At 36.6% G+C, this 72089-nt stretch overlaps 2 protein-coding genes and 1 long non-coding RNA gene across 4 annotated transcripts; 2 read left to right on the top strand and 1 right to left on the bottom strand.

Moving 5' to 3' along the window:
- Positions 1 to 29068: 29068 nt before the first annotated feature.
- LOC133831193 (phosphatidylinositol 4-phosphate 5-kinase 9) lies at positions 29069 to 34573 on the top strand. The gene is made up of 9 exons (XM_062261397.1): positions 29069 to 29242; positions 30126 to 31476; positions 31900 to 32067; positions 32303 to 32468; positions 32583 to 32693; positions 32790 to 32977; positions 33328 to 33485; positions 33702 to 33867; positions 34177 to 34573. Exons 2-9 carry the CDS (start codon positions 30224 to 30226, stop codon positions 34448 to 34450), a joined length of 2484 nt encoding a protein of 827 aa, XP_062117381.1. The 5' UTR covers positions 29069 to 29242; positions 30126 to 30223; the 3' UTR covers positions 34451 to 34573.
- Positions 34574 to 34795: 222 nt separating this feature from the next.
- Positions 34796 to 37231, bottom strand: LOC133831194 (uncharacterized). Its single transcript, XM_062261398.1, has 7 exons — positions 37029 to 37231; positions 36770 to 36939; positions 36194 to 36270; positions 36018 to 36083; positions 35810 to 35884; positions 35658 to 35732; positions 34796 to 35360 (listed from the first exon to the last, which is right to left on the bottom strand). The coding sequence occupies exons 1-7, from the start codon at positions 37178 to 37180 to the stop codon at positions 34962 to 34964; spliced, it is 1014 nt and encodes a 337-aa protein (XP_062117382.1). The 5' UTR covers positions 37181 to 37231; the 3' UTR covers positions 34796 to 34961.
- Positions 37232 to 44055: 6824 nt separating this feature from the next.
- LOC133829399 (uncharacterized) lies at positions 44056 to 49706 on the top strand. Of its 2 annotated transcripts, XR_009891744.1 has the most exons (5): positions 44056 to 44851; positions 45325 to 45361; positions 46930 to 47052; positions 47167 to 47227; positions 49404 to 49706. It is a non-coding gene; the product is annotated as an uncharacterized LOC133829399 (long non-coding RNA). The 2 variants fall into 2 exon arrangements; XR_009891743.1 differs by having other exon boundaries at positions 44056 to 45361.
- The last annotated feature ends 22383 nt before the right edge of the window (positions 49707 to 72089 follow it).

The raw sequence follows: 72089 nt of genomic DNA, 5'->3' as shown, positions 1-72089 counted from the left end.
CTATCTACGTTCTTAAATAAGTAAGAGTTACCTTGACCGGAAGGACCCGCGGCTGCTCCGGATTGGGCCCTCTCCTCGCTCATCCCCTGGGCGACCTCCAAGGTCCTCTTCCTGTTCATCACCAGAGGAACTTCCTCACCTTCTTCCTCGCCTTCGTCGTCTGCGACCTCCTCCGCGACGATCGGTCTGTTGACACGAGCTGGGGGAGGCCCCCGGGGCCTTTTCAAATTCAAAGTCTGATTTGGGAAAATCAGCTTGCAGAATACCATCGTCTCGTCCGTTACGAGCACGCGGTAGTCTTTCTCACTGGGGGGCAAGTTCGCCAGTGTATCGTATTGACCCCCGAGGGTCACAGACTTTTCGGTCCTCGCGTAGATGGCTGCAAGGTTGGTTGAAGTCAGAAGTGTTGTTAGGGAAAGGCTAAAATAAGATAACCTTTAAAAGGCGAGCTAAATCAAGGATCACTTACGAGGACGGTTGAAATAGTGATGATCGCAGTTTCGGAACCCAGTTGACATGAAAAACTGGTCTTTGAAGTCGTTTGGATGGCTCGGCAGCTCGATCATTGCTGCTGTGTTAGGGAAGCGGGTTAAGTAATAGAACCCGTCGCCTCGCCCCCGCTGGTCCGGGCTGGCTTTGAGGCAAAAGAAATATAGAATATCAGCAGGAGTGGGGACCTCCCACTCATGCTTTTGGAACAAATACCTCAATCCCGCTAGCAGACGGTATGAGTTGGGGGGGAGCTGAAATGGGGCCAACCCCACATAGTTCAGAAAATCAGCAAAATACTGATCCAGGGGGAGGAAGGCCCCTGCCTTGAAGTGTTCACCGCTCCAGGCCGCGAACGACTCGTCGAGCGGCGTGCAGCTCCGCTCCCCGTCCGCAGCAGGTCGGGCTATCACGGAGGCCACCCCCAGGGGAATGTTGTGGTTGAGGAAGATTTTGGTGATCTTTGCCTGGTCGGTTATCTTCGAGACGATTCTCTCCGCCTCGAAAAACGCGTCAGGGGCCACCTCGGCTTGCTTCTCCACCGCCGGCCCAAAGTGAGGAATTGGCGAACTGGTCACCACCGCCTTTCCTTTATCCTGCTGGGAGGACGAACTTCCCACATTCTTCTGTGGCAGATTTCTCTTTGGAGCCATCTGGTCGCCTATCGAACAAAAGAAAACACTTTAGAAAAGGCGACCCAAGCAGGAGAGTGAAGCAAGTATTAAGTACACGAGCTGGGGTAAGCCCAGCCCGTGGAGAGTGGTGCCACGCGTTCCAAGGAACACGCGCCTATGCCCTCAACAGATCCCAGATTACTCGGAATTCATGTGTCAGAGGGCTCAGAGTAAAAAATTGCCTTGGGGGGAAAATTTCAACAGGCAAGGCGTGGAAAAACCGCTTTTAAGGCGTATTCCCTAAGCTACCCGGTTTTTGCACCCAAAATTCCTAAGGATCCTACCCAGAAATTGTTCCTAAGAGAGAATCATGGCAAGTGTGCCCTAATCTAAGAAGGGCTGTCACCCTCCATATCCGCGCGACCCAGAAAACCTCTGCATGTGGCTACAGTAAAAAAATTTACCTAGGCTACAGTGGCATGCTCTCAAAAATAAACAGGGACAGAAGACTTACAGTATATGGTTGGATGGTGAGCGAGGTTGCTGCGCTGGTAGGAGCTTCGTTGGCACAGTGGTCTCCAAGGCTTTGAAGGAACTCGCACGCTTAAGCTTCGTGAACGGAGAAGATGAGAGCAATGGAAATGAGGGTTTTGTTCTTCGGAAGGTCAAAGAGAAAAGAAGGAAATTTGAGAGGTTCTGAATGGTAAGGTGGCCCGTGCGTGGGATGACCACCCCTCTTTTATTTATAGAATTTATTAATTATGTTTATTAAATATTAATATAAATTTAATAAACATAATTAATAAATTCTATAAATAAAACTAAGGAAACGTGAATTGCACGTTATTTATATATAGTATATTTATATATATTAAGTATCGTGCAATGCATGTTTGTTTAGTTTTATTTATTTTTTAAATATTATTTATTTTTAGTAAGTTTTTATGATTTTCATATAGACTATAAATAAATAAATAATATTATATATAAAAAATGACATAAATATATTATAAGAAAAATTAAACTAAAACATTGTTTATGATTTTTTTTAAATAATACGATAACTTTTTAGATCACAAACTATCTGTACGCCCTGGTTTTCACGCAGGCTGTTTAGCAGGATGAGCCTCGGACTAAACATGATTTAGTCCGAGGCTCCCACAGGCCAGAGGCTCTATTTCCAGGCCGGGCCCTTTCTAGCTCGAGGGGGTCCTGTTTCCAGCTCGCTCTTGTTGCACCAGGAGCTGGGAATAACATCCGGCGACCACGGACGGATAAGCTCGGGTTATGGATTGCTCCGGTAGCGAGCTTCTCAGGAAGCTCTGACCCTATGGGAAGTCAACACGCAAGATAAACGTGCATATTCCTGCCATCATGTGTCCGATATCCCCCTGACTTCTCGGATACGCAGCAGGAACGTGCGTATTCAGACACCCACGGACGAGTTGGGCCGTGCGGCCCATTATCTCCTTCCATACTGATTAGACCACACTTGTGTGTCAGGTTTAGGAATTAATCATGAATATCACAGACTTGATATGACAAATGGTAAGGTCACGGGATGACCTCCCTACCAACTTCCAGGTGCCTTCTCCTATAAATATGGAGACCCTGGGAGTTGATAGGGGTTGGGAAAAATAGTCTTTTAAGAACTATATACTTTGTAAACCAATTACCCAGAGAATATCAATAATATTGACTAGTGGAGTAGAAGGATTTTAACTTCGAACCACTTAAAAACGTGTCTCAAGTCACCTAGTTCTTGCCCCAAAGATTTCATATCTGTGACGGTTATACTTTTAGTACTAATCTCTTTCTCTTCTTCTCTTAATTATCTGTTGCCGAAGAACCGCGTCAACACTATCTTACTTAAGGTACAAAATATAATGATGTTATTAAAATCACACCTCAATAATTGAAGAAAAAAACTTATTTATCTTTTATAAAAGATAAATGTTATTCTAATTTCTTATTTAGTTACACACACTACTACAAAAAGGACTTTTTAGGACTTGCGTTGCGAGTCCTTAAAGAATTTGTCTTAGGACTCGCGGAGCGAGTCCTAAAAACTATATGTGTCCTAAATGTTTGACTTTTTTTTTTAAAACAAATACCTCCTGGACTTTTTAGGACTCGCGTTGCGAGTCCTAAAAGAATGCTTTTAGGACTTGCATTGCGAGTCCTAAAAACTTGTGTGTATCCTAAAAGTTTAAATTTAAAAAAAATTCAAATTCCCTCCAATTTTCCTTAAAAAAATGTTTTTAAGACTCGCAATAAATGTCCTAAAAACTTATGTGGGTCCTAAAAAACCTTAATAGAAAATTTAAGTATAATATTAGTGGTAAATTTTAAGGACTCACTTTGAGTGTCCTAAAATCTTTTAAGTAAAAAATGATAAATAAATGAATAAATTAAAGTTTTATTTTAATAACTAAATTAAAAAAAAAACAGATTTCTTTTATTTTTATTTTTTAAAAAAAGAAAAGAAAATTTTATTTTATTTATTTGGGTCTGAATATTGTATTTAAAAAAAAAACTGATCAATTACACTAAGTCCCCTAAACCTAAACGTTTCAGCCGCCTCCTCCCCAGCCGACCATGCATCACAGCCTCCTCCTTCCAACCCTCTTCTCCATGGCTTGCTCAAGCAGATGAGGCGGTGGGGCTCGCTGTAACGCCGTCGACGAGATTGCTCGCGGAGGCGGTGGCTCGGAGGGGCTCGCTCACAGAGGCGGTGGCTCAGAGGGGCTCGCTCACAGAGGCGGTGGCTCGGAGGGGCTCGCTGCAATGTTGGCTCACAGAGGCGGTGGCCGGAGGCGGGTCTTCATTTTCAGGTGGTGGCTGGCTGGTTGTGTTTGTTTGGATTTTCAGGTGTTGTATATAGAAAAGTTTCAGATATGTTGATTGTATATAATCATGTAATATTATTGGTATAGATTAATGTTTGCATATATGTTATTCAGGATGATTGTATATAATCATGTAATATTATTGGTATAGATTAATGTTTGTTTTGATTTTGTTTTTGTGTATTTTTAATATATTCATTCAACTAATAATAATAATATTTCTAATATTTTTTATAATTTATTTATTTTAAATATATAAGTATATATTTATTATTTATTCAGCAATAATGAGATTTAAAAAAAAATTGGGCATTTTACCCAAATTTTGATTTATAAAATAAAATTATATAATTAATTAAAAATTACTCAAATAAATTTTTTATGACACACATTGTGAGTCCTAAAAAACTTTTTTTTGTAGTAGTAAAAACTTTTTAGGACTCGCAACGCGAATCCTAAAAACCTTACTTAAAGGCACTCAGCAAGATCTTTGCGAGTTCTAAAAATATTATTTTAGGACTCGCAACGCGAGTCCTAAAAACCTTAGTTTTTAAGGCTCTCAAATAGAGGGCTCGCGTCCCGCGAGTCTTAAAAACTTTTTTAGGACTCGCAATGCTAGTCCTAAAAAGTCTTTTTTGTAGTAGTGACAGTCATACTATTTGTACACACATGACACTTATATATAATGTATTTATTATGTATTATATATTATTGTAATAATAATATTTTATAACATGTGAATTTATATTAATATAATTATTAAATATTTAATTTTGTATTAAATATTATTTTAATAATATTTTATAATATTTGGATTTATATTAATATAATTATTAAATATTTATTCTAACGAAATTTTATAAAATTTAGAATTAAATTATATATTTTGTATATTATTATAATAATAATATTTTATAATATTTGAATTTATAAGGATATAATTAATAAATATCTAGATTAGTATTAAATGTTATTATAATATTGATATTCTATAATATTTAAATTTATAATATCTAATAATATTTTATAGTATTTGAATTTATATTAATATAATTAATAAATATCTAATGATATTTTATAATATTTGAATTTATATTAATATAATTAATAAATATTTATTTTTAATTGATTTTAAAAGTATATTTCGCTAAGCATTTAGAATATTCTATTAAAGTTAATAAAAGAAACGTTAAAACCAAAAATTTATATTATCTACTCACTTTTTATATAGAATATATATTCATGAATATTATATTTAACATGATAAAAGTTAAATAATGATATTAATTTTATAAAATGTTGACGCTGTTTTTCGTCAGCAGATAAAAGAAGAGAGCACGTAAACAATTTAAGACAATGGCCAAAAATAAACAAACGAATCAAACACGGTTTTTTACGTGGTTCAGTAGTTAAATCTGCCTAGTCCACGAGTCACTGTTATTAACCTCAAGATTATCTCTGAACAATTCTTTAGCAAGAATTCTCCAGAGTTTTCTCTCAAGGATCAGAATTTCGGTCCTTTACAATGGTGCATGGCTTCTCTATTTATAGAGAAGGATGCAGAATACTATCCCACATATTTTGGGTAGTTACTCTTTTGTGAATAAAAATAAATGGCTTTAAATGCCAATAATCAGATATTAAAGGAAACGTCCCCCAAAGATCAGGGGGCGCATAACTATATTAAATAATATCCCACAATTCTTAGGGATTTACATCAATTAATGAGGGCTACATCTCATAGTTATTATACTTGTAGATACTCAAGGTGTTTATAGCGTATCTTCAAGGCTCCAGCATTTCTGGTCTCATGTCATTGTGCGAGCCATTGACATCTCTCGAGCTAACGTTTCTTTCGAGATGGGATATCGAGCTCAAGAACCATGCTCCGAAGTTCCTAAAGATGAAGGTGTTCTCAGAGCTACCTTTCGAGATCGATGTCATTTCGAGATCACCGCATTCGAGATCATACATCATACCTTGCAGGTTCGACTTACGATCCTAGATCACTCTAATCCTCACGAGACCACTTGTTGCGAACTCAGCTTTCGAGGTCATATTTACTATGGCTCGAAATCTGGGTATAACATTTTGCCCCCTCAAAAGTATTTGTTCGAATCCTAAGAGAAGGAAACTTTTGAACTACTCTTTCTGGGAACCATACTGTCACGCTCTTGAAAATGGACACGTGCCAGATGGGTATTGCTCACTTTAGGTACTTGAGTACCTTGGGAACACGCCCACGATCGTTCGTCTGACAACTTTTCGGCGCCATCTTGTCACCGATTCCCATCCATTCGATCTGTTGAGGAATTTAATCAACGCTCCTGATTAATTTAGTTTTCCCACCTATATATACAAGACCCCCTCTTCGTCTTCTTCACATTTGTTCATCACAAGCCAGAAAAAAGAAAAAACACTCCCTAAACTTCTTATCACAGTTTATACTCATTGCATGTTTTCTAAGCCGAAGAAACAAAGGAATCCTGGTTTGTACGAGTCAGTGAGTTCTTTCTTGCAACCTCTTCTCCACTCGACGATTTTGCTGCAATCACCATCACTATGTAAGTACGCCATTTTTGTTGTTCTTTTTATACTGTATTTGCTGTGTATGTTAGTTTACGTTCTTAGCATGATGCGATAGGAGGTTTTGAACCGATAGGTTTTTATGCTTTCTGGATTTTCACTCTGGACGTTCGTCTCTGGTTTATACCCAGTTTCGACGTTTGAATGTGGTTCCTATTTTCTGGGTTTTGAAATTCTTAGGCAGCGTTTCTTGTACATTAAGCTTTCGGATAAAAACATGGGCTTTGACAAATACACGAAACCCAAAAACGTTTTTCCTGGCTAACCGCCACTCTCCTTTCCCTTGAATTTCGGGACTTTCAAAAAAAAAAATCATCCACGCTCCTTTTCCTTTCCTGTGGAACACGCGCTCTGACCCTCTAGTGAGGGGCTTAATACTTAGTTTCTTATCCTTAGATCTCCGAGCTCATCCCATCGAGCTCATGATTCATGCATGCATGGCCCTCACCATTTTTTCTTTCTCGTTAGATGTCACAGAATCCAGAAAGACGGTGGGGGTCATTACGAGCAGTCCCTTACGAGCCCAAATCTCCGAGCCCGGAATCGGTCTTTGCCCGGAACCAACGTCGGATAAAAGAATACGAGCTTGCGCGTGAGCAGGAGGACATTCGAGCCCACTATCGTCGTCAGATAGACGAGGTCATTGAAAAGAAGAGAAGAGTTCTTCGGGAAGCCATCTATCCGGAGCCCAACCCTGGACCTAGGCAAATCCCCCTCGACCCAGCGTTAAAAGTCACGGTTGCATACCACCCAGGGGAACTCCAGTTTTCCCTAATGGCGGAGCCTTCGTCTTCGCAGCCTAGGAGGGAGATGTTTGAAGCCGAATTCTACCAGAGCTCGGTTACCACCTCCGACCAAATAACTGATATCTTGGCCCTCCATGGCCTTAGCTCGTTGGACACACTGAAGTGTCGAGCTCCGACAAGGCATGAACGGAGCTGTTTCGCTCCTGGGGGCCGCGATTCCAGTGTGAAATACGCGGCCTGGAGCCAGGAACATATAAGGGCAGGAGCTTTGCTGCCCCAGAAGTCCTTTTTCAGAGACTTCATCGATTTCGTTGGGTTGGCTCCATTCCAACTCAACACCAACTCATACAGGGTGTTGTCTGCCCTGAGGTCCTTGTTCCACGAGCTGGGGTGGACAGGGCCTTCACCCCAAGAGATTTTATATCTCTTTTGTTTGAAGAGTAATCCCTCCCGAGCTCGGGGAGGAGATGGTTTTTACTATCTTTCGAGCTACCCCAAAGAGACAAAGATCTTTGAAGATCTTCCGAACCACCCTCCTGACTTCAAGAAGGCCTTTTTTTGGACATACGGTCTGTCCCCATCTCGACACCGTTCGTTCAGGCGGATTCGTAAGTGTTCTCGTTACTTTCTATTTTTAAGCTCGGAATTTTAGCCCTAAAATCCATATTTAGTTGAAGTGTACCTCGTCTTTCAGCGTCCCACCCCTGACGAAACAATGAAGGAGCACAGAGAGACCCTGCTCCGACTCCCATACGGCAGGAGGTCCCTCTCATTTCTATTACATGAGGACAAGCTACGAGCTTGTGGGTTGTTGGGACAGGGCCAGTCGACCTCTGACTGATCCAGTAAAAAATATGAACGCTGGGAGGAAGTGCCACTGCCCACAGGCATCCTTCCTCCGAGAAGAGAAAGGAAAGCATCCCTCCCAATTCGCTCGAGAAGTCCGCGGTCGGGAAATGAGGCCAATGACGAAGCCTCGAGTTCGGACTCCGGAGGAGGTAAAACCCTTCCTACTTCGCGAATGTGGTCCCCCACTTTGTTAAAACACAGGCCCAATAGACTAGTCTCGTGCCCACAGGATAGATACCACTTCTACATATGGAGTTGGGTAGATGACTGTGTCCATAGGTTTGATAGTGGGCTCGGGAAATATGATACCATGTACACCACGGACGAGGTGTGGAATGGAATAGCGGTGCAGTATGGGACCAATGACTATAGGGACCTCTCGAGGCTATCACCAACTTATAGGGAAGGCACTCCCCCCGCCTCTTCTGAAGACGGGGGAATTTCATGGTCCCCAAGCTCGAGCTCGGGGAAGAGTCCCAGTTAGGTTTTTTCTTCAACTGGTTTACATCTTTTCCCAAAGTTATTATCATTGTTTAACTCACTATCATTATGCAGGTGCCATGAATCCCGACCTCGACGCCGTGCTCTTTAGTGATGGGGGAGCTGGCGCCCAGAAGAGCAAACGCCCGAGGATACCAAAGAGGCCCGACCGACAGTCCAAGGTGCCTAAACGTCACGAGACGACTCCCACGGCCCAGATCACTGCGAACACCTCCAAGGAGCCGACTGCCCAGGTTGATGGGTCAGGGCCTACTGCATCCATCTCGCAGCTTCCCACCGAGACCCGGTTAATAGTTGCTCGGCCTCCGAAGAAACCTTCTATCTCAACAGTTCAGCTGCCAACGGCCCGAACTCATACTGAAGAATATGTACTTGATGGCGCCGCTGGGGGAGAAGGGGCGCTTCTCAGCTTGGACGTCCTTTCTCGGGTGGGTCAGAGCTTTTCTGGCTTTGGTGCCGACCACTGGGACCTCGTGCGCAAGGCCTCGGACTGCAACACTCTTTATGAGAAGAGTATCGAACTCTCCGCCGCGGTAGCCTTCTCAACTCTATTTAGAGTATTTATGTCTTAGAGTATTTATGTCTCTGATTATAATTCTGATTCATTCTTTGTGTTTCAGGCCCTTGTTGTTTTAGCGCAACTCAACTACAAGCTGACCAACGAGGTGCAAACGAGCTTATCTCTGGCTCAAAATTCGAAGGATCTCGAGCTGAAGATGGTTGACGAGCTCAAAGACTCGAAGTCTGAGATTGAAAAATTGAAGACCCGTCTCGAGGAGCTTGAAAAGTCAAACGCTGAGCTCGAGAAGGCCAAAGCCAAGCTCGAAGAGGAGAAGTCTGCCACCCTCGATTTCATGGAGAGTGAGAAGACCCGCCTCCTGAATGAGTCTAAGGAGCAGAGGGAGAAAGCGGTCGACCAGGCCATGTACAAACTTTGGGCCGACAATGCCGATCTTGACACCAGCTTCCTAGGTCCTCTCGAAGCCACATATGTTGAGCGGTGGAATGCCCGTCTTTTGGCAAGTACAGCTGCTTGAGAGGCGGCCCAGCAGGATAGTCATGCTATTCGTCCTGGAGGGTCTGGTGATATTGCTGCTGAGAAGGCCAAGGATACTCTTCTTCCTTAAATCCGATCTCGGAGAGATCAGTTATCGGGGCTGCGTCCCCTCATTCTTGTAACTATTTAAATTTGTGCCCACGGGGCTGACACAATTTCTTTAACTTTTTCTTTTATATGCTTTACATTTCTTGGCTCGAAATATTTTGCATTTTTCTTGCATTGATGAGTTATGTTTATTTAATTCATACAAACATAGTTTAGATTTAGGCTCGAAATTCGATGCATTCATGCATAGTTTATTCGAATTATCCGCTTCCAACCTCGTTATTTATCAAGGTCGGACATTACTTTAACCATGAACTGAAAAGTACTTATATGGCATGTAATATGAATGATTTGGTTATATCTCTGTCACTTTTCCTCATCCTCAGTATCTTGGCTCTGAGGTTATGAGTTCGAAACTATTTTTCTAAGATATTCCAGCCTCGATTTCGACATATTTCGCAATAGGTCTAGGCTCCCATTTATCATTGATCGATAATTTGGCTGGTTTGTTCCAAATCTGTTGTTTGCACATCTGGTTAACTCCAAATATTTAGGTTTTTTGATGGTTCGGTTATGTCCGAATTATCTAAGCTCGCGTATTTGGTCATGTCCAAATACTTTATGTTTTTGATGGTTCGGTTATGTCCGAACAATCTAAGATCGCGTACTTGGTTATGTCCAAATACTTTATATTTTTGATAATTCGGTTATGTCCGAACTATCTAAGATCGCGTACTTGGTTATGTCCAAATACTTTGTACGTTTTTGATAACTCGGTTAAGTCCGAACTATCTAAGCTCGCGTATTTGGTCATGTCCAAATACTTTATGTTTTTGATGGTTCGGTTATGTCCGAACTATCTAAGATCGCGTACTTGGTTATGTCCAAATACTTTATATTTTTTATAATTCGGTTATGTCCGAACTATCTAAGATCGCGTACTTGGTTATGTCCAAATACTTTATATTTTTTATAATTCGGTTATGTCCGAACTATCTAAGATCGCGTACTTGGTTATGTCCAAATACTTTGTACGTTTTTGATAACTCGGTTAAGTCCGAACTATCTAAGCTCGCGTATTTGGTTATATCCAAATACTTCATGTTTTATTTATTACTTTTTATTTTTTAAGCTGGTGGTATGTATGCCAATGATGCCCCCTTAATATCCTATGAGTGTGACCATAGGTTATTAACTTAAGAGAGATTACAAAAATAAAAAATAAATTACATGCGGAACAAAGTAGACATGTCATTCAAAAACAAAGAAACATAGATAGAAAATCATGGTTACAGGCAACACTTTTCCTATACTATTGATAATAAGGTCTAAGATGTTCGCCATTCCATGCTCGTGGTATGAGGCTCCCATCTAATATCGCAAGTTTGTATACGCTAGGGCGGATGACTGATTCTATCTGGTATGGTCCTTCCCAGTTTGGCCCGAGTACTCCTGCTGCTGGATCTCAAGTTGCTAAGAATACGCGTCTCAATACCAGATCTCCTATTCCGAACTTTCGATCTCGAACCCTTTTATTGAAATATCTTGTGGTTCGTTGCTGGTAAGCAGCATTTCTCAGCTGAGCCTCCTCCCTTTTTTCTTCGATCAAGTCTAGGGTTTCTTCGAGCTGAGTATGATTGGAGCTCTGGTCGTAAATCTGAGTTCGAATCGTTGGAATTTCGACCTCAATGGGCAACATTGCCTCGCAGCCGTATGCTAGAGAAAATGGGGTATGTCCAGTTGATGTCCGAGCTGTAGTTCTATATCCCCAAAGGACTTGAGGTAATTCCTCAGGCCATCGTCCCTTTGCTTCTTCCAACTTTTTCTTCAAAGAACTTTTGAGAATTTTATTAACGGCTTCGACCTGACCATTCGCCTGAGGGTGAGCTACTGACGAAAAACTCTTTATTATACCGTTCTTGTTACAAAAGTTCGTAAATAAGTCGCAATCAAATTGGGTTCCGTTGTCAGACACAATCTTTCTTGGCACTCCATATCGGCATACGATGTTCTTTATCACGAAATCTAGGATCTTCTTCGAAGTTATGGTCGCCAATGGTTCAGCCTCCGTCCATTTTGTGAAGTAATCAACCGTGACCACAGCATACTTTACTCCTCCTTTGCCAGTTGGGAGCGAGCCTATGAGGTCGATCCCCCACACCGCAAAAGGCCATGGGGATGTCAACATGGTCAGTTCGGAAGGTGGAGCTCGGGGTATCGTGGCGAATCTCTGGCATTTGTCGCACTTTTTCACGTACTCGAAAGAGTCCGTTTTAATGGTTGGCCAGAAATATCCTTGGCGTATAATCTTCTTGGATAGGCTATGCCCCCCGGTATGATCTCCGCAGAACCCTTCATGAATTTCTTCAATAATCTTCTTTGCCTCGGGGGGAGTCACACATCTGAGCAATGGCATGGAATACCCTCTTCTGTATAGCCTTCCATCCAGGATGGTGTAACGAGGAAGTTGATACATTAGTTTCCGAGCCTGACTTCGATCTTTTGGAAGAATTCCATTTTCGAGGTACTCAACGATCGGGCTCATCCAGGTCGGTTCTGTCTCGATCATACACACATCTTCCTCGTCTGGCTCAGTAATGCTGGGTGCTGACAGGTGTTCTACGGGTACAACATTCAGCTCCTCGTTTTCGGCGGAAGTGGCGAGCCGAGCTAAGGCATCTGCATTTGAGTTTTGTTCTCGGGGAACCTGTTCGATCGCATAAAACTCGAAAAACTCCAATGCGGATTTTGCCTTCTCCAGATAAGCTGCCATTTTTGTGCCACGAGCCTGGTATTCTCCCAAGATTTGATTTACCACGAGCTGGGAGTCGCTGTAACAATGTATAGCTTTGGCCTTGAGCTCTTTTGCTATTCGCAGTCTCGCAAGTAAAGCCTCATACTCAGCTTCATTATTAGATGCTTTAAAGCCGAACCTTAACGTAGAGTGAAATTTACTCCCTGCAGGAGTGATCAGAATAACTCCTGCCCCCGCTCCATTTTCATTTGATGACCCGTCGACGTAAAGTTTCCACAGCTCGTGGGCCGTGGTTGTTACCTCTTCGTCGGCTATACCGGTGCACTCCACTATGAAATCCGCCAACGCTTGTGCCTTAATGGTCGTTCTCGGATGGTAGGTGATCTCGAACTGTCCGAGCTCAACAGCCCACTTTAGGAGTCGACCAGACGCCTCTGGTTTAGACAAGACTTGCCTTAATGGTTGATCTGTCAGTACATGGATAGGATGTGCCTGAAAGTAAGGGCGGAGCTTGCGAGATGAGTGGATTAGACTGAGGGTGAGCTTCTCCATCAGTGGATATCTTGATTCTGCCCCCAGTAATCTTTTACTGATATAGTAGACGGGTTTCTGTAATTTCTCTTCCTCTCGTACGAGCACCGCGCTTATCGCGTGCTTGGTAGTCGAGAGGTATAGGAACAGTATTTCCCCCGTCTCAGGCTTCGATAGGATGGGCGGTTCGGCTAAGTGCTTTTTGAGCTCCTGAAAGGCTAGCTCGCACTCATCTATCCATTCGAACTTCTTACTTCCTTTTAATAAGTTGAAGAATGGGAGACCGCGGTCCGTTGACTTCGAGATGAACCTGCTCAAAGCTGCCATCCTGCCAGTCAAGCTTTGAACATCTTTATGTTTCCGAGGCGAAGGCATATCGATCAGGGCCTTTATTTTGTCGGGATTAGCCTCGATCCCACGAGAATTGACAATGAAACCCAGAAACTTTCCTGAAGACACCCCAAAAGTGCACTTCTGAGGATTCAACTTCATGTTGTATTTTCTGAGCACGCCAAAGCACTCTTCGAGGTCATCAACATGGTTCTTGTTAAGTTGAGACTTTACAAGCATGTCGTCAACATAAAACTTCCATGTTGTTCCCTATTTGCTCTGAGAACATCATGCTTACGAGCCGCTGGTACGTGGCTCCGGCATTCTTGAGTCCGAATGGCATGACATTGTAGTAGTAGAGCCCTTTATCTGTGATGAAGCTCGTATGCTCTTGGTCGGGGTAATGCATGGGAATCTGGTTATATCCAGAATAGGCATCCATGAACGACATCAGGCCATGCCCCGCCGTGGCGTCTACGAGCTGGTCAATTCTCGGTAGGGGAAAACAATCTTTCGGGCAGGCCTTGTTGAGGTCCGAGAGTCAATGCACGTTCTCCACGTCCCATTGGGCTTCGGGACCAACACTGGATTGGCCACCCAGTCCGGGTAAAAAGCGTCCCTTATGAAATTATTTGATTTCAGCCTGTCCACCTCCTCCTTTAGTGCTTTCTTTCTGTCTTCATCCAGCTGCCTTAGCTTTTGCTGCTTCGGGGGAAAGCTTTTGTCTATATTCAATGCGTGGCTCGCTATATTAGGGTTTATTCCCACCATGTCAGAGTGTGACCACGCGAAGACATCCTGGTTTTTCTTCAGAAAGCAAATTAATTGCTATTTTGATTCGTCCCGGAGGTGTTTCCCGACCTTCACCTTTTTTGAGGGATCAGCCTCCTCGAGCTGAACCTCTTCGAGCTCTTCCAAAGGTTGGAGGTCAACCTTCTCCTCAATCCTCGGATCGATCTCCTCATCAATTTCTAAAACTGTCCCATCTTTATTCTGTATGACAACGAGTGCTTGAGCGCTCGTTTGTTTCTTTCCCCTCAAGGAAATGCTGTAGCACTCCCTTCCTGCCAATTGATCTCCTTTCAATGTTCCGACTCCGCTCGGAGTTGGGAACTTAAGGACTAGATGCCTTACAGATGAAACTGCCCCCAGCCCGACCAGGGCGGGTCTCCCGAGCAATACATTGTAGGCAGATGGTAACTCTACTACCACGAACTCCATCATCTTGGTCACCGAGACTGGATAGTCTCCCAAGGTCACGGGGAGTTCGATGGACCCCATACAGGCGGTTCCTTCTCCAGAAAAGCCGTACAACGTGGTTGCACAAGCCTTCAGGTCGCGAAGGGAGAGTCCCATTTTTTCTAGTGTTGCTTTATAAAGAATGTTAACAGAACTCCCATTGTCTATGAGAACTCGGCGCACTCTTTTGTTGGCAAGCTGTAGGGTGATTGCAAGTGGATCATGATGAGGGAACTGGACATGGGAGGCATCCTCCTCGGTGAAGGTTATAGGCTGAGTTTCAACCCTTTGGATTTTTGGTGCCCTTGGTTCGGGTTCATAAGGAGACCCGTCCCCTGTCTTCAGCTCGTTCACATACCGCTTTTGAGCATTTCTTCCCCCTCCTGCGAGATGAGGACCTCCCGAGATGGTTATTACGTCCTCTCCATCTATCGGCGGAGGCCTGTCTTCTTCCCGAGATCGGGAGTTATTATTCTGTGCTGCCGGAAGTGCGGCTACTCTCTGGCTTGCAGTAGTCTGTCCAGTACTCTGGTTTTTGACATACTGCCGGAAATAACCTCTCGAGATCAACCCTTCGATCTCGTCCTTCAGCTGTCGGCACTCATCAGTTGTGTGTCCGGTGTCTCTATGAAACCGACAATACTTGCTGGAATCCCTCTTGGACTTTTGATTCCTCATAGGGTCCGGACGCCTGAAGGGGACCTGGTTTTCATTAGCCAGGTATATGTTTTCCCGAGACTCGTTGAGCTCGGTGTGCACTTTATATACGGAGAAATACCTTTCTCCTTTTTTCTTCTTTCCTCCATCAGCCTCGGGGTTATTTCCCTCGCTCTTTTTCCTCTTGGAGGGATTCTCCGGGGTAGGCTGTGGAGCTGTTGGGTCAGCCGAGGTTGAGGCAGAGTTAATATTTATCGTTGTAGTTTCAGTCTGCGAGGTCGCCTTGAGCGTTGACCTCGCCTCCTCTACATTGACAAATCTCTGCGCCCGTCTGTTAAACTCGGTTATCGACCTCACCGGTTTCCCTTGCATGTCATCCCAAAGGGCACTTCCAGGTAACACACCAGCTCGGATGGCCATCAAGTGCCCACTGTCATCCACGTCTCGAGCTCGGGCGACCTCTAGATTAAATCTTGTCAGGTAGCTCTTCAGTGTTTCGCCCGGTTGTTGTCGGACGTTAGTCAAAGTGGATGCTTCGGGTCTGACTCCCATCATAGCTTGGAACTGCTTCTTGAAGTCTCTAGACAATTGATCCCATGAAGTTATAGAATGTCTCTTGTACTTCTCGAACCAACTCTTGGCAGGTCCGGCTAACGACGTTGGAAACAACATGCATCTGAGCTCGTAGCCCACGTTACTAGCTCTCATGATAGTGTTGAATGTACTCAGGTGGCTACATGGGTCAGTTTTTCCCTCAAATGCTGGGACGTGAGGAATCCAGAACCCTTGGGGAAACTGAGTGTTAGAAATATTGGGAGCAAACGGCTCGAGCTCCTCATCAGAGTCCTCATATCGACCGTTCCCTCGTTCATTCTTCAAAAGCCTAAAGGCTTTTTCGAGCTGATCAATCCTTTCTTGGACTGGGTCCTTAGGCGGTGTCTGGAATTGCCGGTCATTAATCGCGATCCCAGGCTCGCGTCTCCGTGGGGGATCTCTACGCCCATTCAGATGATTCCTTAGATCCGGATTTATCTGATCTCCTTTCCCCCTGCTCTGATTCAGATGATTTCGCAGGTCAGGATGGCTTTTGTGATTTCCAGTATTTTTACGACCCCGGTCGTGTTTACTGATGGACCTAGTTTCTCCGGACTCATCACTGGTGAAACTCATTGATCGGTCATTTCGTGGTGGATCCTTTCTACGCCGCCTTGTCTCCGCAGTGCGAGATCGGGACGTTTGACTCCTCTCAGATGGCGCGCCTCTCCGCCCCTGGAACGTCTCTCTGTTTCCTTGTCTTTCCCCTGTACGCCCTTGATCCTGATCTCGACTAGGTTGAGCGTTTCTGCGGGGAGGTGAAGGATATCTTATGGGAGACGGAGGGAACCGTATAGGTGACGGTGGTTGTCGTCCTTGCTTCGGCCTAGAGGGCCCAGAATTTGCCCGAGATGGGCCAGTTGGGTTCGGTGCACTACCAGGAACCTGAGTCCGAGCCTCGGTAGGAGCTCGGTTGTTCTCAGTTCCTGCAGGCACTTCCACAGGTGGATTAGGCGGGACCCGAGCTCGGGTGCTCCTCTGAGGCCTAGAAGGAGCAGATGGCTCTGTTGGTGCTGGAGGTTGTTCTGGCCTCCTTGTGGCAGCATTTTTTCGTGGACGTCCACGGGGCCTCCGGGGAGGAACGTGCACGTCCCTTGGAGGAGGGACTTGGTCTTCGCGCGGAGGCGGGGGCTGAGCCACTTGCGCCTCTGCGGCTATCCTAGTCAACTCCTCGTTACGTTTGTTGGCTTCTGCCAACAACTGTTTCAGCTGCCGATTCTCCAATTCCACAATAGGGACATAACGTTCAGGGTTATAGTACATGTCCTCATCCCTTGGTTGTGGAGGTGGTCCCCGGGAATCAGAGGACCCACTCCTTTCATCAGCGTCCGGGTTCTCAATTGGCTGTTTTCCAGGACGCCTTGGGTAATTTTCTTCAGGAGTGTTCTGATTGTTTGCAGCCATGAATCTCTCAGGGATGAATGCTTGAGGCTCTCAATGAAAGCACCAAACTGTTGACGCCGTTTTTCGTCAGCAGATAAAAGAAGAGAGCACGTAAACAATTTAAGACAATGGCCAAAAATAAACAAACGAATCAAACACGGTTTTTTACGTGGTTCAGCAGTTAAATCTGCCTAGTCCACGAGTCACTGTTATTAACCTCAAGATTATCTCTGAACAATTCTTTAGCAAGAATTCTCCAGAGTTTTCTCTCAAGGATCAGAATTTCGGTCCTTTACAATGGTGCATGGCTTCTCTATTTATAGAGAAGGATGCAGAATACTATCCCACATATTTTGGGTAGTTACTCTTTTGTGAATAAAAATAAATGGCTTTAAATGCCAATAATCAGATATTAAAGGAAACGTCCCCCAAAGATCAGGGGGCGCATAACTATATTAAATAATATCCCACAATTCTTAGGGATTTACATCAATTAATGAGGGCTACATCTCATAGTTATTATACTTGTAGATACTCAAGGTGTTTATAGCGTATCTTCAAGGCTCCAGCATTTCTGGTCTCATGTCATTGTGCGAGCCATTGACATCTCTCGAGCTAACGTTTCTTTCGAGATGGGATATCGAGCTCAAGAACCATGCTCCGAAGTTCCTGAAGATGAAGGTGTTCTCAGAGCTACCTTTCGAGATCGATGTCATTTCGAGATCACCGCATTCGAGATCATACATCATACCTTGCAGGTTCGACTTACGATCCTAGATCACTCTAATCCTCACGAGACCACTTGTTGCGAACTCAGCTTTCGAGGTCATATTTACTATGGCTCGAAATCTGGGTATAACATAAAATATCTCCATTTAAATTATAAAAAAATTGTTTGAGCACTTGATGTATTAAAAATATATTAGTTTATTAAATATGTTTTAGTGTTCATTTCAAATATATATATATGTGTGTGTGTGTTTTTAATGATGTGTTTTATAATATTTCAACGATAATTTATTAAAAATTAAATATAAAAATCTTTATATTTAATTTTAGTCAAACTTTTTAATAAAATATTTTACCTCTGTTTTATTAAATTAATAAAATTTAAAATGCTTTATAAATATTTATTTTTTTGTTTTTTATTTAATTAAAAAATATATTTTTTAAATCTGATATAAATGTTTCATTTTATTATTATATTTTTAATATTTATAAAAAAGATATGATAAACTAATTAAAAGTATATCAATTATTATAAAATAAGATAAAAGAGACCAAAATGAGTGGAATGATTCATTTTAGTAAGTTTTTAAAAAATAAATATTATCATTACAAAAATTTTAAATACACGATCATGTTTGGTATTTAGTAAAAAATTAAAGGAAGAAATTTTTTTATTTTTTATATATTAATTATTAGGATAAAATACAAAATTAAATAAAAATATTTGAAGGCATATATATTAGGGAAAATGTACATATATTAAAAAAGGGTCAGTGGGGAAGCTTCCCCAGTGGTGGCAAGCTGAGTCAACCAATAATATAATAACATATAGGTAGTATATATTAAATTTCAACTTGCAATGAAAAAATTGTTTATTAAGAAATGGGTCACTAAGTTGAAATAATATTATGATAATTGTGATTTTGGTTTCATATATTATGTATATAACTTGCAATCGTATGAGCCTAAGTAGGGGTGAGCATCTAAACTGACAAACTGCGGTGACCGATCACACTGCACCATACTATACCGCAAACCGCGGTGTCAAAAGTGTAATGGTTCGGTATGGTTTGTATTTTAGCTAAACCGCGCGGTGCGGTGCGGTGCGGTGCGCGGTTTGGCGGTGTGAAATTTTGGTTTGCACCGCACCGCACCGCATACTTACAAATATATTAAAAAAAATAAACTTTACATAGATACCATTTTTTATAGTTATCCAATATGGGAGACTTGTATATTTTTTTTGTGTTTCACTGAACTTAATTGATAACTTGTGATGTTGTTTAGAACTTATTAAGGATTTGTTATGAACTAAGGATTTAGTATTTTTTTAAAAATTTAAATTTTGTTATGGCATATTTTTTAACACAAACCGTGGAAAACCGCCCAAACCACACCGCAAAAAGTAGTTTGGTTTGGTCGGTTTGGTACAACCAAATCACACCGCATGGTGTGTTCTAGTTATTAAACCGCACTTGTGGCGTGGTGTATTAAAAAGTGTTCAAACCGCCCAAACCACACCGTGCTCACCCCTAAGCCTAAGTAGTTTATTGGAGAAGTTGTTTAGTCATACATAATATTCCTAGGATGTCAATTTATTAGCTGTCCCACTTGTTACTTATGGATGTTATTCTAATCAAATGTTTAAATTTGCTATACCAAAATTATAAAATTTTGAGGTGAGATCTAGCTATCTAGGTACGATTACAAAACTTTTTTTTTTTTTGTTGAAAGTTTACGATTACAAAACTTAATATATATTTACATATATACACCTCATCTCATGACACTAGGGTATAAGCTAATGAGTACATTAAGAGGTACGGATAATTGTGTACACTTGTTCTCCATTCAACCCTTTTGATTAGTACATTGTTATAATACATTAAACCATATTCAACACTATTTAAAGTGACATCTTACAATTAATTAAAGATAATTTTACATAAAGTGACAAAAAAATCAATTTTTAAACATTTTTACTGACACACGGGTTTCTTAACATTTCATCATTTTTCTCTTTCATTTTTACGAATTCTCCTCTCCGACTCTGATGGAGCTCTCGTAGGTGGGAAGTCAGCGGGGTTGTGTGGGTGCTGGTGGAGGGGCTCACGCAAAGGGACTATCGGCTGGTGGTTGCGACAAAGCGTGGGAGAGGCTCGCATCGGCATCAGCATTTTGGGTGTTGGGTATGTGGCTTTGCGGCTGGGATCTCGGAGACTGGTTTTCGCACAGTAAGGCTGGGTGCTTGGGGATCTAGCGATTTGGAGCTGAGATGGGGAGAGGCAAGGGGTCATGGGCTTGCGCAGAGGTCTGGGTCGGGTCGAGCTTGCACATGTGGAATTGCACCTGTGATGTGCATGGACGACAGAGCTCGGAGCTTGGACGGGGTAGCGAATCGCAAGGGTGCTCGGAGCTTGGGACGGGGTGCACCTGGGCTCGATTTTGGGGCTTGGGTGAGGATGAGGCTAGGGGTAACTGGGTTCAAGGTTGGTTGGGCAGCAAGGGCTAGGTGCAAGTTATGGGTTTTTTTCAATGTTGTTATTGTGAGGTTGGTGTCATATTGTTTTTAAGTGTAATGACTTACATTGTGTTTTTTATATTTTATGTACAGTTGTTTTATGTTGGTTTTTAGTTGTTTACGTTTATATATAGGTGTTATGTTGTTGTGTTGATGTCAATTTGTTGTTTAGTTGTTTTCTTATATATTTTGATTTTTAAAAAAAATATATATATATTAGCATGTAGTGGGCTAATATTTAGTTGTTATCTTATTATTGTTTTTTAGTTGTTTCATTGACCTCGTATTTTTATAAATATAAAACTTTAAAAAACATATTTTTCAAAAACTTAAGGTAATATTTTTTAAGAATAAAAATTAAGGACAGTAAAAAAGTTAAAAAACGCAAAAAATATATATTTTTGAAAAAACCCCATAATTAAATTTAATATTTTAAATTATAATATTTAAAACTCAATTTTAAATTCAACTACTCATAATATGATAATTTAAGTAGTTAAGCAATATTCTCTACTTTTCTAAGCAATATTAAATATCAATAGTAGCTAAATTATCAATTTTAAATTCAACTACTCGTATAATTAATACCTAACAAAATTCATTCGATAACTATTAGAAACTCATTTATAGGCTGGGTAGCTTCTTTTCAAAGTCAGAAAGATAGTAGAGTATGCCGTTGATTTTTATTATTCTCATATTATAATTTTTTTTTTAAAATAACTTTCAAAACACCGTGATATGTTTTTGACGTCATTTATGAAGTGATGTACGTCTAAAATTTACAATATTGCTTTGTAAAATTGCCTATAATTAATCCTTTTAATTATGTTAGGTCTATATAAAAATTTCTCTATATTTTCATGTCCAATAGTGGCCTTTAATATTATTTGAATTTTTTTTATTTAATTTAATATAATTTCATTTCAATATTGTACTTAAATTACGTTAATTTATTTTATTTTATTGGTTTGTAGCCTCCAATATCCGTTTATTTGTGAAGATTGACGCAAAGTTTTCCTTTCCTTTATTTTTTTTTATCTCACTCAAAAATAAATAGTAATTTCACAGATTTGTTAGAGTTTTGAATTAGTATATATATTTGAATTTTTTTTTTTAACTTTTAAATTCTGTGATCTGAGATTGTTTTCATCAATGTAAATTTTGAATCCTAAATTTTTCAGTTTTGTTATTTAGAATGTGTTTATAATTTCATAGTATTTCATTCAATAAAATAACACACTTTAGAATTTAAAGTGGATTATAATTATTTTGGTATTGTTTTGATGATTTTGTTTATACTGTATAAATATATTTTTTGGATTTGCTTTAGTACTTGGGATATTAACAGCATAAATACTTAAGTTTATGTTTCTGTTGTATTTAAATACTTAAGTTGTTTTTTTGACGGTATAAATACCTAACGTTTATTTTTTGTTGCAATCATTACTTTCTTTTTTTCTATTAACATAAAAATACCAAACTTTTTAATTAGGGATATTAGCGACATTAATACATAAGTTTATGCAATTGTTGCACTTAAATACAAAGTTAGTTATTTAAGAGCAACATTTACATAAACTTAGTATTTATGTTGTCAATATCTATATTTAAAAAGTTTAATCTTTGCGGAAAAAATAATTGTTGCAATAAAAAATAAATGTTAAATAATTATACTCTCAACAAAATAAGTTAGATATTTATGCCACTAATATCATTATTAAAAATAATAAATAGAAAGTATCTTATAGAGTGTCCATTATGTATAGAGTATTTTACACATTGATTTGGAAGTTGGAACACTCTTCTCCTATGAGTATTTATATATATATATATATATATATATATTTTAAAGTGATGACTAGTTTTAGGATATGTTTTAGGGGTGCTATATAAAAGATAAAATAAATAGACCTATAGTGAACTAAACACCCACTCGAAGCTGGTCGACGTGGAATGAACATCAATAAACTTGAAAACTTGCTTCGTAGTAACATAATTAATCCTATTTGTCACATATATATATATACCTCATCTATACAACAATTCTATCACGAACTTTTAGATCATTACTATAAGGCACTTATATGCCCAACACCATCATAGTTTAATTGGTACAAATGATTACGTTATATCCTACATATTGTATTTTAAATTAAAGTATGTGAGATTTAATATTAAACAGTAGTATTCAACACCATTAATGCCTCGTAATAAAATTATTTTTTTAATCAATAACATCATGAAAATGGGAAACAAATAGTATAAATTATTTTTGCAACGGTTACAACTTATATAAATTGATAATTTAGACGTACGCCTGTTGTTGTTCTGCTTGGTAATTAATAGTTTAAAGAAAAGTGATACATGTTACAATAATATTAATCAATAAACATCGACATAACATGGATAACAATGCTATATATGGAAAATGCACAGTGTACAATTATTCTCTAACTGAGTATTATATATTGCTATAAATGAATATATTGGATTTAGCCCTAGTTGAGTCTTGAGTTTGATGATCGATTAGGTATTTCTTAACAGGGTGCTACGTACGTACGTAATACCCAATAATGACATTAATATTCCTCTTTGACTTTATTCGAATAAGGATACATTTTTGGGCAAAATCTCTCTCCATATATATGGTATATGTCGTAAGCACTAAGCACTCTTTACTTTCTTACGACACTACTATATAAATAGGCCAGTTAGGGGCAAAGTATTCTACCAAACAAAAATGGTAATAGTATTTTTTTTAAGATATTGTTGTATATGTTTATTATTCATATAATAATAACACTAATACTAATCAAACAATATTTTTTTGTCTTAACAATATTAGAGTTTCTTCAATTGAGTGCCAAAAAAGTAATGCATTATTATATTTAACACATTTTAACAAAAGTATTTGTTTGAAAAAATATGTCAAATTTGGTACATGCTAAAAGTTATGCCAAATTTAGTACAAGATATAAATGAGCCAAATTTTGGTCCAATAATAAATGTTATTTTTTTATTTACCATATTGTCACTAATTTATTAGTTAACAATTAATAATTAATCATATTATTACTTTTTTTACAATAAAAAATATAATAATTTTTTTATGTTATCACTAAATATTAAATGAATTATTGACTTTTTTTGTTAATTTGCATCTTGTGCATTAGAGCATGCGCAATTATAAATATTATGCCAAATATAATATTGATTCTTTTTTTTGCTAAATTTAATACAAAATTTACATCTTGTATTTGAATATGGTCTTATTTATTAGCTAATGTCATTTGGTACTAACCCAAGCGGTTGGTGTATAAAAGAAGCAGCGGTTCAATTCTTCATTGTTTAAAAAAAATACTATTAGCTTGGGTGGTTTTGATCAAACAGGACATGTAGTTACGTACTGGGGTTTTTTATTCTTATTTTTTATCTCTCTTTTTAATAATTGACAAGTAACATGCTTTTTCTGTTTTCTTTCAAATTTGGATATTCTTCACGAAGTTATACACCCCATACAAAGAAGAAAATATCAAGAAAAAAATTATTATATATATATTATAATATATATGATCAAAACGTCATCAACCATTAAAATATATAAATAAACATATTTTTATAATATATAATCGTTTGCCATAACGAGCATTCATGCATGAATCTATATAACTACTTTCTTTTTTACTATAATTGTTTAATTTGGGAAGAAACTGTCATGTATTGATTAATTTTTTAATTTTAGTTTTGTCTTGGTGGTATGACAATGGGGTGGCAATTAATTATTAATTTAGAGTTATTAGCTCGGTTGATAGCACATCAATTTGTTGCTCTCTCCTCTAATTAATTATCATAGTTTTTTAATCATGTGCACTAAGTAACTGTTTGATTGGCCTTTGTTACCTTTATATGTATATTTTGTTTTTTGTACTTTACAGCATATATACATTATACATATATGGTAATATAATCCACAGTGATAATTATTAATGTCTAGACAAGAGCTAGATCTATATACATGACTCAATAATCCAACCAGATTATTCTCTAAAATCAAAATGACATATATATATATATACGTGAACAATATTATAGCCATGCACACGTACGTACGTACGTGCGTTCTCATTTCATGCAGGAGGGTAAAATTAAGAGGTAAAAAAAAAGTAATAAATATAAGAGATAAGCTCTTTATTTTAACTTTAATAACACATGATTTGAGAATAACTTTAATGAGTTAGTACCACTTTTATTTTGCCAACGAATAACTTTTTCTTTCAACTTTTAAAAAGTTCTCTTTCTTTCTCTCTACCGAAACTATATATTGTACTCTTTTTTTTTTCTTTTCCCCTCTTTTTCTAATTTATTCCCGTTTTGTGAATTTTATTAATTATAAAATATGGCAATCAATCAATTGATCTGATTTTCGAATAATAATTTATAATATGCTAATACAAGTGCAGGCAGCAGTCATAATCACGTGGCAAAGAAAACATTATTGGAATCCCATCTTTATTTTCTTGGAGACATATGGACCAAAGGGGCTATATGTGTCTCTCTCTCTCTCTCTCTCTCTCTCTCTCTCTCTCTATATATATATATAATTATTTCTTTTCCATAAAGATGAATAAAAACCTCTTGTGTTCACAACTTTTACAAAATTCCAATCATTATAATCCGAGTGTACTACTTTCCACTCCATAATTTAATATATATATATAGCTAGTACATATTATTTTTCATCAATAGTTAATTAGCTAGTGTTAAATATTCAAATATTATTTGGTAACTATCAAATATTTATTTTCCTATAAATTATATATATGTTATTAATTTGCATAAATATATATAATGAGAAATTCTTTAGTCCTCTCATGATGTAGTCCTTCATGTGAGACCTATTTTTTTTGGCCAAGTGTCTTGTTGGGCATTGTTAAAATATTTACTTTTTTGGTATTCACTTGTTATAACCGGTTATTTAAATTGGTTAAAAAAATATAGTGATGTGGCTTTAAAAAATGAGGTTATAATTGTAATTGTATGTCCAATAATATGTATAGTTTAGGACTATATAGTAAATTTATATTGAAGTTGACACTTATTTATAGTATCAGACACATAAGATTTTGGTTGTTGCTAAATAATTATTAATGATTTGTTACGGAACACTATTAAAGTAGTACATAACAAAAACGGATACATATTTTTATTGTTTTGTGTATAATTAATTAATTAAGATTCTTTTGTACAAATTTGAATTTTTTTTTTTTAATTTTTATCACTTAAATTGTCATAATCAAACTTAAAATCCTAAAATTAAAACATAAATAATAATTTTTTTGAAAATAAATATTTTTAATTAAATTTTTTCTAATCACATTTTCGAGCGAAATATGACCTATTGTGACACAATTGTTCGTATGAGTAAGTCAAATTTTTGTTTTTTAATCAAAGTTTCTGTATTGTTGATTTATAATGTTTAAGATATAATTTTAATTTAGTGAAACAAAAATTATGTTTGATTAATTTATATATATATATTTGTAGTACTTATTATTTTTAATGCTTAGTATTATATATGCATATAATTTAATAAATTTTAAATTGAATTGGTAAAAAGGATAAAATTAATTGCTTAGGTCTTATTGTCATTGAAAATCATATACTTCAAAGGTTTAAAAGAGTATCATTTAGAACTCTTTTATCTCATTCTCTACTAAAATCTTAGTTTTTCTTTTTTACATCAAATCTTTATATTACATTGCTAACTCTACAAAATAGAATTATTTTATCACAATTTAATGTCAAAAAATATATTAATTATTGAGTTTTTAATTAATTTATTAAGTTTTTAAATAAATTTGAATTAATTAGCATTATTTTATTTGTATAGAATTTTGTGTGCTTTTACACATTTTGTTTAAATTTGTTGTATTTTAATTATTGATAAATTTTGTGTTTAATTTCTAATCTATTTTCTTATTTTTAAGTGTGTTTGTTTAGACAAAAGTGATGACTTAAGTGAAAGAAAATTTAGAAATTGGTCTAGAAATTATAAAATAAAAGTAGTGTAACAAAAAATATTAAAGGCAATTGCCGGTTGTTTGGGCTAACAAAGGTATATGAGTATTTTAAAATATTCTCATTTAAACATTTAAATCCAACCATCCAAACACATAACCAAATGAATCTAATGGCTCAAAATTGACGAAGACTAAGCCCTTCAAATTAAAGTGAGAGACCAAACAAATACTCACATATATTTATATATATATTTGGAATATATATACTAAAAAAAAATGAAGGAGTTCTTGTCATTTTGTATTGATGATGATGATGGTATATAAATTAGTCTTGTTTTGAGGCCACTAGCTAATTTTAGTTGTTGGTCGGCCAGAGAAAGTCATGTTGTGCTAACTAAACAAAATCAAAACTGTGCACGCATATAGCTAGATTTGGACAGCCAACAAAAATATATTTATGTATATATTAAAATTAATCTTTAATTTCTCTAAAGTTATTATATATATGATCAATGGGATCCAAAAGCATCAAGTTCATTGGGCCACATAAGTTTCACACTAACATTTATGATCATAATTAAAACCTGCATACCCACATGATCATGATGATCCAAGAAAGAGTCCACACATTATGCTTATGATATATTGTTTGATTTTACGCAAATAAAAAAGATATATCATGCCTTTACGATTTTAACTTGCCATCCATAAAGTAGCTTTGAATAATTCTTTCTTATAGCCGTTAATTAAATTAATAGTGAAGCGCACTCAAAATCTAGCTAGATATTTGATGAGTTTTATGTAATCTGATTATTTATTTAGTAAAATATCTATATAAATAGTAAAAATAAAGATTATTTCTAATACGGGGCTTTTGTATACACATTTATATGGTATGTTAACAAATAAAGGAGGACATGATGTAGTTTCGTCAAATTAGACCGATCATTACACGCTATGCTATATAAGTAAATTTTTTTTATTATATCAATTTTTAATATACAAAATTAAACGAATAGCGCATCTACTACTGTCCAATTTTAATATCTGTGCTTGATTTATATCTAAATGATAAATTATTTTAAATTAGTAGTTATTAAATAAGTCTTTCAACTTTATAACTTTTATTTAAATATTTTAAATGATATATATGTGGGATCGACCTCTTTAGAAAGAAAAAAAAACTAACATCCAAAATCTACTAGTTTTATATATACATAAGATAAAGAAGAATAAATATTATTTGAGCATATATTTGTGGGTTTAGCATTGTTTTTTATAATGGTAGTTCTTTTTGTGTTGGTTTGTGTGTCATTTTACAATTGAACTATAAGGTGAGAGTTCTTGCGGGTTTACTGTAGTGTGATATTAACTGTGGAACAACGAGATTCATTGAATAAGTTTGGGCGAATGGTGTCACGATCATATTATTTTAGTTTTATGTAATTTTTGTTGTAATAATGCTTTTTTTTTTTTGTAGAGAGTAATTGTTTTTAATCTTGATAATATGTTTTTATGTAGATTTTTTTTCTATTAAATTAATTTTCACAATCAATAGTATTAAAGTTTCAGACATCCACAATCTAATTTGATATGTTTTTGTAGAAATTTATATTGAAAGTTTTAAATAAACTCTTTTTGTGTGTGTTTTTCAATTATAGAAATAACTATTTAATAATTATTGCTATACATTATGTGCTTTGTGTACTTGGCTTTTTATCTCTCCACGAAACTTATTTCACCAAAAGAAATATCATGTGTCATTTGAGTATTTTATGTTTGTTGGTTGTGGTGTGTTGTGTAACACTAAAGTTGTCGCATAACATTGCAAATACAAACTTTGATGAAATTAATATTTTATTTTCTTATCATTTGATAATTATACCTCGTCTCAACACTAATTAAAAATGTTGTTTATTATTTTAATAGGTCACTAAAAACAATGTCAAGACTTGATTAAACTAATCCATTCATTTTTCCATTAATATTAATTAAATTTGACCACAAAAGTTGTGGATAATATATTTTGTTGCCAACACCAAAAAATCAAATTAATAATTAAGACATATTACATAACATTATTCCTTATTTCCTTTTCAAAAATTGGACCCACAAAAATTTGAAATACCCACTCCCCAATTATGTGTAACAACACTGCCCTATCTTAGGTTTGGTCACCCAAAAACATGGGTAACTTTAGAACCATAAATAAACCCTAGGCTACCTATCTTCATCACCGTCCAATCACCTTAGGTCAATACTCTGACAAAAAAATGTCTGAAAAAAATGTTTTTTTTTGTTACACCATTTTTTTTTCCCTATTTGGCTTTAATCCATTTTAGGGCAGCCTAATTAATTAATTAATTAATGTGTTAATTAAACTCAATTTATTACACTAAACAAGGCCAAAGGAGAATGACTAGACAAGAAATATGTAGATCTATATTTGGGTGATTGACCTAACATGGGTATAAATGTCATTTACTTTTACTGTAAAAAGATAGTTTTATTTTTTATTTATTTTTGAATATATAATATTTAATTATTTATTTTATTTTAAAATGGTGTTTGGGTGAGAGAGGAGTGTATGTGAAGTAGAACAAGAAGAGATTGAGAGTTGGGATTCACAACATTTCATCACATTCGAAAAGATTGATCCGAAAGCGAAACCTTCGAACTCTAACAACAATTTAACAGAACAACTCACATCGTTTCTCCAGTTTGAAAGCTTGTTTAAATTAAAGGTACTGTTTTTATTTTTTTGTTATTATTTGGGATGAGAGGTTGTGGATGTTCATGATGGCGGAAATCAATTGATTTTTTTCTACTTTCATTTGGGTTTGGAATGAAGAAAGTCAACTTAATGAGTTGGGAAGCTTTTTCAGGAAGAGAGACCAAAAACATGATTTTTAATGTTGTTTTTTATATGTTTATGATATGCATGATCTTTAAGTGTAATTACTATGTGATTAATTTTGTTTTCTTCTGTTTTTTTCTTTTTTCTTTTGGGTAGTAAGAATAAGATGTTTTTTGATTGAGAAATAACTTTGTTTAGGCTGAGCTTGTTTTTAGACACATTTATTTGTTTTCCAAGGGGAGAAAGTGAAAATGACATGGTAAAAAAGACTAAGAGGATTTGTATACATGGCAAAAGTATGAAGGAATCTTACAAATAGTGGGAGATAGAAGTGGTCCCTGCTCTTATTCTTTTTGTAACCAAATGAATTTCCAGAAGTTCTGATCTTTTGATGATAGTTTTCAAGAAATTGAATCATTTTATGGTGTTGGGTCGTTTTGTGTTTTTGCTTACTGGGTTCACAATTTTGTAATCTTTTTCGTAAACAAAATGAATGGAAGGATATGATAGAGTCTACCGTTTTAGTCTTTTGCATTTTCAGCTCCTTTTTGGGGGTGTCGTCTGCTTTTTAAAAGGAGATTTTTTTCTTTTTTTCATCTGAGTCAATTTTATTGCTTTTCTTTTGTATATTTATATTGAAGTTGAACTTTGAAATTCTGTTATGGTGTATCTTTTTGTTGTTTAAACCTTTTCAAATATCTATGTTTTTGCTCTTGAAACTCCATGTTTTTGCTACGATGACGCTTCAATGTTTTCTCTATTGTTAATAGGTCAAAGGAAGAGGAAGTTGAGTTTGTGAATTCTGTTTATGGACGTGGAATTTTGATTTGATTGTGTAAGGAACCATATTTTTTTTGGGACATTATGCATGTCTGTCCCTGTGGCCATTGTTGATAGAGTGGAAGGAACACTTTCTTTTGCAGAGAGAACAAGATCTCTTGATGTCATTCCTGAAAAGGATAACATTTCCCTGTCGAGTAATGGTGAAGTTGATCTCACTTCTGAAGCTGCTGGCTTTAGAGTCGGGGAGCTATTACTTCCAAACGGAGAATCCTACTCTGGATCACTGCACGGCAACATCCCTGAGGGGAGGGGGAAGTATGTCTGGGCAGATGGTTGCATATATGACGGTGGGTGGAGAAGGGGGATGAGGCATGGAAGTGGAAAAATTCAATGGCCTTCTGGTGCATATTATGAGGGTGAATTTTCTGGTGGTTATATGCATGGTACAGGAACTTATATTGGTTCAAATAATATGACTTATAAGGGACGGTGGAGGTTAAATCTTAAACATGGTTTAGGATACCAGGTTTATGCTAATGGGGATGTTTTTGAAGGGTCTTGGATCCAGGGTACGCCAGAAGGACCTGGTAAGTATACATGGGCTAATGGAAATGTTTATTTGGGAAATATGAAAGGAGGTAAAATGTCAGGTAAAGGAACTCTTACTTGGATAAATGGAGATTCATATGAAGGAAGTTGGTTGAACGACATGATGCATGGGTTTGGAGTATATACATGGAGTGATGGGGGCTTCTATGTTGGAACTTGGACGCGAGGTTTAAAGGATGGAAAAGGATCCTTTTACCCTCAAGGCAGCCGACTCTCACCTGTGCAAGACATTTACCTCAGTGCTTTGAGGAAAAGAGGACTGTTACCTGATATGAGAAAGCAGACCAATGGTCATATTCACCATGCTACTTCAGTAGATATGGGAAATGTTAAAGTTGGGGAGAGTCATGGATCTCGACGTAATTCTTCTGATAAAATTTCTAAAAGAAACCTGTTAAATTTGGAACAGTCTCGTGGCAAAAATGTTTCCCTGGAACGGCGCTGGAGTCTTGAAGTATCAATAGAAAAACTTATTGGATATGACTCATCATCAGGGATGTCAGAAGGTGGAGAAAAAGACGTTGGGAATGCTATACCAATTTTGGAAAGAGAATACATGCAAGGTGTCTTAATTAGTGAGCTAGTGGTAACCAATAATTTTTCAGGAAGTTCTAGAAGGGCAAAAAGACGACAGAAGAAATTGGTGAAAGAGGTTAAGAGACCTGGAGAAGCCATCATTAAAGGACATAGGAGTTATGATCTAATGCTCAGTTTGCAGCTTGGTATAAGGTATATCACTTTTCTTACTTGCTGTGGAAGACTTTCAAGTATGCTAATTTCTTATTGGATATTGATAAATTCTTATGGTCTGGAACTGTTGCAAGCTTGTTCTGATAATTTATTTCCTGAAGAGAAAAAATAAATAAATTCAAAGAAAATAAAGTCAAAATAACTTTGAACAAGTTATTAATCTGTAGAATTGGAATTGAAATCTTGGTAGGAAGCAAAAAAAGCTTTCTTTTTCTTTTTGATTCTGGACAAGTTGTAGCTAGAGGATGAACTCCTTTAAGGTTGATGTTGTAATATTTTTTAAAAGCAACAGGATAGACATTATTCAATGAATTTCTGTTGATATTAGCATGGTTATGGTCTAATTTTCCATTTCACTGTGCTGGCGAGTTTAAAATTGAACGTGGATTAGAATATGGTCAGATATACTGTAGGGAAAATTACACCTATACAAAGGCGAGAAGTTCGAACATCAGATTTTGGTCCACGGGCAAGTTTTTGGATGAGTTTTCCTAAAGAAGGGTCCCAATTGACACCTCCTCATCAGTCAGAGGATTTTAAATGGAAAGACTACTGCCCAATGGTGTTCAGGTTAGTTATTTATGCTTTTTCCATGCTATGCTTCTGCTGAATTCAGTGAAGTGGTACCCGTCTGTATCTTTTGCTTGATGCATTTACAATGGTGTCAAACTTCTATGTAATGGAAGAAAACTTGTTTCTTACCTTGGTTATGTTGTAGGTCATCTCATTTCTTACCCTTTACAAATTTCATTTTTTCTCATTGTTGTTTATGCGCTGCACGTTCCATTGTTAATAATTATTGTAGGAACTTAAGGGAGATGTTCAAAATTGATGCTGCTTACTACATGATGTCAATTTGTGGAAATGATGCTCTTAGAGAACTCTCTTCTCCTGGAAAAAGTGGTAGTGTGTTTTTCCTGTCTCAAGATGATCGCTTCATGATTAAAACACTTCGAAAATCCGAAGTAAAGGTTTGTGCATCTGTGTTAGAACCTAATCTATGTACTTTTCCTATATTCATTTAAAAGCTATTTAATACTTTTAAACTGCCATTATATTCGTTTGACAGTACTTATGATGTATAGGTTCTCCTCCGAATGCTTCCTGATTATCATCATCATGTAAGAACATATGAGAACACATTAATTACAAAGTTCTTTGGTCTTCACAGAATTAAAGCTTCAAGCGGTCAGAAGGTAATGAGCATATGATTAGTTATATTCTCCTCTGTGCTGGCAATCTGCCTCTTCTTCCATAATATGACGACGCTATAACCAATTTTTACTCTGCAGTTTCGTTTTGTAGTGATGGGAAACATGTTCTGCACAGAGTTAAGGATACATAGAAGATTTGATTTAAAGGGTTCGTCATTAGGGCGTTCTTCGGACAAGGTTGAGATTGATGAAAACACAACACTCAAGGATTTGGATTTAAACTACTGCTTCTATTTGGAACCGTCTTGGAGAGAGGCTTTAATGAAGTAAGTGAGAAATTCTGAAAATGTTTCTTTATTTGCATGGATGCTTTCCGTGGTTTGTATGGTATAATTGTTGACTTTGTTATGCTACTATGGAATATATCAATTGGCCAAACAAATATTTAAGGTTGGTTCAAAACCAGAGATAGTAATAATATGCCTTACTTTGTAGAATATTAAGGTTTTGATTTCTCAATGAATGTCATACTTTGTAAAAAGAAAATTCTTTTAAGAACAATAGTGTGGACAATACCTTTTACAACATGCAAGCTTGTCTATACTGGGCTTCTGGTTTTGAAACTCATTGCTCGGCTGTTGTTTAATTGATTGATTGCTCTACAAATTTTATACAGCCAGATTGAGACTGATAGTAAATTCTTGGAAGCCCAGTGCATCATGGACTATAGCCTTCTCCTGGGTGTACATTATCGTGCTCCTCGCCACCTTTGGTCTCTATCTTCCTTCAATCATAGCAGAAGAGCGGATGGATTGGGAATGCTTGCAGAGGAAGGTAGCGCCATATTCAATTTTCCAATATCTTACACTAAATTAACATTTGTTTCTCACTACATGATTTGCATTTATAGCTAAAATGCATCAAGGCAGCTAATGAGAACTTTGGGTAAAAAAAATTGTATGCCAAGGGTTTAAAACCTTGAACCTCCTTTAAATGCTTCATTTATTATTATCACTAACTTGAAGATCTGGTCGGGTGTTCCAATTACAGAGACTTTAGAGGATGATATTGCCAACTGTCCACAAGGCCTTGTTTTAGTCCCTCGAGGACAAGATGATAACAGTGTGGTTGTGGGTCCACACATCAGAGGTAGTCGATTGCGAGCATCAGCTGCTGGCGATGAGGAAGTGGACCTCCTCCTGCCTGGTACAGCAAGGTATGATTCCTTGCTTTATAAAATGTGTAGCGAACCTTGCAATGCCAGAGATCAGTCCCACATTCCATATTTAATTTTAGGTGTTTGGGTTACCTCTTTTAGAGCATTAGACAATAAATGAAAAGAACACATGTTTTGCTACCACTGAAATGAAAATGCTGGACAGAACTTAGATGATTTACTCTTCAATTAATGTTAAAGAATATTGAACCTGCATTTAATTCATTGCAAAAGAGAAGTTTTAATATCATCTGGGCCAAATTGTTGCAGAGACTGATTTTTTTCTTCCTTTATTCGAACTTAATGCAGACTTCAGATTCAGCTGGGCGTGAACATGCCAGCAAGAGCGGAGCAGATTCGAGGGAAAGAAGAACAGATGTTCCATGAGGTGTATGATGTTGTGCTATATCTTGGTATCATTGACATATTGCAAGAATACAACATGACTAAGAAGATTGAACATGCATACAAATCTCTTCAGTTTGATTCCTTGTCCATTTCTGCTGTTGACCCTACATTCTATTCCCAGCGCTTCTTAGAATTCATTAAGAAGATTTTCCCTTCAACCGCTGTATCTAGTTGAAAAGTTTTTCTTTTTTTTTTGTATTCTTATATATTGAATTCTCCGTTGAGAGTTTTCCTTTGATCATCAGCCAACTTGTTTTGGTGCTTTTAAAATTACAAATGCTGTTTCTGTGTTTATTTACCCACCTTGCATAGTAGGCGAGCCCCATTTCAATTTATTGGACAAACAGGTTTAAGCCTCATAAAGACATAACCTCACTTGTAACTTTTAATTCATGTTTAGCGTATTGTCTCTAGGCTTCAATTAACTGCAGTGCTGGGGACAACACATTCGTATATCTATTTTATCTGTAACATTCGTATAGAAAACTAGCCGAGTAAAAAACCTTTTGACTAATGTAGCTCTTGCAAAAAATAACTGATATAACTTCCAGTTTGATGAGAATAACAAGGTAACATTGCTTTGCATCTTGTAATATATGGTAAACAGAATTCAGAATGCATGATTAAATGACATAATTTGCAAAACCGTGTCTCCAATTTGCATAACCGCTAGAGGTATTGGAAGCCTACTGGGATGCTGGAGGCCTGGGAATCTGGTGTCCCATGTTGGGAGGTGGTGGAGGCAGGCGAATACCCTGGTTTGGCATTTGTTGGCCTCCAAAACCAAAATTTGTCATTGGGTTACCAGCGGGGGGCGGAGGAGGGGCAGGAGGAGCTCCACCAGGAGGCATAGGCTGGGGGCCATTTGCCATAGGAGGTGGTGGTGGTGGCAAGGATCCAGGCATTGCAGGTGGTGGGGCCCTAGGAGAGTTTCCCATTGATGCACCAGGTGCTTGACCTTGTGGGGGTGGAGGCGGTGGAGGCAAAGCCCTTGGCGGAACACCAGGAGCACCTGTGCCATTTGCAGCCGGAGCAGGTGGAGGCTTGCTACCTTCTGGTGGCTTGGTTTTGAAATACAGCTGCAACTGCATATTGAAACATCCCGTGCACCAAATGTTAGATAAAAGGCCACTTCAAGCATGAAATACATATAATACAATTACAATATAAAAGATAATAACGAGTGACCCCTTCAAAACTACTACGAGCTTAGCCATAGTTAATGGACTAGTTCATTCCAGTATTCCAACCATCGCTAACTTAAAACAGACAAAAATTTATGAACGGTAAAGAACAAAATAGCAGATCGTCAGATCAAGGAACTTGTCAGTTATCCTCATGGTTATGAGGAAATGGAGGGATAGAGTGCTCAGAAGACTAACCGTGAACATTTTTGAGTCTGGATCCCAATGAGAGAAGAATTTAGGTGTAGACTTGTCTATCTCTGTGCTCGGAACCTGAAATGGAAATTCAAATTCACTACAATTACTCCAAAGAAGAAAGCAACAAATCTTATGATACTAAATATATTTACCTTGAAAGCAATGATCTCATATGGTTCAGCTGCAAAGAGAAGATACTGATATCTTTTGTCAAAGGGTTGGACCCTCTGTAACCATGAAAATGCAAACACAGTGGAAAGTTAGTTTATCATTTTTTGGGATAAAATAATTCCAGCTTAAATCATTTAAAACACAGAGAGATATGTATGTTTCAGACAGCATACTCAAAATAAAGCTCACCTGCTCATAAGACGACATAAATCGGTGCCTTGGCTTAGCAAGGTCTTCAATCTCAGGATATTCAATCTGCAGGCCATAACCAAGCAGCCACATCAATATCTTTAAACTCAGAATTTTTAGGTATCTTTAAAAACTTTCATTTCAGCTAACAATAGAAAACTTGTTAGCATAATTACCTGGAACAAGAGAGATCTCTGCTTGGTCTCTGGATCAAATTGCTTTGTCACCCGGTAGCCAGGCCTACCAATTTTAACTGCAAGTATAGTTTTTTTTTCAAATAATAATAATAGAACACAATTAAAGAGGAAAAAAACAAGAAATAGCTAGTAAGCAATAGATTGTCAGGATTATAAAGAAAAACTTCTTTGGCAAGTTTCAAGTGAATAATACCAACTGTACAGCATAATACTTGGACAAAGTTTAAGTATTTTCATTTTGACATTTTGGCAAAATGTAAAAGTTCATTCTAGAAGATTACACCCCATGGCCACTGCTCATTCAGACTTCAGCACTGTACAACTCAACTGAGCTATATCCTTGTTAGGCAAAAACTAAAAATTTTAACTTATGAAAACTATAAAGTCAAGATGAATATAACTTCAGAAACCTATGGAACCTCAAGCGTATGCAATAAAATCCTAAATAACCATCAATTTCCAATAACTAAACCGCAATTCTCTACACACCAACTGTTTGATAAAATGCGAGAAACCATTGTAAAACAAACGAGGAACAAAAAGAAAAAGACATGCCTGTTTTACGAATATTGACTTTCCGCTTGTGAGGCTGAGGCTGTGCCGGAGCTTCCTTGGCCTCCCGAGCAGCTCTCTTAGCCAAATTCGTTTGATGACGCTTCCCTTGTGTATGAGCCAAGTAATTCCCCTCATTATTGTGAAGAGTCAAGCAAAGCTTACACTCATAGCTACAAAACCAAGTAAACCCAATTAGAAAATTCACATAAAAAATCAGTTCGCAACATTATTCGAAGCTGGGTGAATCTGAGAAAGGTACCTTCCAAGGTGGTTTCGCATAAAATAGGGATCTTTCGCGAGATCGATAGTCTCCAGGGCGAGTCTTCGGAGCCGTTCCCGGCGGTCGACTGCTTCGTTCTGGGCAGAAGCGGCTCCGCCACTGCCGGGCTTGGATCCCCATTCTCTGTCCATGTTTGTTCGCCGGAACCCTCAGAGGCCTCCGCTGGGTTTAAATGTTATGGCATGTCTCTCGTTATCCTCAACTTTTCTTGGACCAATAGGCACGTGCGGTGCACGTGCTAGACTCATACTGGGTAACTGAAAAGTTCTCGGTTGGGCCGTAAAAAGGCCCAAAACGTGAGAGCTATTATGGTGAGAATGAGAATGGGAATGAGGAATTACACCAAAAGATTTTTCTTTAAACTTGGAAAAATATGGTAGTTTATTTTTCTTAGGTTTCTTATAGCATATTTTGTTTGTTTACATTTTTATGGGAGTTTTTTCTCATACATTGAGTGCTAGATTTCAGTCCATGGAAATTAGATTGGCTGATTCACTAAATATTCATTCAATTGAAATCATAATTGTCAAACTCTTTGTTCTCGTAACAAAGAAGTAGTATATTTGTATACCATATTTTATTTTTATACAATTTTAGTAGCTAGCTCTAATATGTTTGAGGTTATTTTTTATAATTTTAATCTATTTGTAATATTTTTTATCATTTATATTTTGTAAAACTTTTTTTTTTTTTGAAGAAAAAAAATGAGACCTTCACCATGCTTTTTATTCCCAATTCTTCTTCTTCTTCCATTTTTTTTTTATTTTTTTCAACATTTTCTCCACAGTAACTAGTTACCATTATCAAAATAATTTTGATTTTTTTTATGTGGTAGTAATCATATGCCACTGTCAATTTTTTTAGTGATGTGTGGTAATTGGTTACCACTATCGAAATCAGTTATATTTTTTAAGTAGTGTGGTAGTAACTGGTTACAACTATAAAAATAATTATGATTTTTTTAATAATATACTATTATCAAAATATCAATTAAATTGTAACTAGTTATTTAGTGAGATTTGGAAAAAAAAAATTATGTGAAAAAAAATAAAATAAATTAATCATGAAGGTAATTGGTTACAGACAAGTCTGAAAAAAAAAAAAAGAATCAGTTACGATAGTAACCGGTTACTTAGTCAGACCTAGAAAAAGAAGGACCCAAACAAAAAATCTAAACTGATCATAATCGTAACTCGTTACAAGTAGGTTTGAAAAAAAATCAGGTCTTAAAAAAAAAAGAATTAGTCACCATGGTACCTGGTTAGTTAGTCAAGTGTGAAAATAAAATCAGATATAAACAAAAAAAAAATTAAATTGATCGTTATCGTAACTAGTTATAGCTATGTCTAAAAAAATAGATATAAATAAAAAAAATCAGTCGCCATGGTAGCTGGTTACTTAAATAGGCCTGAAAAAAAAAATCAGATCTGAACAAAAAAACCTAAACAAATCGTGATAGTAACCGGTTACAGTTAGGAATAGAAGAAAAAAAATAAAAAATGAAGTGCAAAATCAAATTTTAAATGCAAAATTAGATATGAAAAAGAAGAAGAGTAAAAAATAATAACATTAAAACAACAAGAAGAAGAAGATTGGATTAGTTGGTGGTGGTGTATGCGAAGATCAGACCTTCTAGGTTGAATATTCTTGAACGTGAACTTCTCTGTTATGTGGTTCTTGGTGCTATGTTGTAATGCCCTCATTTTCTCATAAATATAATGCAGAGAACCAATATTAAAACATAAAAACATAAACGTCACTCTTTATTGAAAATTATACTACTTCAAACGGGATCCCTGTTTTACAACATAAAAGAAGTCTTTAAAAACAAAAATATAGCAACATTTATTTTAGAGAAATAAAATACTAGTTAAGAAACAAAATATAAGCCTTAGTTCTTCCAGCAGCTATATGGCCCTCACGAATACACATGCAGCTATTCAGGTCCAACTCGCCACCGGCCATCTATCTCTTTACTTACTTTGATTTCCACATATATACTATAAAGAGTGAGCTTCTAAGCCCAGTAAGAAAAATGCAACCATAGAAAACATACAAACAATATTCATACATATCACAAATATTTCATTATTCAACAATACCATAAAAGCTACATATTACTATAATAACACTATCATACTAAGAAACTCGATATCATACCTAAGCATACAATTCTGAAGTCATACTCATAAACTTAATATTGTCATAATCATATCAGCTATAATGAATCAGTCAAGTATTGATAAAGTGCTTATAAAGTTTGGGCATCTGAGCCCTCTGGACACCACTTAGGTCCATCATACAGTTTTTGGACATCACTTAGGTCCGTATATGAGCTTCACTTAGGCCCAGCCACACTTATCTTCTTGTACCTGAAACGTTAGTGTCATAACATTTACTTAAGGTCATAATCTAAATCTATCTAATTTTCCTTACCTTGAGTGTGGAGAAAAAAAGTAGAGAGATTGCTCTTAAATACTAGTGGATCAAGCCCAACACCTTACACATGAAAATAAATACTAAAATTAGGACCTAAAATATTACTTAATTTCATAATCTAAAACCTTTTAGAAACCATACCTTAACCCTTGAAACACGACAACACAATCCTAATATCCCGAGCCTTTGAGAGAATGATGACTATTTTTTAAATAACTAGGGTTTGAAATTTATGAGGAGTGATAAATAGTATCGTGTCTCGACTAGAAATGTTGGTATTAAATGATCAAATCAAAGGTGCGCAGCAGAATATATGAACCCATTTTAATAAATATTAATACCAGCCAGAATCATATACATATATAAACTTTAAATCACAAACAAAATAGATCAGGGATTACCTCTTGTAGCCTATCAAGTATCATTGAATCTTTTTGTATAAAATCAACGATCTTCCTATCCAGTAATCTGAAAGCTCACACCTTGAACTTCCATACCAATCCTCAAACACACAAGGACGTGTGTGGGCACGTAGGATTCAAAATGTTGATTTATGTGACTCTCTAGAAGTACTCAACACATGAGATCTAGAGAGGTTTGACTGAGAGAAAAAGTTTAGAATAGTTTTCAGGTTTAGAGAAAACTATTGCTTTTGAGAGAGAGAATCTATATTTTTAATTTCATAAAAAATGAAAATCCATTCTGAAAGTCACATACTATCACACTTATATAAAAATATTTAATCTAATTAACTAATCTTTATTTTATTAAAATTAAAATTAAAATTGATCTGGTATTTATATTTAATTATTTATTTAAATCATATTTAAAAAAAATAATTAAATAACTTATTAAACAAATTTATTTGAAATTCAAAATTCAAATCCCAGGGATAAAAATCCCCGAGTTAGGCACCACACACTATGTTGTACAGTGTGTGTCGCCCAACCCTATTAGGGTTTCCCTAATTTTCTCATTTGTTTGTTCAATCAAGTTTTAAGACAATATATTTATCCCAACATAAATATCAGTTAATTCAAAATTAACTTTATCTTAAAATATCAGTTTTAAAATAAATAAATATTATATTATAAATAAGATATTTATTATTCTCTCTCTCTTTATATTAATCCAAACAAGATTAATATTAATTTTAACTTATAGTTTTTCAAAATAAAAATAATATAGTTAAATAATTAATTAATTCACAATTAATGAATTGCCTATAATTATCACATAATTATATCATTGCCCTAGAAAATTAATTCATTTGCAATTTAGTCATTCTCTATACAAATCTTTCTTTTGACATCCTTACCCTTAACAGTATAAGACAAAGGTGATTTGGGGATCATGGACCTATAATACGAAGCTCCAATAAACCATATTATTAATCAAACTCTTTAATATAATAATCTTATTTATTAATTCCATGATTACTCCACTATAAATATGGAATTGCACTCTAAGTATTTATAGAATTATATTTACAGCGTTTTCTCTTGTAATCCATTGATATAATCAATATATGTAGTTCTGTCCTCCATTATTGGTTCGTTAATTAGAGCTGGTCAAAATTACCGTTTTACCATTCTAATTACCTCTTGATCCTTAACTACCATTAATTCACTAGCGAATAATTAATCTATAATCTAATTATAGATTTGAGCTGAATAACTATTCAGTTCCAAAATTAATCCTTAAGGGAACAAATATTCGATCCGTTAGGAAAGCATGGATTTCAATATTGTAATTTATGTTCCCAGCCATTCATGATATTGAATCTCCAAAACAAAAGGCATTAACATCATTATTCTAAGAGACCTTAACGAGTGAATCAAAAGATCCAATAACACAAAGAGGAGTTCATGAATACTCATGATTTAGACTGATCTACAAATGACCATCTATGGTGATAAGAATTAAATCTTTATGTCAAACGACAGGTTTATAAAGATAATCAATTCTCATCGGTCTTGCCATATATAATATCTATTGTATACAACACATTTACTAAGATGTCTATCACTAGTAATACGAATCTAGATTACTCGCATCTCGTATGCTTAGCAACCCGTACTAGTAACTATTCATTAAAGATTTCATACTTTAATATGTTACTGACTATTTTATTCATTATATATGATCTTAATTATCTCGTACTAATACAAGATCATATTCTCATGAATGAATAGGGAATTTTCTTGATATTATTATATAGTTAATTCAAACTATATTATAACATTCAAATATAATAAAATTGTACTTTTATTTAAAACCAATAAAATATCTTTACATGCTTTTAGGACATTAATCCTAACAAGAAATTGGTGATTTGGGCTAGGTATTTCTCGGCCAAGTGAGGGAATTATGATGGTGATGGTAATGAGGCTAGGTTTTGAACTCTAAAAAGAAGAAGAAAAGTTCGAAAACCACTAGGGTTTTTGGTGATTTCGTCTATATTGGAGTATTTTGTGAGCAAAAATGGAAGAACTTGAGAGAGAAAATTTCAAAAATAGGAGAGTCTTGGAAGCTTTGAGTGAGTGAACAAAAATGAAGAGCTCTAATGCTCTTATTGTCCGTGTTTTCACCAAAGGGCATGTGGCAATCCAAGTAGGGCATGTGGCAAGGACGTGTACTTCTTCAGATGAGGACACGCCCCAAGGATCAGTCCTTGGAGGGTGGACTTCTCGGTTAGAGGCCACATCCCTTAGATAAAGGTAGGGCACAAACGTCTCTCCGAGGCCATGCCCCGAGAACTGGTTAGTAATCCTCGGTTTCCTTACAAACAGTTATCTTCCAGGCCAAGGACCTTATCCTCGGGATCTAGAAGGCCAGCTAGGTGTCAAACAATGCAGGTTTGCAGCGTCAGAGGATCGTTTGACAACTTTTTTAGCGATCCGTCCACAGTGTTGTCAATTGTATGACTCGACAATTGGCACTCCCACTACGCCGTCTGACACATGAAGATACGTACAACATGCCTTGACAGTACCTGGGGCATGTTCCCCATAAAGTAGGTACATTTCTGCAATGGGTCTCGCGGACCTCGCTTGGGTTGTGGTCTCTATTCAATGCAGCCCAATGCATTGAATTGGTATTAGTCCCTCAATAACGGAAAGAATGTATATTAATTATGAATGTTTAGTATTAATGACCACAACCTCTATAAATAGGGCTGAGAGTCTCATTGTAAAGGGTTCGGGTTTTTAGAGAGAGAAATACCTTGTACTCAGAGCAATTTAAACGCTGCCTGAGAAAACTCTATCGAAGTTTGCCCTAACAAGCTTCCAATCCTCCTAATACCAGAGACTCGTGGACTAGGGCTCTTTTATAGCCTGAACCACATAAAAACTATTGTGTTCTTGTTGTTTATTTCTTTAATCTCTCGTTTATGGTTGATCTCAAAAAAGGCAGTCAAGAGCTCTATTTATAGGCTCTAGACTCCAACTCCATTCTTTAATCTTCTCCACTATCATCAAACAAGTTTTCAAAAATTGAATTTCCTTCCCTATTGTAGTTTCGGCCAAGCCTATTCAACATCCTAATCTTTTGCTAAAGTTCCTCTCTTGATGCCACATACCCTCTAACGTAACAAAATGAACTCAAGGTCCATGCTTGCTTCCTCCATAGTCTCCCACGCCTTTAATTAAGAAATTCAAATTCAAAATGTGTCAATCAAGCTTCAACCAACACACTACATTCTCTACTTTAATTTTTGACTCTATATACATAGTCTTTTTAACTCCACTTTGCAAGTTCTCTTTGACACAGTCACTTGAATTCAAACAAGTTCTACGCTTCACCACCTTTACTTGGTCTTCAACCAAGTAAAACTTTGGTTCCTCAACTAGCTACACCTATAGGGTATTTCAGCCATGCATTATAATTCAAATAATATGACTTAATTAATGTCACATATACACAACATCTACCACTAATAACATATGTACATCATTTATTAACTCTTATTTTCTTGAAGAAAAACTATATACTAATTCAATCATGTATTTGTAAATTCCATCAAATAAATAAATAATAAGCCCAATAATTATAATTATCCAAATTACAATTATTTATTAAATCATAAAATCGTAGCTTATAATATAAACCTTTCTAAAGCAATCTTTCTAATTTCACCTCTCAAATATAAACTATAGCATAAAATATAATATAAGGTAATATATATGGAGCTTTAAAAAAATAATAACCTTGGTTATTACATATATGATTCTTTTTGAGATACAACTCTTTTTGCATAAATTTTTGAAGTTTTTTTTTATGGTAATCAATTTCCTTAATTTATGGAAATTCCATATTTTAATTTTTTTTCTCGGACAGTGACCATAGTTTGGGCAATTACTTTTTACCCATAAATATATAAAGTATATTTGCATTTCCCATATTTATGTAAAGTACATTTTAAGTTTTTTCTTAATTTATGGTTTTTTCTTTAATTATTTATTGTATGGAAAAATATTTCCTTACTTTTATGTTTTTTTAATAATTCCATTTCACTAGTTATTAGTTTAGTGTTAAGGGTTTTGTGTTGTTTATTTTTTTTCATTTTTTATTTCATGCTCTATAAAGAATATTTGTGTGATTGTATAATTTTTTTTGAGTAATTAGCGACGAAATTCCTTCATATTTACATTCTTATACACATAACTCCCAATTCTTTTTTTTTTTTGCCAGTGAAACCTCCCAATCCACTGTTGTATTAGCAAATCTAAGGTATCAACCATTCCAGTCTGTTAACTGCCACAATAGACAATTTGCGTGTATGCAAGGGTACATGTGGCACGTTTTATTGGTCCATATTATTTATTTATTTAAATATTATAAAAATAATTTAAAATTAAGAACTAATTTTAATTTATTTTTCTTTCTTTTTTTTCTTTTACTTTCTCTCTCTCTCTCCGCCCCTTTCTTTCTTTCTTTTTTCTTTCTCCCAGATCCTGTCTCTTTCTCTCTCGATCTCTCAATCTCCCTTCCTTTCTTTTTTTTCTCCCAAATCTTCTCTCCCTCTCAATCTCTCTATTTTTTTTCTTTCTCCCAAATCCTCTCTCAATCTCCCTCCCTCGATTTCTTTTTTCCTTTTTCTTTCTCTACTGCCTAGATCCTCTTTCTCTCTCTCAATCTCCCTCCATACCTTTCTTTTTTTTGTCTTTATTTTATTTTCTTCTTCTTCCCCCCCCCCCCCCCCCCCTCTCTCTATCTCACTCTCTTGGAGGTCGGGGAAGATGTTGGCTCGGAGGGCAAAGGTTTGTGTGGGTGGATCTGCAGAAAAAAGAAGAAATAGAAGCAGGGAGGAAGAAAGAAGAAGAGAGGAGGAAGAAGTCAAAGAAAAAAGAAGAAGAGAGGTATCGTGGGATAGAGAGAGATTTGATTTTTTTTCTTTTTTTTATATAGTTTTTAGTTGTTTTTAATTTAAAAAAGAATGATGTGGCATTGTTATTTAATATGTGGTCCAGTAAATTATAGATACGTGTATTCAAATTGGCAGTTAACAACCATAACAAATGAAGATCTTAAAATTGCTAACGGAACGGAGGATTGTGAGGTTTCACCAGCAAAAAAAAAAGAATGGGGGGTTAAGTGTAGCAAACGGTAAAAATAGGGGTTTTCGCCACTAATTACTCTTTTTTTTTTTAAATAAAATAAATGGTTCAAGTCTAAAACAACTTCCTTCCCTCGTTATATCATTTCTGACCTTTTTTTTTTTCTTTTTTGGCTTTTCCTTCTCTGAATTTTTTCTTCATTTTTTTTACTTCTTCGTTGACTACCGAAATTGATTGCCATTTCCCCTCCGCTGCTCTCATATGGTCTTCCTCAGTCAATGTCCATTATTCTCCCTCCGTCGTTGGTACCAGGTTAATACCCATTTTTAGTTTATTGCATTTTTATTTTTGTTTCTTTTGATTTTTGATATGCATTCCTAGATTTCATGAGTTATATTTAATGAGTTATGTTATGCTGATTTTTAATAATACGGGTATTCATATATAACAATTATGATCAAGAAAAAAGATGGAATGTATATAATTATATTTAAGGTTAAGGGGATGGGATAATATATCTTACAGTATATTTCAAATGTCGAAAACTTGGAACTCAAGCTCCGTTTGGTAATAGCTAAATTTTGCTATTGAGTTTAATAATGTTATGCTCATGTGAATATCTTAAATATTATTATTGGTTTGAAATCCATGCTTGACAATTTTTTTTTTAGATTTTATGTATACATTCTAGAATGGTCTTTATAAAATCACAAAAATAGTACCATTGATCGTGAGATTTGAATAATTTGACTTTTAATTTTGGAGTGATTTTCAAAACCAAAACAACTGGGGGTCTATTTTGTTGTACCACGTTATTTTTCATCATTATATATAGCTACCAATGTACCAGGTTAATTTTAGTTCTTTAAAGGATGTTGTTGGTTCTGATATTGTTTGAAAGTACCCAATTACTTTTTATTGTTGTTTTTGTTACTTTGATGGTGTCAAAAAATTACATGGTTACCTTTTGTTATTGTCTTTGTAATTTTGATCGATTGCAAATGTAGCGCAATAAATTTTATTTTATTTTATTAATTTGTATGCTTTATTTGAATTAATAATTGTTAAGTGTTAGGAATTTATTTTATTGTTTGAATTTTTTAGTAGAAATTAGGTGAATTAATATTGTAAATTGTTTTAGTTAATTGTTTATTTTGTGTATGCACCAAGGCACATGGTTAGTAGAAATAACCATGGCGCATGGTTAGTAGAAATGCACCCTAGCTCTTGTGTGTGTGCATGTGCATGATTGCATGGTGAGCATGCAATAGTATTTTCTCATGCAATAATCTAAATTATTCTTTTATTTATTAAATTAGTTTTACTTAAATTAAAAAGGAGAAACAATGAGAGAAATAAAGAGAGAATGCTCTAGAAGGCTTGTGTTCACACAAGTGAGAAATGAGAAACAAATGGTAAGAAGAAAGTTGTCATTTTTTTTAATTCTCGTAACCCTGGACTCAACCTCAGTAAAACAGTCATAGCTTGAGCTATAGATGTTTGATTTAGACAAACTTGGTATCGTTAGAAAGCTAATTAATTATATCCAACTTTTGTAAATATTTTTTTCCCTAAAATGCAACAAATAAGGGTTAAAATCGAGCCCCAAGTGGCAGGACCCTAGTACTACGAAAATTAGACATTTCCTTATTTGTGTGGTGTGCCAAGGAAGGAAAGAGAAAAGTTAGTATGTTGTCAATTGTCAAGGGATTAGATTGGTTGAGTACAATTATTATTTAATTTTTTTTTATTTATTGGAAATAAAGGATTAATGAAAAATTAGGTTGCCTTTTCTTTATATTTGAAAACCTAGTACACTAGTATAAATAGAAACTTAAAACTCTAGAGAGCATTTTGCTCATCTTTTCTCTATACCACAGCCGCCCACTTAGAGAGAGGAGAGGGAGAGAGCTCGTGGAAGAAGAAAGAAAGAAAGAGAGGGAGAGAAAACGTGAAAGAAAAGGAGAAGAAGAAGAAGGAAGGGGATTCAAAAATCCCTATAGGTATAATTTCTTGTGTTGTTTAGATCTTTGGTTTGATTTTCTAAGTCTAAAATTTCTTCCCCTCAATCCTAAGGCTTTTCTTCTTTTTCTTGATATGGGTTTTGAAAACCCTAGGTTGTTCAAAGAGGGTGGCCATTTTGTTTTGGTCTTTGTGTTCTTAAGGCAAAATCAAGAGGTAATGGAAATCTCTAACCTAATATTATTTTTGACAATTATATATGTTTTTGGTTTATGTTTTGGGTTTTGGTTTGTCAAAGCATGTGTAAAGACTCGACTAACTTAAAGACTTCGGACATTTAAAACTACTAAGACATAACTATTATCTTTTGGATACATACATAAAATAATAAAACATTATTATAGAAAATCCAAAATACAGAATCCCATTGTTATTACATAAAATCATAAAGAAAAACAAAACATTTATTTAAATGTTCAAATATTAAATGCTGAAATAAAAAATACATAATAAAAAGACTCAAATGCAACGTCATCCTCGATCGATCCCATCAGTCCATTCCTTTAGTCCTCACCCAATACACATGCCAAAGCTACCTTAGATCCGTCCCGCCTTCCATGTTCATTTACCTACACAATCTAAATAAAAAGGAATGAACCTAATGCCCAATAAGGAAAACTAATAAAGCATAACATAAAACATAAGACAAAAAACATAAAAATGGAGTACAATATTAATAGTCATTAACTCATTACCATAGTATGTGATAGAAACCGCTATAGTCCTCTTGCTACTATTTAGAAGTAGGTTTAGACACAACTATAGTCTACGATAATGATAAAAATATCAGGATTTGCTATCTAAGCAACCATATTTCCCAAGCGACTTAAAGACATAAAAACAAACATACATACACAAAGCACATAGCACATAAATCTAACTTATTTTCCTTACCAAAAACCAGGGTATTGGGTGACAAGTGCGGGATTGGAAACTCCTAAAACCAAACAATAAAACTATAAGTTTCCTAAAGAAAAGAAGATGAAAAGAAGATCTAAACCATCAAGATATGAACTTACCGGAAACCTTAAGTTTCAAAGAAATCAAGCACCTAACCAAAAAGTCATTATAACGAGTTAGGATTTGAAGTAAAAGAAAAGAATAAGAGGAATAGTAATGAACTAAACCTGAGGATTAAGAGTACCTTAGATAGCTTAGACCTTCGATCTATACCTCAATACCGAAATCTCACTCTAGCTTACTTCTCAAGGGTTTAGAAAAGCTTAGATTTGAAAGCTTTTAACCCCCAAAACCCTAGTATTTCTCTCTAGAACGAAATTGGTAGCTTGAAGGCTCTGAGAAGTGTTTGAAAGATGATGCAAATGGCTGAGTGAAGGGTCCTATTTATAGAGTTCAAGGAGTGAAACTAACTCCCTTTAAAATAAATAAAAATGGAATTTTCTACTCAACAGATGCTCATAACTCGGCCAAAATCGTTCAAAAGCAAGTTCAAGTTGTTGAGGGCTGTTTCCAGCTTCAGATTCCACAGATTTTCAAAATAGGTTGATGGAGCCGATATATCGCTCCTATAGGCGATATATCGCCTGCCCCATTTTCCCGAGGCTACGTGGTTTTGTTCGTACGAAGTCAACGTGCTTTTCGTATCAACATAGGCGATATATCAACCCCTATAGCTGTGATATATCGGCTTACGCTGATATATTAAATCACATTTTTGCATATTTTAAGCACACTTAAAGTTGTTTAAACCACTTTGACTGAGTAACACGAGATCCTAACATCTGAGGGAATGTTCTAGACTTCCTAGGTTTATCCTTGATTATTTTATTCATCTACAATCCTTAATTCCTTAATAAACATACATGTGACAAATGTCACATTCTTAATTATTCTATCTAAACCTTAGGTTATAATAAATAATATTTCTAGGACCAGCTTCAATAATTAAATCTTGTGATAAAATTAATATTTCTAAACTATAGGCTAAACTTATAAAATCCATAACTACCTCTACGAGTTTCAAAAAAAAAATCTCGGCTTGAACCAATATCCATAAAAACTAAAATACTACAACATAAGATACTATTATCTAACTAAATAAAATTCTGAGGCGCTACAACATGGTTGTAATATGTGGGGAGCTTAATGCTTTGTTGTTTTTGATTATCTAAATATGTATACTTCAATATAAGACATAAGATATCTTAATGGAATATAAAATATTGGTTTCATCAGAAAGCATATTCTTAACTTCATTATACGTGCTTTTCATAAGCTAAATGATGGATTTTTTTTTAAACTCAATGATAACATTCTTATTCCAATTTACGATATGCATGTCCTGAATTTAATAAAGCTCTAATAAAACCAGATGGATATTCAAGTTGGATTACCTTGTGCACCTTATTTTATGGATGGGTCTCCTCAAGCAGTGCAACAGTTGCACAATCTTGTGTCTCAGGTTTTCTCCTCACCTTCCACACTTTTTTTCTCCTAAGTAGGAATACCTGAAGCAAGAATATTAAACAACAAAACAAGAAGAGTGAGACCGTGAGATATATTTGTACTGTGTTCGTATCAAAAGAATATGAAAAGAATTGATAAATAAACACACACACACACAACATTTTCTATATGTATGATCGACATTCTAAAAATCTTGATCGGAGCTATAGTTTTTTTTTTTTAAATAAATAAGACCAACAATATTGCAAAGCTAGTTAGGAAGGAGCTTAAATCAAAATAGATTTCTGGAACATATTTCTTGATTGGACTAGTTCGACAATGGTGGTCGGAAAAAATGAAGGCTTATAAAAAAAAAAAGTTTGAAACTAACTTGTGTCGACGATGGTGGTAGGGGACTTTTCTTACTTTCCTGGATGGCATTCAATATTGATTCATTGAGATGTAAAATATCAAAATTCTATTAATATACCCAAATGAAAATTTTCCATACTTGGTAATTTTTTTTTTCAATTTCCAGATTTGAAAAAATTTCCTCATTATTCCAAATTTTTGTAAAAGGCTTTTCAAAAAGTCATATATATGAAAAAAATATCCAATGGGATTCTCTTCATTGGGATTCTTTAGGGGTTTTTACATTTTATTTTTATTTTACTATAACCAACCAAATAACAAAAAATATGGAAAATTAGAAGATTATGAAATTAAAAAACTAGAAGATTTATCTCACACTCATTTCTTTCTTTTCTTCCTCACAATCAATAATGGTGATCCACCAAGGACATACACTTCATAGTCATGTAACTTTTGCTTACATCTTTCGACTGAACTTCTTCATCTAATAACATGCAGCAGAAACATCTCTTGCCAAATTCAATCACACACATGAGTTCTAACCATTAAGTAGAGGACAATCTAATCTTCGATCAACTTTAAAGATCGTCAGAGAAGATAGAATGTGGTCGCCAAAAAACTGCACAATCCGAGACTTCTCCACCTTATTCATGTTGTTCTAGGTAGTGGTTAGCCATACTACCACCACCTTAACACTCCCCATATATCAAAAGGTTATATGCTACACATAAAAAAATTACAAGTTACTAAGTGTATATAAAAAATTCTAAAATATTAATTTGGAAAGAATTATCACTTATGCAACTACCCAATGTTGGGTTTTATGTTAGAGAATATATATATTCAATGGAAATAGTAAAACCAAAGATACAACTCTATGCAAAAGGTTGCAATAGACAAGATGATAGATAAATATGTGTTACAACTCTATTGCAAAACTACAAGTGAATAGAAATAGAAGATGATATATATATTGATAATACAACTCAAAGCATAACAATACAAATAAATATATAAGATAGAAGCAAAAAGTAAAAGAGGTTGAAGGACGAAATAATAACAACAATAGATAAACTCTCACACTCACACAATCAAAGTGTAGAGTAGTAGGGATCACCAACTTGAACAAGTTTTAAGACCTTTGTCCAAAAGCTTATTTCCCATATTTTCTAAGCACTAAGAGATTTCACAAGGAAATAACTCTATGGAATTATCAAGCCTATATGGTGTGTTTTCTAGCTAAGTGCTTTGTGGATGCAAAATAGTGTGTCTTACAAGTAAGCAATAGACTCGTACTTTATAGAGTTTTGAGACACCCTTTGAATTTCAAATTCCACCAACCCCCATGGTTGTTACCAATGTTTTAATTAGATGTTTATGGAATTAAAAATGAGTTTTGGGAGTTACATGAGGGATTAGAACCGTTCAAGATGGAAAAAAGAAGTTGGAGGTGGCTGTTAGAATCCCTATCCATGGCTAGAGATGTTCCTGGTCGCGGCCACATGCAATTTCAGCCTCCAAAAATTCATTTTTTTCCAAAACGTCTCAAACCCTTTCCCACATGATTTTGTAACCTCCATACACCAAATGAGAGTTTAAAACATATAAACAACAACCATATTACATAATGGCTATATGAAATTCAAACAGAAATGTGTAACTCTTATTCTACACATTATTGGGTAATATTTGGGAGTTACACATTTTTATCCCTGATTTTGTAACTCCAAAATATGCTACATTTTAGCACACACATTTGTCTAATTTCATAACTCTCAATAAAATGTTACAAGATGTGATAAATCACATTTGTCTGACAAATCACATTTTGTAACATTATTTAATCTAACATTATATTATTTAAAAATAATATAACATTTCTCACTTAGATTAAATAATCACTTTTTGTAACACTTAATCAATCAAACATTATATTAAAATATAACATTCCCCCACTTGATTAAATAATTACTCTCTATAGAAACATTTGCATTTGTGCATAAAGTAAAATGTCTTTCGACTTGAATTTTAACTTAGTGTAATTATCACAAAGTTTGTTAAAATTTTGGTTGCTGAAGCATTGAACCAGTACCCCTTAACAACAAACTAGTGATAACACACACACACACACACATGTGCTATGTTCACTTGAGACCTCAATGTCTCGCTTTACATCGTCAATGGCCATGTGCACATTCCATTCATAGACTTTTCTTGAGAATGACTCCCAATTCTCATGAGGGGTAGCACCACCTCTAGGTCTATATAGGTAGAACTCTTACATTATTTTGTTACCCTAAAATACTTGTCTTTTCAAGACTAAGTTCTATTAAAAAAACCTTCTGATTTTAACCCTCATTTCGGTAATACTCTAGTACTCATATCTCAAATGAGACACAGTTTTGAGTAGTACTACTATTCACTTGATTGACTTGTTATTACCTATTGAACCTAATTGTAACATCCCAAATTATCTAATAAGGCTTAGGGCCTTGATTAGGGGGCCAAGATGGAAAATTATGGAAATTATGTGATTATGTGATATATATATATATGTGTGTATCATTATATGATTATGTGAGTTATATTATAAGATGACTTGATATGCATGTGGGCCCATTTATGATTAAAAGTGAAATTTTTGTAATTTGGCCTGTTATGGGTATATTTGACATATATGTGATATATGTGTGGGACCACATTATTATGTGAATATATTTGGGTTACTCGGCACGAGACAATCCTAGGGAGCAAACTAGTGGGAAAGTCACAACAGGACCCATATTTGACTCGGTGTGAGTTAAGGGGTATATTGGGTATTTAGTACATTACCGGGTCATTGAGTAATGTGAATAAATATTTTATGATATATTGGGAGTTAGTGAGATTAGGAAGGAATTTTGGAGATTTTGACTATTTGGTCCCCGGGGATGTTTTTGGGCCCCGAGCATTGGGATTTGTTTAAGGTTACTTAAGCTTGAAGTAACCTGACAGAAGAAAAAGAATATTCAGTTACGTTCTCTCTCTCTCTCTGTCTCTGTCCCTCTCTCTCTCTCTCTCTCTCTCTCTCTCTCTCTCTCTCTCTTATTCTCCTTTTTGACACTCGTTAGCATTTTAAAAGGAAACTCGAGTTTTAGGACTCGAATTCAAGCAAGGTTAGAGCCATAGCGATTCTAGGTGTAAATGTGGAAATTTTTCCTTGTGAATTCTATTCACGAGTGAAGCTCTATACTACGAGATATTCTAAAAGGGCGTCACATGATGGTGAGGGAGTTGGGATAAGAGAGTCACCCTCACTAGGCGAGGGCCTTCGGCCACTTGCCAATCCAAACTTCACCCTCGCTATGCGAGGGTCCCCAGCTGGTCGTCCGCGTGCGCCCCGTTCCATCAGGCATCAAGCCTCGCCTACACTCGGGAGAAGAAGGTTAGCCTCGCTACGCGAGGCACCCTCGCTACGCGAGGGTGAGGCTTTGTTGTGGCATCCGTGCCCCTAGCCTCGCGATGCCTGCACCTGGGGGGAGGAGAGGCAGCCTCGCTATGCGAGGGTGCTGCCTTGTTGCGACGCCCGTGTCCCGAGCCATGCCTACACCTGAGGGAAAAGGGCCAGCCTCGCTACGCGAGGTACCCTCGCTATGCGAGGGTGTGGCCTTGCCACGGCGTCCATGCTGCGAGCCTCGAGTCCATGTGACCCGCATAAGCCGGCCCTGACCCCTGGCGCCTTGACTTCTCAGGACACACATAGGTTGAAGCCCCCTTGACATAGGCACGGGATCACTTGAAGGAACCTTGTTGATATGCCAAATGAACATGGAGCATTGAACGGGGATTGATGAGGACGACCAAGTACGGAACACGTGCGCTGACACGGGGCGTACGGTTGTGGAGAGAACAGAGGCGCGACCCTATGATCTGCGTCTGAGGAGTAGTGGCGGTACGGACCTGTACAAAGAGTAGTGGTACCACTTGGACACCCCTGACCATACGCCAGAGACGACAGTACTATGTCCTAGGCCACGGTTCTGACACCATCAGGGTAGACACCACTACGCCCTGAGCCACTACACTATCAGAGTACCTGTGTACGTCCCTGTGGTCTGAGACTTGTTTGTATCCAGGGCCAATAGAGCCCCCCCCCCCCCCCCCCCTATAAATAGGCTCCAACCCCTCAAGCTAAGGGGTTGGAAAACTGAGTGTATGAAAGAGACTTAAGAAATATATGTTTCTGGTTTTCATGCTTTCCTGAGTTTTCTCCTGTTGTTTAGAGTTCTTTCTATCTGATTCAAAGCTTCCTATAGTATAGAGATTGAAGTTTTCTAACCATCAATCGTTGACGAGTTCTTACCGTCAACACTAGGGAAGATTAGAAGCTTGTTAGCTGGAGGATTTAACTGGAAAAAAACTCAATCAGAGGTAATCCAAGCTTTAAGTTTTGAGTTTTTGAGTTTTTAAGCTTTGATTGGATTTTACATTTTGATGAGTTTTTGAATTGATTGGGACTTGGATTTTGATGGTTTTGGGCCATGGAGTTGATTGGGAACTTTGTTTTTGGGATTTAGATACGTTTGGATAGGTTAATGGAAGGTTTTTAAATGAAGAAAATAAGTAAAAATGATTGGGTTCGAGGTCAGGCCGATGCCTAGGCTTGATGAAGGTGGAAGATTGAGTTGTTGGGCATTTAGGGCTGCGACGCCTGGTAGGCGCGCTGCAGCACGAGGTGCAGACAGAGATGAGGTAGAGCCTCTGTCTTAGGTGGGCCGCTGCTCAAGGGTTTGGGGTCATGACACTTAAGGGCAGTTTTGGCCAAAGTGGGTTTTTAGTCATGGGAACTTAAACCTAAGGGCTCGGGATCGATCCTACAACCCGATTTAGTATGATTCGACGTCCTGGAGGCTAGGACTCGGTCTGAAAGCTTGTGTTTACTCTTTATTGACAGGATTCTATATTATGTTTGTGAATAGGTTATCGCTAGGGGCTTGGAAATGGGATCATGCTCGAGGGTCGTTTATTGGTAACCTGTGCTTGGACTAAAGGTAAGAAAATTGCACCTAGTATGTGGTACATGTGATTATGGCATGGCCTAAATGTTGAATATAGAATTGATCAGAGCCTGAGTCTCTGTAAATGTGCATGATTATTATTATGCTTGTGATTCTGAATTGTTGAACAGGAACATGAATAGGGCATGAACGCCTGAGTATGTGCATGATTATGCTTATGATTGTTGATTAAGCATGTTGAATGCTTTATATCTGGATATTTGACATATGATATATGCTTGTTTGCATTATCTTGTTGAGAAAAGCTTGACTTATTTACCAAGGGCGGCAATAGTGCATTGCGTGCTGGTCGTTATGGTGATGCTTAACTAGGAGCGCATCATATGCTTGATCTACCAAGTGGTCGGGGAAAACTTAGCGCCAAATACGTTGGATCAACTACAAAGCTAGTTATACAGAGGATAGGGCAATGGGGCCCGGGGTGACTTATTAGTCCCATATACTAACATTGACTTATTAGTTAAGGAAGACATTAGCACGGTGAGTGCTGGTCGTAAAGCATTGACTTATTTTTCAAGGACAACATTAGCACGTGGAGTGCTCGTTAGCGCTAGGCACGCTTATACAGAGGATATGGCTAAGGGGCCCGGGGTGACTTATTAGTCCCATATCCTAGCATTGACTTATTAGTCAAGGACAACATTAGCACGAAGAGTGCTGGTCGTAAAGCATTGACTTATTAGTCAAGGATGACATTAGCACGATGAGTGCTGGTCGTAAGGCATTAACTTATTAGTCAAGCATGACAATAGCGCGAAGCACTGGTCCATATGGTTTAGTCTAACCGGGAGCGCATTATACTCTTGATCGACCTATGGGTCGGAGAAAACTAAAGCGCCAGGTACACTGGGCCAGTTCCAAGGCTGGTTATACAGAGGACAGGGCAAAGGGCCCCAGGGTGACTCATTAGTCCCATATCCTAGGGCGTTGAGCCAGTATGATCCCATAATCATGTATTTTGGGCATTGTGTCGTGATATGATTTATTGATCATTTATCGATCATTTATCTAGGGTAATTGGTCCCTTATGACACTGTAGTCATTTATATGATTGGTATGCATGCATGAGCAGGGTTATTACTGCTAGGCATTCTTGTTATGATTTGGATATATGTTGTTAACTGCTTATGAGCATGTTAAGTTTTCTTGCTGAGCCTTGGCTCACGGGTGCTATGCGGTGCAAGTAAAAGGAAAAGAAAGTTGGACCATCCTTGAGTTGGAGAGCTTAGGTGACAATGTGTACATATGTGGCTGCTTGACCACCACAACCGAGGGTTTAAAGGGGAACTAGGGTTAAACCGTATTTTTCCGCTTAGGTCGGCTGGTTGTAACTTTTTATTGTAATTAACCTTTTAAATGTATTTTGGGATCCCATGTATACAGTAAACGTTTTAGTGAAACGTTTGTATCTTTGACCAAAATTTTTAACTCTAAACCATTAATCACGTTTAGTTACATGATTATGGCCAAACGAATCGTTTAGTGAGTTTAGCACTATTTAAAATACACAGTGTAACGGTCTATGGGTAGTAGGGCATTACAACTTGGTATCATAGTGAGCCAAGGTTAAGGGTTCTTGAAGACAAGCTAGGCATGTACACTCGTCACTAAAGACAAGTTCCACTCAGGGTATGGTGACTATTTATGTGGTTATGTATTTTACTGCTTAAATAAGATATACATGCTTTACCTACATGCCTTATTAGGAACCATGAGATTCTAATAGGGCCTGGCCCTTGACTATTGATATGATTATGTGATTACTTGCTCAGTGAATATATGAATGTGTTATCTGCATGATGGAGTTATGAGCATGAGGTTTTTTTTGGCTAGAGCAGGGATTATTGATTGATGCATGAATGTTGTGGGCATGTATTTTAGTACCGCAGTGGTATGTGAATGTGGTGTTGTGTGATTGTTCCCGTGGGGAAGGCTTTTGAATGTGCTCATCATGCTTAATGGGTCAAGTTATTGACTGTAGACTAAACCACAAGTCATGTACCCAAGGAAGTTAATGGGACCCGATGGTGGTTATATCGAGGCTAGGAATTACTGCTAGGGCCTGAGCCCTCCGCCTTCCCCTCATAGTTGGCAGTAGGTGTTTGCAGATATGCAATTAAGATTTTACAGGCAATAGGAAGAGATCATGTGTTTAAAACAACAGGTTCTGTCAGGGAACACCTATTCCTTTGCTATGCCAGGAGTGGCACCTGGTTTGGCTCAACCCAGGGTTAAGAACATATGGGAATTACTGTGTGGGAGATTTCAGGAATATTACCCTCCAGCTTTTGAGGAAGGCCTAGATCCATTCAAAGCTGAAAAATGGGTGGGCATGATTAGTTCCATCATCGATAGTATGGGGGTGGTAGGTCACGATAGGATGATCTGTGCTACATATGTGTTGCGGGAAGATGCCCGGACGTGGTGGGAGGTGGTATCCCAGACACGAGATACAGCTGCAATGAACTGGAAAGAATTTAGGCATCTATTCAATAAAAAAGATATTACTGTGATGTAATTAAGACTGCTAAGACAAATAAGTTTCTGAATTTGGTTCAGGGAAATACAACAGTAACAGAGTATCTTAATAGATTTGATGGGTTGGCCAAGTTTGCTATTGATATGGTACCCACGGATGTGGCTCGGAAGGAACGATTTATCCAAGGATTGAATTCAGGGATAGCTCAGGGCGTTAGAATTGCCCCAGTACATGAGATCTCTACCTACGTCTATTCAGTACCATTGCTTTAGAAAAAGGGTTCTGAAATGCTCTGATAGGCCATCGGGGTGAGGATAAGGATTGGAAAGTCTACTCAAAATGCACTCGGTGTAAGAGACACCATTTGGGAGAATGCCGAGCAAAGGCATGTTTCTTATGTGGGATGGTTGGGCACTTCAAGAGAGATTGCCCAAAGGTAAGGAAATATGAGCCAAAGGGAGCAGACAACTCGACTTCAGCTCGAGTGTGCGCTCTGACACAGTCAGAGACAAAGACTAAGACTGAGGTTGGTTCCTCAGTAGTGGCAGGTCAGCTTCCTGGTTTTGAATTTTTTTATTATGCTGATTGGTTTTGGTGCCATCTTGTTCCTTGTATTGTTGCATCTAGAGAAGCATAGACTTTATATACATATTACATGGTTATGTTGTGATGAGAATGTGGTACTCTATTTGTAATGCCCCGAATTTCCTAATGTGGTTTAATGGCGGGATTAGTTGGCTGGGAGGGCCATAATTGTTTAATTATGCCATTAAATGAATATATGCATGTTTATGTGAATTATATTATAATATGATGTTAAATGCATGCATGTGGGTCCACATTTGATAACAGGGGTGTTTTGGTAATTTGGTCGTTGAGGGCATAGTTGTATATTTATATGCATGTCGATGATATATTGTTGAGACCACATTATAATGTGGGTTTGTTCGAGCTATTCGGCATGAGACGATCTTGGAATATTGATTAGCGGTCTAGTCATAACAGGTTGAAGTCCGGGGCTCGGGAGGAGTCTCGGGGTGATTTTAATGATTAGAGTGTTACCGGGAATTAAAGAGTAACGAGATATAAATTATTGGTGTTTGAGATTATCGAGAATAGTGGGAATTGGAGAGCGTTAATTATGATTAACGAGATAGGTGGGAAATACCAATTTCGCCCTTGGGAGCCTTTAGAAACCCTTAATTGACCTAGGGGTATAATGATATTTTCACCCCTAGGATTGGTATAAACTATCTTAGGCTGTGAAGAAGAGGAAAAACAGAGTAAGTTCTTGAAGCTTTCCCGTACCTCTTTCTCCTCCATTTCCTTTGTGATTTTTAAGCCATTGTTGAGGATTCAAGCTTGGGAAGTAAACCTTGGGAGTTTGGGAGAGTTTTCTATCATTGAAGAGCATCACAATCTGAGTTTTAGGTAAGTTTCTAGCCACTAGTTCCCTGGTTTGCTCTGTTTTGGTTTTAGTTTTCAGCTTGTGATTTTGTTGTGGATAGTTGGAATTAATGGAAGTTTTGGTTGGTGTTTAACTTGGATTTTGATGAGGGTGTGATGTAGATCAATTTTAGGGGTTGTATTGGATGTTTGGGTGGTGTTTTGGTTTGGTTTGAAGAGTTGGTTTCAAGGAAAAACGCTAAGGAGGAAAAACCAGAGTTTTGGCTGAAGTGTAGGTTGGGCCGCGGCATGGCTAGGGAGGGACGTGGCTCATGATGGGTGCTAAAGGAGGCCGCCTCTGTTTTAAGGGCGGGCCGCGGCATGGCCAGGGAGGGTCGCGCCCCTTAGTGGCATTTTGGCTAGAAATGAGTTTTTGGCTCGGGGATTCTAGCCTTAGGCCTTAGGATCGATCCTACTACCCGGTTTAGTAGGATTCGATGTCTCGGAGGCTAGGTTTTGGTTTGGGAACCTTTGTTATTCATTTTATTGATGGAATCCCATAATTGGTTATGACCAGGTAACCGCTAAGGGGCAAAAAGACAGGTCGTTCTCAAGGGTCGTTCTTATATTAATTCTCGCTCGAACCAGAGGTAAGAAAACTGCACCCCATATGTGACATGCAAGGTTGTTCATGAGGCATGTTGATTGTGTGAATGTGGACATGGATTGATTATTGAATGCTTAGCAAATCTTGCTCACTTGTGCATGGTACTGACTAATTAGTCAGATTTGGCAAAGGTGTCGGTATCAACTGTGAAGCTGGGACTTATTAGTCAAGTTCGGCAGTGGTGCTGGGCACTGGTCACACAGTGCTGGCTCATAAGCTAGGACAGACTTAGCATGTTTAACGCAATCCAATAAAGATTAGATCTAATAGATATCTGCATTGGATGACTCAAAGAGCATTAATGCCGGACCGACCTCAAGTTCGATGAATACTATAAGCACTTGTGTGACTTACCCATCAATCACTCATCTGTTGAGTTAGAGACTTATCCATCAGTCTCTCATCTTTTTAAGCTAGTGACTTACCCAGAAGTCACTCATCTGTTAAGGCTAGTGACTTGCTTGCCAGTCACTCATTATGGTTTATCAGAACCTCAAGTGTTGAATCAATCATCTGTTTAAGAGCTATAAGCTCTGTGTGATTATCATTATAATCAGTTGTTAATATCTTTATGCATTACCGTGTTTTCTTGCTGGGCTTTGGCTCATGGGTGCTATGTGGTGCAGGTAAAGGGAAAGAAAAGCTCACCCAGCCTTGAGTGGAGAGCTTAGGTGGTGATGTGTACATATGCAGCTGCTTGACCACCATGGCCAAGGAGTTCTCAGAGGAACTAGGGGGTTTACCCTATTTTTTCTGCTTAGGTTGGCGGGTTTGTAAATTTGAAACAGTAATGACCTTTTTGAGTTGTAAATAACTTGTAAAATATTTTATGGGCCCATGAAAAACTTTATGTATTTAATAAAATATATCCTTTCCTTTTTATTGATTTTCCACCTTAGCATGTTAATAACACTTAGATACACGTTTTTAACCAAAGGACTCGGGTAGCGGGTCAAATTTCTGGTTCATCGTTCACCGTAATGATTCTAGGGTAACCAGGGCGTTACACTATTGGTAATTTGAAGAGATGGGTTAGATTATGGTGGAAAAGGACTCATCAGCTGACGTGATATAGCTGGTTATGACTGACTTCGATGTGATCCTAGATCTGGATTGGTTAGCCAAGTATGGGGCAATGGTAGATTGCAAGGAAAAGATGGCAACCCTTGAGCTTGAGGGTGAGAAACCCTTGTATTTTTTGGCACTGTGCATGGACCCTGTATACTTATGAAATCTATACTTAGATCTAGAGACCTATTGCAAGAGGATTCATAGGACTCTTAGCTAGTGTGGTGGATACCACTCAGGTTGTGCCAGTGGGACTAGGACAGACTGGATTAGTATGTGAGTTTTTGGATGTGATTCTAGGGATTTTTCAGGGTTACCATCTACACCAAGAGATAGAATGGTGATTATGTTGGTGCCAGGAACGAAATCAGGTCTAGTGTAACATCCCAAATTTCCTAATAAGGCTTAAGGCCTTGATTAGGGGGCCAGAATGAAAAATTATGGAAATTATGTGATTAATGATGTGTATATATGTGTGATTATGTGAGTTATATTATAATAAGACTTGATATGCATGCTTTGGTGTATTATATATGCATGTGGGTCCATTTCTGTTTAATTGGGTAATTGTTGTAATTTGGCCTGTTTTGGGTATATTTTGCATATATGTGATATATGTGTGTGTGAGACCACATTATTATGTGGATATATATATATATATATCTTTGGGTTACTAGACACGAGACAATCCTAGGGAACAAGTTAGTGGGAAAGTGACAACGAGATTAATACCTGACTCAGAGTGAGTCAAGGGGTATATTGAGTATTTATCTCATTACCAGGATATTGGGTAATGGGAATGATTATTTGATGATATATTGGGAGTGAGTGAGATCAGGATCAAGGATGAGGACATACCTAAGACGGCCTTTCGGACACGGTATGGGCACTATGAGTTCTTGGTCATGTCTTTTGGTTTGACCAATGCCCCAGCAGCTTTTATGGACTTAATGAATAGAGTGTTCAAGGATTTTCTAGATCAGTTTGTTATAGTCTTCATTGATGACATCCTGGTGTATTCCAGTTCAGAGACAGAGCACGAGTTTCATCTTCGTTTGGTTCTTCAGAGGTTGAGGGAGCATCAGTTGTATGCAAAGTTTAAGAAGTGCGAGTTTTGGTTACCTGAAGTGACATTCCTTGGACACATTGTAGGTGCAGATGGGATTAAGGTGGATCCGTCAAAGATAGAGGCAGTTAGAGATTGGCCGAGGCCAAGGAACGCCTCAGAAGTACAGAGTTTTCTTGGTTTGGCAGGCTACTACAGGCGGTTTGTAGAGGGCTTCTCGAAGATAGCAGCACCGATGACAGAATTGACAAGAAAGAATCTAAAGTTTATTTGGTCAGACAAGTGTGAAGGTAGTTTCCAAGAATTGAAGCGACGACTTATTACAGCGCCAGTGTTGAGTTTACCTTCGGAGGAAGGGAAGTTTGTTGTTTATTGTGACGCATCGAGGTTGGGCTTGGGCTGCGTGCTGATGCAGAATGAGAAGGTGATAGCTTATGCATCGCGACAGCTGAAGGAGTATGTGCAGCGGTATCCTACTCATGATTTGGAGCTGGCAGCGGTGGTCTTTGCACTGAAGATTTGGCGGCATTATCTTTATGGGGAGAAGTGCGAGGTATACACTGACCATAAGAGCCTGAAGTATATCTTTACACAGAAGGACCTAAACATGAGACAGAGGCGTTGGCTGGAGTTGGTAAAGGACTATGATTGTGATATTCTCTATCACCCAGGGAAAGCCAATGTGGTGGCTGATGCATTGAGCCGCCGAGGTCCAGGTCAGTTGTATAGCCCCGTTCAGATCTCAAGGGAGTTAGCTGATGAGATGGTTAGAGCGGGGATAGAATTGGTAGTGGGCCAGTTGGCCAACATTACTCTGCAGTCGACCCTGCTAGAGCGGATCAGAGAAGGGCAGTTGGTAGACACTCAGTTACAGGGGATTAGAGATGATGTCTTGGCGGGGGTAGCTAAGGACTATTCTGTTTCTGAGGTTGGTTTACTTCGGTATCAGGGATGAATTTGTGTTCCAGCTGATGAGGGAATCAGACGAGAGATATTGGATGAGGCTCATACGACGCCGTACTCGCTTCATCCGGGTACCACGAAGATGTATCAGGATCTACGGACTTTGTATTGGTGGTCTGGGATGAAGAGGGATGTGATCGAGTACGTTGCCAGATGCTTGATCTGTCAGCAGGTGAAAGCTGAGCATCAGCGACCAGCAGGGTTGCTTCAGCCTTTGGGTATTCCCGAATGGAAATGGGAAGATATTACCATGGACTTTGTGGGAGGTTTACCCAGGACAGTAGGACTTCATGATTCGGTGTGGGTGATAGTGGACAGATACACCAAATCAGCTCATTTTCTTCCAGTGAGGTCAACACATACTGTGGATCACTATGTTGAGTTGTATGTGAGGGAGATCGTGCGTCTCCACGGGGTTCCTAAGTCTATAGTGTCAGACCGGGATCCTATTTTCACTTCCAAGTTTTGGGGTGGTCTGCAGAAAGCTTTGGGGACTCAGTTGAAGTTCAGTACAGCTTTTCACCCTCAGACTGATGGACAATCTGAGAGGACGATTCAGGTATTGGAGGATATGCTCAGAGCCTGTGTGATTGATTTTGAGGGTTCATGGAGTAAGTACCTTCTGTTGATTGAGTTCTCGTACAATAATAGTTATCAGTCAACAATTGGAGTGGCTCCCTATGAGATGTTATATGGGAGAAAGTGTAGATCACCCATTCATTGGGATGAGATGGGTGAGAGGAGGTATTTGGGGCCAGATATGGTTCAGAAGACAAGTGAGGCCATAGAGAAGATTCGGGCTAGAATGCTCGCTTCACAGAGTAGACAGAAAAGCTACGCTGATCCTAAGCATAGAGACGTGGAGTTGCAGGTTGGTGACCACGTCTTTCTTCGAGTTTCGCCTCTGCGAGGGGTGAGGAGGTTTGGTAAGAAGGGCAAGCTAAGCCCTAGGTTCATTGGACCATTCGAGATCCTGGAAAGGATTGGTCAGGTGGCTTACAGGTTAGCTTTGCCGCCATCATTGTCTGGAGTTCATGATGTGTTCCATGTCTCCATGCTTCGGAAGTATGTCTCAGATGTGACTCATGTGTTGAGGCATGAAAATTTGGAGTTACAGGCAGATTTGTCTTATGAAGAGCAACCGGTTCAGATCTTGGATCGGAAAGATAAAGTATTGCGGAATAAGACGATTCCTCTGGTTAAAGTACTATGGAGGAATGCTAAGGTCGAGGAGGCGACCTGGGAGCTTGAGACAGCGATGCGGGATCAGTATCCCGAGTTGTTTAGGTAAATTTCGAGGACGAAATTCTTATTAGGAGGGGATAGTTGTAACGACCCAAATTCGCTAGTAAGGCTTAAGGGCCTTGATTAGTATGCCTGGAGGGCCTAATGGAGATTATGTGTGGTTTTAATAATTTAGATGCATGATTATGATTTAAAGCATGTTATATGATTACTTGAGTATTTGAGATGCATGACTATGTGTGTTAGTGTGCATATAGGCCCAGATTAGGTTAGAAGGGCATAATCGTAATTTTGGCCATTATGGGCATAACTGCTTTGATATATGTGATAATTGTTGAGACCACATTATTATGTGGATATATTCGCGATCAGTGACTCGAGACGATCCTAGTGAGCAAAGTAGTGGAAAAGTCATAGCGGGGATTTATACCTGGCTCGGGGTGAGCTCAGGGGTATAAATGGGAATTTAGTGGATGAGCTGGAGATTATTATAACATTGAGGAATTCTATTGGTGATTAATTAGGTATCGGGAATTAAGCGGGAAATAATAGAGACACTCGAGGAAGTAGCGGGAATTGGGTAAAATGACTAAAATGCCCTTAAGTGGACTAAAGGACTAGAGTTAATAGGGAGGGCATAAAGGTCATTTGACTCTTAAGGATGGGTATTACTGAGGTTTTAAGTTAGTGGAATTTGTAGAATATCAAAGAAGTCTGGAAAAGAAGGGAAAAGAAAGAGGGAAAGCAGAGAGAGTTTCTCTAAGTCGGTTTACACTTTCCTTCACTTGTTTCTTGAGAATTTCTGGAGTAAAGCTTAGAGGAGAGGTGGGATAACTAAACATCAAGGATCTTGACCTAAGACTAAGGAATTGGCAGAGGTTTAGCAGGGTTTCACTAGCACTTGAGGTAAGATTCTAGAGTTCATCCATTTCTGTTTCTGGTTTTTAAGTTGTGGTACTTGAGTTGAATTGAATGGAACTTTGGGGAATTCAGGCTTAAGGCTGAGGAATAGCAAGCCAAGGGAGCCTAGGGATAGCTTGTGGGCGAAATTCTATCAAAGGTATGAATTCTAAGCTCTAATTATGTTGTTCAGCTGGTTTATGTTGGGTTTAGAGTTTGGAGGTGGCTATGGTGAATTTTGAGTTTTTGATTGCATGTGCTTGGGTTTTAGATGTTTAGGGTGCTTGGGATGAGTGGAGTGTGGTCATGAAGTTGTTTTTAAGTTTGGGTAAGAGTTGGAAGAGGTTTGGTTGAGGTTGGCTCGAGAAAATCGCATAAGGGAAATTTTGGTGTTGGGCAGTCTGTGACTAGCGCTACAGCGCTAGCCTTTGGGCGCTGTAGCGCTAGGCCATTTTGCTAGAAGGGTTTTGGTTTCTGTCTGTAGCGCTATAGCGCCCTCCCAAGAGCGCTGTAGCGCTACCCTGCCTTCTGAAGGGGATTTTAGGGTAATTTGCAAGGGTTTTTGACCTAAGGTTTGGGGTTTGGTTCCACCACCTTGTTTGGTGGAACTAGGGCTTCCCGGGGGCTCGGGATTGGCCCCGGGGCTAGGTTTTGAACTTGAGGGTTGATGATGACTTTGGCCATGATTGTGTTTAGGTGAGCGCTAGGGCTCGGGAGGGATCGTGCTCAAGGTGTTGAGGGATCAAAGCTATTGAATTGAAAGGTAAGAGAACTGCACCTGGTTATATGATTGTGATGGGACTAAGTGCTCCCGAGATTTGTATCATGTCAATGTTGGTATCACGCCATGGGACATGTAAAAGCGGCCTAAGAGTGCCGTACATACTAATAGCGCACAGAGCGCGACTCGGCCACTGGGAGCCATGAACACTGGGATAACAGAGGGAGCAGCCTGTGAGCGCTAGCCCTGGTTATCGTTTATAAACTGTGCGTGTAATGTGTTGATATACCTAGTATGTGGAATACTTGACTATATTGAATGGTTATTTGACTGAGGCTATGTGACGCAACGTGAGATATTGACTTGTCTGATAATTGCTTATGCTTTGTTGACATTGTGTTTTCTTGCTGGGCCTTGGCTCACGGGTGCTACGTGGTACAGGTAAAGGCAAGGACAAGTTGGACTAAGCCTGAGGTGGAGAGCTCCGAGGTGAAATGTACATAGCCAGCTGTTCGATCACCACGATCGAGGAGGGGACCAGGACAGAGATTACCTAACTGCTTGTTTTGCCTTAGTATGGCTGGATATTGTACTTGAGTCTTGTAACTTTTGTAAATGATCTTTAAACTTGTATTTTTGGGATCCCGTGTAAACAAATAGTGTTTCTTAACGAAAAATGTGACTTATGAGACCAAAATGCTTTAACCCTAGTTCCTTTGAAACTTCTGCAACACAATTTTAATTAAATGACTTGATTAGCAAGTCTGGCACTTTAAAAACATACAGTGTAACGGTCTTGGCTATCCAGGGCGTTACAGTTGGACCATCCTTGAGTTGGAGAGCTTAAGGTACACATGCGACTGCTCGACCACCACGGACAAGGGTTTAAAGATGAACTAGGGTCAAACTCTATTTTGCCGCTTAGGTCGAATGGTTGTAATTTTTTATTGTAATTAACATTTTAAATGTATTTTGGGATCCCATGTATACAGTAAACGTTTTAATGAAACATTTGTATCTTTGACCAAAAATTTTAATCCTAAGTCGTTAATCACGTTTAGTTACACGATTATGGCCAAACGACTCATTTAGTGAGTTTAGCACTATTTAAAATACAGTGTAACGGTCCCTGGGTAGTAGGGCATTACATTAATACTAGTTTGGTTACTAGTATTAAGATAAGTTACCATCAACCGTGAATCTCTTTAGGGAGTCTAAGTCCCATCACTTGAGATGTAGAAATGATTCCATTTGAGTCATTTCTTTTCTCATGTATGACTTAATCATTCTCTCATGATTTTATTCAAACATTGTTGCTAGCTATAGTTTGATTAAAATAGTGAGTTTGACCATAGTCAACACCCTCACTATTTTACACTTCAATATCCAAGATAAACTTTTTCTTGAATATCAATTCCGGAAACCTCTTTTTTTTTTTCCCCTAAAATTCTCATTTATGTTTTAAATTGATTCCTTCTTGAATCAAATATTTTACAAACAATAACTTTAGAAATCAAGCATGTCTAGATTTATTCATTCTATACACATATAGCCAAAGTAATTTAGAATGTGGAATTCTAATTCAACTATTTGATATGATGACCAAATTAATCAATTATTATCAACAAAATAAATTGATTAAACTTTGGAGCATCACCCCCACATTTCTCACATAGAGTGAAAATATCATTTTTAAATAGAATTCTCTTTATTTCTATTAAGTCTTTTATCCTCCAAGATAAATCTAGACTTATAATTCCTAAAGTTCTTCATGAGTCATTTAAGCCACATGATAAATTCTCACATCAAGATAAACAAAACCTCAATATTTATTTATTGATTTATTTACTTGCTAAAGCAAGACATACTTCTTTGAAAGTAACCTTCAATTGGTTTGATTTCTATATTTTACAAAATGAAATATGTGAGCACAAATACCATGTGAAAATTTCTCAAGCAAATAATCACTAATTTTCACTTTTAGCTATCAAAATAATCTCAAAATCACTTAAACAACTTTTGTGCATTTTCTAAGAGTCTCTTTGAGATTCTTTTGAAAACATCATTTTGACATCCATTGATTTTCTTATCAAAATCAATTTAAAGATGTCAAAAACACTTAAATACTTTGATTTCTTATGCTTTAGTTTAAAATTATCTCCTCATTGAGATTAATTTAAACATATCACCATCTTTAACTAACCATCTTTAACCAACATGAATAAAATTATCATCAATTCATTCACTATTTTCTGTTTAATGATTCAAAATTGCTTCTCCAATTTTGTAATGTCTCCTCATTGAGACATTGAATATTTAAAAATTACTGTCACTATATAATTCTCAAATATTTTCATTTGACCACACTTTAGACTCCAAGTCTATTGGACAATATTTTATCCCATAATTTTTTAATCCACCTTGATCAATTTTGCTTGCAATAGCAAGACACAACCATTAAAAGATGCAATCCTCTTATGTTTATCTTTTCTTGTCTCATAAAATAAGATGCTCATCTTTTAAATGAGAAAATTTTAAATTCTCAAATAATTCTTTTATTTATAAATCACATCCTAACAATAATATAGGATAAAGCCTATTAACATCTCACAAATATTTGCATGATTATATTTTAATATAATTTCACATAATTTTCAACACATGTGACTTATATCATACTAACATGGTAAACATAAATCACAAATATCATACACATGATTTTACATTTCTATTGATTCACAAAATCAATATATTTAAGCATGTCATATAAAGCTCATAAAATTATCATTCTAACAATTTCCCATTATCACAAAATAAGAATATTATATAACATGCTAGCACATTACCAAATAATCCACTAAAGATTATTTATACAATATGTTAATTAATCACATATAGCAAAAACTCAAGATGTTGAATTATCTGCTATTCTAACCACTATATTTGCAAAAACAAAGGAGATTAGAAAACAATGAACCTCATTTGTAAAAAAATTATTCTTCTCATTTCTATCACTATATGAAAGCCATTAGATCTTCTAAGAAAAAACAAAGAAGAACATTACCTTATCTTACCACTTTTTAAATTTGGATCCTCACAAGATCTCTATGGTTTCTCATTCCATTGAAAAGAAATTAAGCTTTTGAATGTTAGAAAAAATATATATATATTCAATGGAAATAGTAAAACCAAAGATACAACTGCAAAATGTTACAATAGACAAGATGATAGATAAATAAGTGTTACAACTCTATTGCAAAATTACAAGTAAATAGAAATAGAAGATGATAGATAAATTGATAATACAACTCAAATCATAACAATACAAATAAATATATAAGATAGAAGCAAAAAGTAAAAGAGGTTGAAGAACAAAATAATAATAAGAAAAATAGATAAACTCTCACACTCACACAACCAAAGTGTAGAGTAGCGGGGATCACCAACTTGAACAAGGTTCAAGACATTTGTCTAAAAGCTTATTTCCATTATTCTCTAACCACTAATGGATCTCACAAGGAAATAGCTCTATGGAATTATCAAGCATCTATGGTGTATTTTCCAGCCAAGTACTTTGTGGATGGAAAATGGTGTGTCTTACAAGTGAGCAATAGGCTCATATTCATATAGTTTTGAGACACCCTTTAAATTTTAAATTCCACCAACCCCCATGGCTGTTACCAATATTTTAATTGGATGTTTATGGAATTAAAAATGAGTTTTGGGAGTTACATGAGGTGTTAGAACCGTTCAAGATGGAAAAAAGAAGTTGGAGTTGGTTGTCAGCGTCGCTAGCCGTGGCTAGAGATGTTCCTGGCCGTGGCCACTGGTCTCTGTCCCCCAGGCCGCGACTAGGAATAATCAGTGGCCGCGACCACAAGCAATTTCAACCTCCAAATATTCAATTTTTCCAAAACATCTCAAACCCTTTCCCACATGATTTTGTAACTTCTATACACCTAATGGGAGTTAAAAACATGTCTCCAACAACCATATTACATAATGACTCTATGGAATTCAAACACAAATGTGTAACTCTCAATCTACACATTATTTGGTAATATTTGGGAGTTACAAATTTGTAACTCCAAAATATGTTACATTTGGGCACACATATGTGTCCAATTTTGTAACTCTCAATAATATATTATAAGGTGTGACAAATCACATTTTGTCACATTATTTAATCTAACATCATATTATTAAAAAATAATATAACATTCATCCACTTAGATTAAATAAACACTTTTTGTAACACTTATCTAATCAATCTAACATTATATAAAAATATAATATTGTATGACTTTGTAAAACCATATTTCTTATGTAACACATTTTATTATCAATAAAGAATAGAAATCATTTTGTTTATCAATGCATTGCTCATGTGTTTTATTACATGATTATTTATTCAATACAAATGTCTATAATATCCTAAACATGTGTAACTAGTCACAATTATAGTGACTAGGTCACAATTGATTATAATTGTAATTATATGTTAAAAAAGAATTAGTCCTAAGATTAAATTAGTGCACAGGATTTTAACTGATTTAGTAATCTACAATATGATCTACTTACACAATGGTGTGGTGCCTTATCCAGGATATTGACCAAGTAGATATGATCGGATGTATCTAGTTACATCGGACTGGAACAGATATTGATTATTGATAGATAAATAAGAATCATTATTATCAAATCTAATCAGTGTCACAATGTTGACCATAAGTCAAGTCAATCTCAATTATGAGTGATAATATTTCTATTAATTATATTATTTAAATCTTTTGACTTGTTTGTTAAAAGTTTACCCTATGACATAGCCTGTACGTACATCTTGGAGATTCAATAGTGTAATTGAATGAGAGTATTTATCATAGATATGAACTCTATAGCTTTCGTAATAGAAGTGGAAAGATGATTTCCTTAAGGGGGCGTTTGTTTTGAGTGGTGAGGTTTGAGGGGAATGTGGGAGTAGGCACAATATTACCCTCCATATGAAACTCAAGTGTACAAAGGGGTAAAAATTACCCACTAAAAAGCATGTGGGTCCCACAAATATCAAAACGTTCCTACCTTAAAAACTGAGCCAAACATGGGAAAGCCTCCACATTTCCATTCCAACCTACCCAACAAACGACTCCTAATAGCTTAGTTCAAATAGTTAAATGATTGAGTACTCATTTATGTAATTAAGTTTATGGAATTATCATTTATAAGAAACTTTGTGGAAGTTAAGGATAAAATACTAATGAGGGGTAAAACGATAAAATTCACCCAACTCATTAGTAGGTCGTTGATATATGATTGACTAACAGTTATAGTTATAACATTGGATAATGTATTTACGTTAGTAGAAATACGTTCTATGAATTCAAGAGTCCAACTCCGAGTCTATAGTGGAGTCACGATGAATTAATAAGGTGTGAGATGATTTATTCTATGAATAAACTCATGAGAACTTATTCTAGCTTGTATTCATGAATTCATGGTTCCTACGTCATCTTTGATTAAATTAAGTCTAAATGTCTCAAATAATTGGTTTAAATATCATTTTAGAATATCGAATTGACTATGTCAATTTTGTGATATTTACATGAATTATGAATTAGAGAAAAAAATAGAGTTATTGTAAAATATAGGACATATTTATTAATAATAACAAATTTGTGTTAATATTAATAATAAATAATATTAAATCAAGTTTCAAATTACAAATAATTAATTTGAATAAGGATTTAATTACTTAATTATAAAATAAATAAATAAAAGCGTTTTGAATTTGAGTCAATTGGGCGTTAAATTCAAGACACACATCATGAGCCCAACCCACATGGTGTGGGCTGGCCATGATAGGACTTTATTTACATTTTAAATTTTTAATTAACATAATTAAGAAAATAAGCCCATGGATGTGTATAAATAAAATGTTATAGCTAGGGTTTTGTAGAGATAGTTTTTGGTAAGTGCTCAATCATAAAAAAACCATAGAAATTACACTCTTCTAACCACTCTCTCTTCTTCTAGATCTCTTTATCATGTGTTGAGAAAATTACCCACACTAAGTAGGCTTGATCAAAGATTGGCGAGGAAAATTGTGGTTGAATTCTGAAAAGTATTTCAGTTCTTGGCAATTCCTAACAATCAGAAAATGACAAAAGGATATAGAACTGAAATGGTGTAGTCTCATTAATTCCGCTACATATAAGTAAGTAATTTACTTTATTTCCGTGTTTATAGTTTTAATTTCAATTGATGCATGTTCTAGGATTTCTAGTTATGTTTGATTAATAAGCAAGATCTTGTATATGTTTTTCCTACACCCAATAACCTTCATTTCCAATTTCCTTGTTGAAATTTCTGTACAAAATCGACTAGCAATCTTCTATGTGATTTTTGTTGAAACTAGTTTACAAAACAAAATAGTAATCTATTTTAACTGGTTTGCAACCAAATGCCAGTTAGTAGCTTTCTTATATAATTTGCTTGTTAAAACTGGCATACAAAACAAAGTACTGTTTTTTTTAAACTAGATTGCATCCTTAAAATATGTAAATAACAACGAATAACTTTCTTATGTGATTTGCTTCTCAAGGTACGATAACTTTTATAAACTGGTTGGCATTCGTAAGAATTACAAATGACAACTATTGATATTTTTATGTCATATGCTTGTTGAAATTAG

The sequence above is a fragment of the Humulus lupulus genome, chromosome 4 (assembly GCF_963169125.1).
Source record: "Humulus lupulus chromosome 4, drHumLupu1.1, whole genome shotgun sequence".
NCBI classification, from domain to species: Eukaryota; Viridiplantae; Streptophyta; class Magnoliopsida; order Rosales; family Cannabaceae; genus Humulus; species Humulus lupulus.
The sequence above is the reverse complement of the archived record's forward strand: the minus strand, read 5'-3'. Positions and strand labels throughout refer to the sequence as shown.

Excerpts from the sequence above, each read along its gene's own strand:
- LOC133831193 (XM_062261397.1), top strand. The coding sequence starts at position 30,224 with ATGTCTGTCCCTGTGGCCATTGTTGATAGAGTGGAAGGAACACTTTCT. Across the intron at positions 32,469-32,582 it reads TTCGAAAATCCGAAGTAAAG|GTTCTCCTCCGAATGCTTCC; the intron begins GTTTGTGCATCT and ends TATGATGTATAG. Across the intron at positions 33,868-34,176 it reads CTCCTGCCTGGTACAGCAAG|ACTTCAGATTCAGCTGGGCG; the intron begins GTATGATTCCTT and ends AACTTAATGCAG.
- LOC133831194 (XM_062261398.1), bottom strand. The coding sequence starts at position 37,180 with ATGGACAGAGAATGGGGATCCAAGCCCGGCAGTGGCGGAGCCGCTTCT. Across the intron at positions 35,733-35,809 it reads ATGAGATCATTGCTTTCAAG|GTTCCGAGCACAGAGATAGA; the intron begins GTAAATATATTT and ends TTTCCATTTCAG. Across the intron at positions 35,361-35,657 it reads CAGACTCAAAAATGTTCACG|TTGCAGCTGTATTTCAAAAC; the intron begins GTTAGTCTTCTG and ends TTCAATATGCAG.